Here is a 72,089-nt window from a genome sequence, read left to right as displayed (position 1 = left end):
GTATGTTTTTGTGTGTGTATGTGTGCAATAATTGCTGAGGGTCTCCCTCTGACGCCCCTGTGTGTACTCATTCAGCAGAGAGGTTGTGTGTCAGAGGTCAAAGGGTCTGGGGAAGTGTGGTGGGGGTGGGGTGGTCAGTGGTGACTTAAGGCAGGGAGGGGTGCACATTATGCTTGAAGGTAGATATAGTATCTTAATTGCTCTTTGGAGGCTTTAGGAAGAGTGTGTGTGAAGATAAACCTGCTGTGTCCTTATGGAAGAGAGAATGATATGAATACGATTTTAAAGGTACATGTATTTACTCACAAATTGTTTTGGTAAAGGTTGAAACTTTTCTGATATTTGCAAAATAACACTCAGTATATTTGTTCTCATAACTCACAATTAAACTATTTTATTGGATCATGCAGCTATAATAAACAAAGATTCCCAGTTTAGTGACTAGAAGGTGTATGATGCTTATATGCAAATATTTTTGTATTGATTGAATGTGAATATTACTCTGTTGTGTTATGATTTTGTGGCCTACCATTTCTCTCTTTTCATGCTTCAAAAGGATAAAAAATAAATAAATCTAAATTTGAGGGGAAAAAACTGCACATAATGGGGATAGTTCATGTATTTTGAAAATGAGTTCCATGAAAAGCAAGTTCAAGTGAGGCCCGGATCAGGATGGATGAATCCTGGATGTTGATCGCGGACTCGCTCTATTGTGGTTTTTCAAAATAAGATTGGACATGACACACAATTGGCTGATTGATGGATGAGTCGCACAATCGGCATGGGATTTTTATTTAAAATAAATTATTTTAAAGTATTTAGCATCTGCTGCTCATTTGTGCAGCCCAGAGCTGCAGAAAAAGCTTCTTCCGCTGTTCACCGTGTATATAGTGGAGAAGTGGGCGTGGCCAAGAGCGCTTGCAGGTGGCAAAGAGCAGAGGAGGCAGAGAGCTGAGGAGGCAGAGAGCTGAAATCATGACATTCTGTGCTCTTTTAGCGTGTTTAGAAACATTGTTTAGAATATTGCAAGAGTGTGGGAAGGGTGTAAAGCACCTTAATATATATAGATATATATTTAAATAATAAAATAAACTACTACTTGTACTACTATTCCTGCTTCGCGGTTTTTCACTTATCGTGGGTCTTCAGTGTACGGATCCCCTGCGATAAACGAGGGACTACTGTATATGAAAATGTTATCTGATAAATCTTTACATTACTGTGAATTTCACCAACCACAGTTATTTGTGTAGAACGCAAGTGCAAACAGTGGCAGCAGCAGCCAGCTTTAGCACTTCCAGTGCAGCTTGGGGCATTTGTGGCACAAATATCATAATTTGTGTGTCAAAATAACGGTTTGGTGCAAAATCCAAGGTTTTGATGAAATAGGTGGGTTTTTTTTTTTTTACCTATTTGAAGAAATGTTGATTCATGAGTCATTTTAAGACAACAGCTAAGCTAACATAAGCCATTAGCTCCTCCGTTCAGTCAGAATTTCTTCAAACTGAGGTAGTTCAAAAAGCTTTCTATGACAGGTAAGATATTTACTTTATATAACCCTTTTGCAAAATTCTACTTCATATCTGACATTTAACATTTGAATGAAATAGAAATGTAAATTAATAAAAATCATTCATAGTCTGGAGTTTGTAAACAACAACAAAGAATCCTCACAAACAAAATATGAAGTTCAAACTCTTAAATTTGACCATATCCTTGGTATGTTAAACTTTAGAAAATAAAAACACAAGTCCCCAGCCTATGTTATTTAGGGGGTTTTGATTTAGTCAACTGGTCCTTAAACCACGTAAAGGACTGAAAGCTGCTCTTCTCCTGTGTTACACAAAAAACTAGACCATCATAAATTCTTCTTTCTGCTACCAATATCCTGTTTTCTGAGAGAAATCAGCCCTTGAATGTGGGTCTGTGTTTAAGCTGTCATGTCTGTGTTTGTGCAGGGACAGTCAGTCTTGTGCCTTTCAACCACATTATCCACCAATTAAAGTCCCTATTTACCTTCCTCCTCTGAAAAGGACGAGCCGTGTCTGTTTGATGAAAGGCTGCTGAGCTTCTGCTCCTCTCTGGGCTGCAGAGACGACGACGACTACAGTCAGCGAATGTTGGCAGAGCAAACATTCCTGAGCACCCAGGATCACACTCGCACACATCCACACACACAATGCAGAGGAGAGACAGCAGCATAAAGCAACAATGGCTCAGAGGAACAATCTGATCAGCACACAGAACCCAAGAAGTCAAACACACGTGCACAAACAGGACGCAACGCAAATGAAGGAGAAGTAATGTATAAATTAACTGTTTTTGAATGTTCTGCTGCAAGTTTTAAATACATGTTGTTTACGTTAGAGACGAAACATTGTCATATCAACGCAAAAGCTAAAAAAGACTTTTTATTTGTACTTGTATTTTTTGCTTATTTAATGTTAAAGTCTTCACCGCTAAAAGATTGTTTAAATTATTAAGGATATAATTATGAATCTGTTCAAATGCAATGACCAAAGAGGAGGTTTTTTTCAGTCTTTTAAAACCTAAGGATTTTATGGAAAACATAAAACCGACCTCAAATATATATTTTTTATTTTTTTGTCCGTTGAATAAACTAAAAACACTACATCTACCCAAACACAGAGGCAAAAAGTTTGAAAGGTTAAACCTTATATGTTATTCCTGATTTTGACTAGTAGGTAAACTTATTTTCTCAATTTTTGAATAAAATAATTTAAATACTTGTAAAAACAACACATATGATCCATCAGTTCATTGTTTTTTTCAATGTAACTTGTTTGTACAAAAACCTGAAATCTAAACTGAATTTAAAGTAATTTTTCATCTTTACACTGTTGAAAAATGAGCTAAAATTGTGACAGAAAGTTAAAAAAACAAAGTTGTTTCAAGACTGGAAGGTTAAACTCATACTTGACTTTAAAATCAATGTTTGCTTTAAAACTTGGCTTATGGCAATGAAAGCAAAACGATTACTGCAGGTCTAAAATGGGATTCAAATTGATGCAATTTGTGCTTTAACTTCCTGACACCCACGCCGTCAGGGATGTGCCCTGGCCTGCACGTACAGTGACGGCAAAGCTGCTCTCCGGCAGAACAGGATCCCTGACTGACTGGTTCAATATTTGCTGGTCCAGAGAGGAGGCGTGTGGAGGCTGCAGAAGGTCAGGGGTCAGTGGGCCAAAGCGGTGGCCTTTCAGCTCGGACGCCACTGACCAGCAGGTGAACAAACATGGAGGCTGCAGCAGAGATGACCCTGAGGGGGACGTCTATCAAGAAAGTTCAGTTTTGACAGAAACAGTCAAGAAAAATGCAACAATGTCACAATTTTACAACCACATGATCACACAAATGAGTCTAAAAATGTAACAGACGTGAAAAACTGCCAAAAATGTGCCCAATAACGTTCAATAAAATATAATTTTGCACAAACACATCTTTCTCTCAACAGCATCTTCTTGGTTTATGTTTAATCTTATTTCCAGCTCATTACTTTAAAGGTCATGTGGAAAAAAAGTGTGTGTGTGTGTGAAACAGAAACATTCCCAACACCTCTAAATATGCAGCGTGGTGATTCTCTTGTCTTAATCTGAGATGATGTCCGGGGAGTCCAAACGTTCTGGGAAAACACACGGAGCCATTCATGAGACATAAGCTTGTTTTGCTGTTTAACTCACAGAACACGTGTAAAACAGGCCAGTTTTTCCAAATGCAAATCTAATTAAAACTATAAGCTCTAAGAAAATAGGATCAGGGCTTCCTGAAAAAAAAGCAAAGAAGACAAAAGTTCACATATTTGATCACTTTATGTGTGGTTTTCTGCTCTGCTTTGCATGCGATCCTGCCAGATTCGGAGCTTTCACACTCAGCCTCGCTGCGTGTTTACTTTTGGTTTAGTGCCTGCTAAGATACTATTGACAACCAGTCAAGTAATGTCACCCGACTGTTTTTCGTCTGGCCTCACTGTGGCACTTAGACGATGAAAGCTGGTCCTTAGCCGTCCCCTCCACAATCTGGCAACAAGCACACCCCTCCTCTCTGTGCATCCCCATCAGAGGCGGCAGATCAGTCTGACTGACGTAAGTAGTGTGGACAGATACAATTTCAGCCTGGCAACACATCCAGGCTCTGGCAAACCTCTTCTCTGTTTACCTAAAGGCTAAAGCCCAGGCCTCACCTGCTGGCCTCGCTCGCTGCCATCGGGGTCCAAATAATCCCACTAAACCCATGCAAGCTCAGAGCTGCTGCTTGTGCTAAAAGCTAAGTATCCCTCCCTCCACTTGGTTCAGTTTGGGAGACTTACTGTGGTAACTTTGCATATTTCTGTACTCTGCAGAGGAAGGTTTACAAATGGGATCTTACAAATACTCACACTTTCTTCTCCTGTTTATACATAGATTCAATGAGTCTGGGCTTTTGAATATGTTAGTCTGTTATTTAAATCATACTAATCACACTAATCTGTCAATCTAGGGGAGACAGAATCAGTTTTAACTTATTAGAAAAGCAAACCAAATAAGAATCTGAATTTTCAGTCTGATAACATCGGTTCTTCCATTTTTCTTCGTCTTATTAACTTAACAGATTGTTCAATTTAGTGAAGAATTCTTTTCTAGACTGTTTTCTAGAGCATAGCTGGCAATCATAATTAATATAAACTTTATAAAATGATGTGAACTTTTTAGGAAAGGAACAGTCTTATTGTAAATATTTTCTCTGTCTGGTTGAAAGGGATTTTTAGGTGTATAAAATTGAAAAAGCTGGCAGCTGAAGCATAGGCTTGTGGGATTGATTCATTTAAGAAAAAAAAGTCACCCTCTCCCACTATCCACCCCCCTCTTTTGAAGGCACTGAATTATTAGCACCCAGGGTATCACTGCTGGTTGACTAGATTTATTTTACAGGAACTTAACCAACAAGAGGTCAACAGTTTTCTAACAGTGTGAACGCACCTTTCAGTATCTGGAACTGAAACATTTATCAACACAGCTATAGATCAAATACCTTCAAGGATTCAAGGTTCTTTATTTGTCATTCACAACATGTGGTACATTTGGTGGAACAAAAAACTGTGTATACAGGGTCCCAGTTACATCCAACAAAAGTATTAAATGTAAAAGAAAAATAGAAATAAGATCTAAAATATGAATTAAGAAAAATGTTAACTAAAAACACACTAAGTACTAGTAGCATAGACACAATATGCCGAACAGAAGCACGAACACGAGTCTGTGTGAGCAGATGAGTATGAATGAACACAGCAACATGAAACAGATCAGCAGCAACATGAAACAGATCAGCAGCAACATGATGTAATTTTTCACAGTGATTATCCTGGTTAGAGGTTCATGAGTCTAACAGCCTCAAGGTAGAAGCTGTTCCTCAGTCTAGTTGTTCTACACTTAATGCTCCTCAACCTCCTTCCTGAGGGAAGCGGGGCAAAAAGTGTGTGTGCTGGGTGAGTGGGGTCCTTCATGATGCAGGTGGCTCTCTTCTTGCATCTGGAGGTGTAGGTGTCTGTGATGGTGGGGAGGCTGACTCCAACAGACTTTTGTGCAGCCTTCACCACTCTCTGCAAAGCTTTTCTTTCTGCAGCTGTGCAGCCTCCATGTCCCACGTTGATGCTGGAGCACAGGATGCTCTCCACTGCACACCTGTAGAAGGAGGTGAGGACTGAGCTTCCCAGATCAGCTCGTCTCAGACGCCTGATGAAGTAAAATCGCTGATGTGCTTTCTTGAGCAGGCTGGTGGTGTTGTTGTCCCAGCTGAGGTTGTCATTCAGGTGTACTTGTAGCTGGAGACCACTCCCACATTAAGGTAAAAAAAAAAATATGGGCATAAATAAGGGATATATAAGCGATAAAAGATTTGATCACAACCAAAATCTTTTATATAGCCCTTATTTATGCCCGCCTTATTTTTTTCTGCCCTTAATGTGATTTTTTGGACTCGTTGGTCCAGTGTGCTACTGAAAAGACTGAGTTTGTTGTGGCTCCTCTGACTAAAGAAGTCTCTTGGATGAGAGATAAAATGTTTCAACACAAAGAAACCATCCAGAGGATTTGACTTAACTTTGTTGTATTGTTCACATTATGGCTCAACTCATACCTAGTTGGTTGTAAAGTTTGGTCTGTGGAAATAGAGACATCTTTGTCAGTTAGTTATTTAGGCCATTTTTAAATTTATTTGCTGTGGAAATCACAATCATGGTTGTTTTTTCCTCATTGCTCATCTTTTTTTTTATTATTTGTAAGCACAAACTGCTGTCCTAGAACAACAACTGGACTGAAAATGGGTGAAAAAGCAGCTAAAGGCTGCAGTAAACTTCAGTAAGTCTACAGAACTGTAGATCAAAATTACAGACTGAGCTATTTCAATCATTAGCTTTTCTTTCTATTATGAAAGTGATTCTGTGTGTGAGCAAAGTAGGAAATGTTTGACCAAACTTCAGGGATTTACCGGAGGAGGCCGTTTTGCCTCACAAAGGCGTGATTCAGTGATGACGTCCTGCGCTGAGATGTGGGACGATGAGGTCACCCTATGGATGCTTTCAGGGTGGATGTCAGACATGAATGGTGAGAACAAGCAGTGGTCCTCTGCCCAGCCACACACACACACACTGAGATACAGGACCACCGCAGGATTCACACGCTTCTCCCTCCTCCAGTTCCTAAACTTTAAGCACTGCAATAAATTATCGCTCTCACAGAGTAAGAACAGAGCTCTGTATGTGTGTGTGTATATGTGTGTGTGAAACAAGGAAGGTCACTGACCTCTGTGACTTGGCTAAAATCCCCATGGGCTCAGTTCAACATTGGAATGGACCCCACAGCGCAATGGGAAGATGGCTCCAACATAATGAGCACAAAGGCCAATTGTGCAGCTTTTCTCTGCAGGGCAGAAAGCAGCGGGCCCCGGGGACAGTAGAAGGTTTTGGTGGCTGAATCAGGGAAGGAAGCCTGTTGCTTTAACAAGTCACTGATAAGATTCATTAGTGGTGACTCAATGGTGGCACTTTATCTCCAGGGGCATTAAGTGCTAGATTTAAATCCACTGTATTTATCTGCACTTGTCGACAGAAGTGCAGATAAGTAGCTCCTATTGGCTAAATTTGCATTTTTTTACAGTACTGTACATACTTTCTGGTGTCTGTCATGGAAGTTTCTATGCATGCTATTATTTTACCACAGAGTAAAATACTATAGAGGTAAAAAAATAAAAACAATAATAATAATAAAAAACTATAAAAAAGCATAGCTAAGATCCATATCTGATATATATATATATATATATATTTTTTTTTTTTATTCACATAAGTGTTTGATGGAGGGATCTTCTTGTTTTTAAACCAAATCATAAAACTATTTCCGGTGGTGGTTAAATGAGCCCAAATGTAGGCAGGCTGGAGGGAAGCTTGGGGTTACAATAACTATGTACAAACACTAAATGTTCAATACATCAAGCACCATGACAACTGAAGTACACAGATAATCTGACCATGAACAAAAACCAAGAGACTTTCTGTATAAACTGAGGGAAAGCATTAGAAAATAAAGAGCAGGTGTGCTGATTGATAGTCATTAGCAGGTGTGCAGAGGAAAGAAGCCATAACAAACTTTAAAATAAAATGGTAAGTAAGTAAAAGTAAAGCAAAAAAAAAAAAAAAAATGTGAACAGCAAAACCACAGCTTGGTCGAGTGTGGGAACCATGTGGAGATAAGAATATATGAATTATTATGTCAGTTTACGTCAAATTTATCCAGTAGTCTAGAATATATTTTGCTAACAAAGTTCACTACATCAGTTAATGGCAAAATTTAAAGCAAAGAACCTGCACGGCCTGTTAGCAGTTGCAGTATGTGTTGGGGAGAATTCTCAGCTACTACCACACAAAGTTTAACTCTGTATTTGTTAAATTAACAGAATTATTCCTATTTTTGTGTTTGTTAAGGTCAATTCACCATGTTTAATCGTATAAAATAAAAATAATGTTGTGCATTTGATTATGACTTTATGAATGTTTTTAAAAGCCATCCACTGGTTCACGAGATGCTGATTTTAATCATGTATAGACAGAGACAAAACAAAAGTACTGCATACAGCACATTCTATGTCAATCAACTAACTATTATTTAGCAGTACAGCAATCTATGGCAATGGCTCGGTCAAGCAAATACCTTATCACCTTTGACCTTGATTTGTCACCTTGACTTTACAGCTGGGGTGCTGAAAAGTTGATGACATGCTGTCACAGACAGAAACTATGTTCGTCTTTGACAGGTGTATAAAAATAATATTGGCTTTTGCCAGTGAGTGATTGAAACTGCATTAAAACATGGTTTTGTTTTAAATGGTGACCAAATCAAAACTTTGTGGGTTTTTTTGCCATTAGATAAGCATTTGAAGCATAAAGCCAATTATTACATTTGTTTTGTTACTCTTCATCATAAATTAATTTTCCAAAAGTAGTTTCATGGTGCGTGTGAAGACCAGGTAGCTCAGTGATCAGCCTCTTTGCTTCAGTTTCTGCCTCATGTTGCACCTTTGTGAATTGCGCTGCTCGGGGTGGCTGCATGTTGGAGTAGCTCTTTTACATTCATTCTGGGATATTGCTTTTAAAAACTTTACTCTTTTTCTAGGTGTAAATAGCTTTTTCGGAAGCTTATTTCTGCTGATATCAGATGCTGTGCAGCTGGAAAGATTTTTATTGAAAACCTTTTTAGTTTGGGGCATTTGTTATGATGCGTAACCATGGCAACAATGTTTTTTTTAACAACCATGAGCAGCTGATGAACTCAAAAGCTCATACCTCAACTACAGCTCCAAATCCCAAATTAGTTGAAAAGGAGGCACCGTGGATGAATTCCCATCAACCTGGTGGCGGTGCTCAAGTACCTGACCGCCGAGATCCTGGAGCTGGTGGGAAACTTGGTTCGTGACAATTGGAGAACCAGGATCATCCTCCGGCACCTTCAGCTGTCTGACTGTGGCAATGAGGAGCTCGGCAGACTGCTGGCAGGAGTGACCATCGCTGAGGGAGGAATTCTGCCCGGCATTCAGGCAGTCCTGCTGCCCAGGAGGACCGAGAGGCCCGCCAGATCTGACAGCAAACTGGATCCAGGTGGACAGATCGGTATCTGTGGCCAGATTCTTCAGATTTGCTGCAGAAGATCCTTCCTGCCCACACCTATCAGCCTCTATAACAACTCTTGACTGAAACCAGCATGATGACAACACTTAATTTCTTTTTGGGATTAATAAAGTATTTTTGAATTGAATTGCACATCAGGTTGTTAACAAAGAACAGAGGAAGAAAGCAATGTCAGTAGCACCAACGCTAACACCGCCTCGTTTGCCAGAAAAAAAAAACTGCCAAAAGGCTGTTTTTATGATCAGGTGGAAGGGGGACTGGGGGGGGGGTAAAAAAATGAAGTAACAAAATCAGGCTTTTCTTTTTCTTCAGAAAGACTAGCAACAGCGCTTTGTGTTCGTCCGCTGCTGTGGCACATTTGACAGGTCAGGCCCGGCTGCTTTTGTGTCACCACAATAAAGAGGATTTAAGGAAAACACAAACCGTGCCACTGTGCCGTTGTGTTGTCGGCTATTAGTCAACGTGACGGCCTTTGCAGATGCTAATAGCTCATCGTGTGCTGCTGCTGGCCTCCGTACTCACAGAGAGCCGCTCTCTGATAACACAAAGGCCTTCAGCTGGAGGTTGACTTTTTCCCCTTTGCTTTTCAAGGCGACAAAGTCATTAGGGCTCATTCGTTCTGTTTTTAGGAAAACAGACGAAAAGAAAGCAACAGTTTGACAAGAAGCAGTTCTCTTTATAGGTAAAGCCTCAGGTGATGATGAGGTACCCCACCCCCTCTCCCTCATCCATCCTTCCTCACTGTTCAGCCCATTGAGTAATGTAGAGATGTGGTAACAGCCAGGCGTCTGTGAAAGGAGAGATGCCCGGGAGTGGAGGACCTCTGGACCCCAACTTATTAATCAGTCAGACCCTCAGATGTCTGCCTCAGGCTGTGGCATGCCTTCAGCCTGCTCTGGGACTAGATAACACCCTGTAGAACTAAATACTCGGAGAGTTTTAGCCCGGACCTGGAGCAGAGGCCTCAGCTCATCAGCACACAGGTCACTGCATCCAGCAGCAGCGGCTCTAAAACAACAGCATCCCATAAAAACACACAGACATAGAGCACAGGTCTCCAGGGCTCACAGCCAAACAATACATCAAAGGAGGTTCTCTTACGGTTTTACAAATTCCATGTTCAGACACGAAAACCAGGATTATTACCTTAAAAGCAACACGAAAACATAAAAAATTACATTTAGTCAAATATTCCACATAAAATGCTGAATACTGTTGAAGTTATTAGACAAAGTTAGGTTTTAGACATATGACAGCTACATCAGCTCAGCTAACAAGAAGTTTTATACTGTATGTTCTAATAAATCTACAACCTTTTACTAAATATGTGACCTGAATAGTTCATCCATGACTGTGGCGTGTCGTCTAAACAAAAAATATTCAGAATGACAGTGTATCTTTCCCCATACTAAACTGTTCCGAATTAAGGATTTGCAGAGAAATTTTAAACACCTTGTGCAAAAAATATGAGTGATAACATTTACTGCAGCAAGTCAAGCCTCGTGTGTGGGATTTAAAATTAAAAAGTGAGATAGAAAAGCACCTAAACATTTAAAAGTAATTTAAAAAATATTTATATGTGCACATATAAAGATGGAAGCTTCAACAACAATCTTCCTGCAATAACTTGAACGTGGACAGTCTAACCCTTGTTTGTACTTCATGTTTCACACTAACATGAACTCAGGAAGTATTAGGCCTCGTTAAATTCTCATTGATTCCTGTAACATTTGATTGTTAGAGGTAACAAAAATCACCACAGATAAATTGACATCAAAACTGCGATATATGTAATCAAACGTACTGAATCGCTTCAAGGTTTTCATCTTTATCAGTTCGTTTCCTCGATGTAATATTAGCTGCTAGTTTGCCTTTAATGCACGTTTACTTTTAGATTTCTTTGCTTCCCGTCAGTTGTACCTCTCCAAGTGAATCCCCTTATTTATTTATAATTTCAGAATAGATACACCCATTCGCCGAGTCAGTTTCACATTAGGTGACTCGTTTGGGCTTCAGCTCTGTTGCTGGATCATCTACCTGTATTGATGGATTACGTACCCAGTTCATCCAATGTCTTTATCCACAGATTTTTAAAAAAGGAACAAAATCAAGCTTATAAACACTATTTTATTAAGACTTAAAATAAACCTGTGCAGCTTTGGGAATTTCTGGCTCAAAGAATGTGTACGTTTTAGGGGACTTCTGGAGTCTGAAGCCATTTTTTACATCTCAGTGAAATAACGAGTAAACCTGCAACCTGCCAGCTTATAATTATGTTTGCATGGATATATTAGATTTAATTGATTTTTATTAGTTTAGCATGTAAGTATGGGAAACATCTTTATTTTAGAGTATTTTAATAAAAAATAAAGCTGCTGGACTTGTAAAGTGGGCATCACAGTGGCACAGTTGGTAGAGCTGCTGCATCTCAGTGAGCAGGTTACTCTGGTTCAAATCCCAGTCTGGGGGGTCTTTCTGGTTGGAGTTTGCATGTTCTCTCTGTGCGTGTGTGGGTTTTCTCCGGGTATTCCGGTTTCCTCCCACAAACCAAAAACATGTCAGGCTGATTGGTAACTCTAAATTGTCCCTAGGTGTGAGTGAGAGAGTGAATGGTTGTCTCATTTATCTCTGTGTCCCTGTGATGGACTCGTGACCTGTCCAGGCCTCTCACACAGCGGTAGATGGACATAGGTACCAGTGACCCCCGCGACCTGAAAAAGGAAAAAGCTGGTAAAGATAATGGATGGATGGACTTGTAAAGTTTTGATCAGCTGATGCCGAATAAGAACCCATCAACACATATTCTGGCTCAAAAGAAATCACGCACAATCTGGCAAATAATATTAGCTGAAAAGCTGCTTCCACTGTTGGGAAAATAAATGTTTAAAAGTGCAATTAAATGCAAAACAACAAAAAGTAGTCCATTTAATTTCAAACACAAATTTAATAAATAACGCTCATCTGCAGGGGTACACCATGCGCACATGACTTTCTACAACATAAAATGTGTTTTTGAACCAACTCATCAGTTTTCTGACCCACAAGTGGCTCACAGTGTCCTCGTGTGATGGTAGCTCCTTGCTGCCGTTCCACTTTATATCTGAGCAGAGTGCACATCATGTCAATGTATTTACATGAACCCATTTACACAAGAATTAACGAGTGAATGAACAAACAAGGGCCGCATGATCCTTCTCTCCCTTTTATATTCAACCACTTTTGAGTTTCCAAGCAAGATACTGGTGATGGGGAGAACGGAAAGGTCCAAATAAAGGACATGCAGAAGTAGTACAGGTAATGATAAGAAAGAGAAAGGAGCAAAAACTTTGAGAGGAAGAACAAATATTGTTTTCCTCGACTTTGAAGAAAGCGAGATAATTATTTCCATGTTTGAGGTTAAGAACTGTGCAGGCACAGCTGGGAGGATGAGTACAGATGTGTTGCAGTCACACACAGGTGTCAACAAAATAAACATAAATGACCAAAACAAAAAATACTGACAGAAATCCAACTAAGTTAGACTGGATATTGGATCAGCACTAACAACCTGATCTAAAAAAAAGAAAACTAAAGTTAGTGCTGTAAAAGTCTCTTATGATCTAATTTCAACAGGTAAGTGACAGAAAATGTGTTTTAAAATCATCATGACAACATTTTCCCCCAAAACTAGTTCTTAAAAAGACATGTTTTATAACTTTGTAACTCCAATTAGGTTCTCAATAATTCCTAAAATCTAAATGTTATTTTAATCCATAAAAACCCACTTTGTGAAATGTTGGTGTATGTAAACAGGCCAGGAAAAAACATGCCGAGGACATAAAGATGTTATTTATTGAGGCCAATTAGAAAAAAAAAAAAAAGTATTTTGTGGTAAAACAATAAATACCATTGAAATGTAGGGATATATACTGAACTTGTTTCAGGTTTGTTTGGTGCACATACACAATTTTTTTAAGCAATGACAGCAGCCAGGGGATAATTAAGTGGAAGAAAAACATGTTCACGGTCCTCATTCATTGAAAACAAGTATGCAATGTATGTCTTGTTTTCTCTTCTTTATGCTCCTGTCTCTCTCTTGTCTCAGAGAAATATTAGAAAACAGAAATTCAAGAAAAAAGCCAGGAAATGGTTCCTCCTTGTTTGACTTCTGCGCAGGTCCGTGACTCCATCAGTGTGTGGGAGAAAAGCCAGGTTGAGGAAGATAAAATCAGGAGAGGGGTAAAAGGGTGCCGGGGGGCCAGGGCAGTCCTTTACAGATGTTTGTGTTCAGTGCATTCCTTCTGCTGTGACACAAAGATTATTATTATTAACATTGCTGACGATAAGAATCAAGAAAAAACTAGTTAATCCTGACACTAGATGCAATTTCATTTCTTTAAACCTGCAACACTTTACTTTGAGGCAACAGGTGAATTTCACTTTGCAGAAACAAATACCTGAATCTGTTATTTTTCCTTGTGAAGAGCTTCTATGAAAGCTTCAAGTTTCTCCTGGATCTCACGAACTTTCTCTGTGAAGAGTAACAAAAAAAAGAAGAAGAAATTGTGTTAAAATGCAACATAAAAACAAATATAAGTCTGCAACAATTAATAATTACATTTAAATGTCAAAATGATACCAGGTTTATACATGATGAAACTTTTGTGTTTAAAACATTAAATATTTGTGGGATTTTTGACAAGTGGTTAATCAGAACAACATATGTTAAATTAAAAAAAGGCTGTATGTATGTTGAGGGTGCACAAACCTAAATGTTTATACTGGAATAAGTTAACAAAAAGAAAGAGTATTTAACATAAAATCTCGTTACAGCTCAAATCACTGTTTCTTTTGGGTTTTTTTGTTGATTTTTTTTTTTTCATTCAACCTTTAAGTAAAGTGCATTGTCATTATTGTATGTTCCCATTGGTTCTATGCATTTAACCCATCACACCTGAGATACACCCAAGTGGAGCAGAGGGCAGCTATGTAAGCGCCCAGGGAGCAATTAGGGATTAGGTGTCTTGCTCAGAGACACCACGACATGTGGGAATGGCTTTCGAACCTGGGACTTTCGGTCCCGAGTTGGCTGCCCTGCCTCTACCCCATGTCGGCCCCTAGATCAAAATGACTACATTTCCCAGAAGCCAACAGAGTCTCACCCAGAAGCCCAGTTTTGTCAGCATTTATCACCCAGTTGCCTTCTGCTGAAATACTAGAGGAGAGAAAGTTTTGAGCTGATTAGAAAAAGTTTGGTTCTTATTCATAGTGACTTTGGCGCCCAGCAGATGCAGAGAGCCGCACGAAACCCATTGGGAACCGGACCAAAACCGGATCTCCAGACCCATTGGCGAATCCAAGAGCTGCTAGCTGGCCCAAGAGGACTCATTCATTCAACCTTTATTTAGACAGGTAAATCCCATTGAGCCTCGAGGACTCATTTACAAGAGAGACCCGATTTCAACAACAATTAATAATTACATTTATTAATGGGCGTGGATGCGCTGCCTGTAGGTCCAACACTGTTTCCGGAGCCCACCAGGAGTTTGTCGGAGCTGCAGCTTATAACTAAACTTATAGAGCGGTTTTAAATGGTGAAAAAGATTTTGCTTCTCATTTGACAATTTAAATCTTTATTTATACAGGCTAGTCTCATTGAACCATGAGGACTCGTTTACAAGAGAGACCTGTTCCAGACAGAACATACAAAGTACAGACAATGATAACAGTAAACAATGCCAACAATAAACTAAAGTAAAAATGCAGTTAGAATAAATGTAATGTTATAAAACAATAAATCAGGGTGCCGTAAAACAAGGTAAAGTACTAAAAACAAGAACATATTTACTTTGGTTTTGTCAGCATTTAGCACCAGTTCGGGATGGAATAAATCTGACTGAATGATGTCAAATGCAGACTGTAGAAACTGGAAAAGCTTGGCAAATGAGTTAGCTTGGAAATAAACAACAGTGTCATCAGCATAAAGATGCAAGGATGCATCAGGAATGCTTTGACCTACATTATTTATATAAATTGTAAAACGAGTGGGACCTAAAACTGAGCCTTGTGGCACACCATTAGTGATCGTTAGGTAGCTAGATGAAGTACCGTTATGTTGAACACATTGCCTCCAACCTGAGAGATAATTTGATAACCAACCGATTGTTGAACTGTGTCAAAAAACTGCAAACCGTGAAGGACACTTATTCTTCCATATAAAAAATAGTATAAGCAGTTATTAATAGTTCAATTAAAACATTTTCAATCCCATGGCAGTATTCTGCACATAGAAATTTCCTCACATTTTCACCACAAACGAGATGCCCTCTGACAAAAAAGCCAGACCTTAAGGCAGAGCTCCTTAACACATCAGATGATGAAGGCCTTTGCAGCCACATCAAAGCCCCAACCCTCCTTTTATAATTTCTACCTCCTGGGCAAAAGGAGAAGCTATAACAGCATCTCTCATGAGAAGAGGGGAATCTAGTGGGAAAGCAGTCACTTCTTTTCATGATTTAACTACCATTGTCTATAGAGCATAATATGAACAAACCTTCCATCTGACGTGTACGGTCACACGAGATGAGCTCGCCATCTAAAGCAGCCTTAATCACTGACTTAACAGTGGCTGAAACGAGACAGTGGGCCAACTCTATAAAAAAAAAGAGGAAACCATGGTTTGCAATGCCAACTGCACCTCTGGGTCTGGCTGCTTCTCCAGCTTCCCCGTCACCCTCGCTAATCTGTCTGGATCTCCCCCAAGCACAAACTCAAACACTGGCTCAGAAGAGCAAACTAATACTGCTCCATCTTGATCAATCAGCAACACGAGATTCACAGAGAACTATTGTTGATTGTTTTCCTACAAAAAGGCCAACTGAGAATGCAGCTTTGAAAGACTCTTTCAGGAAGATAAATCATTGTGGTTTGGAGCACAAGTGCCCCAAGCATCTATTTAGCATCAGCACAAGGCTCAGTACTTTAGAGGGAAAGAACCGTAAATATCAGCCTCAAGAGGCTTGTGTGCAGGCCCTTTTTGATGGGAAACTTATATGAATATTTTTTCTTGATGGATAGAAAACAAACTGTAGTTAGGAAAGATAAAGTCGCACCACAACCTCTAACCTGAAAATGGTTATAAAGAACAGCTGAATAACCACATGGAAGCTAAAACATGTATGAAAAACTGACAGTCAGTAAACTTGGCTGTGAAAGACTCCAATATCTTAAAAAACAAAGAAGCTGTACAGTCATGCCACTTCCATCTTTTTTCACCTTCTAACATGTTCTCCACTGGCAGGTGGCAGGGGAAAAAATTCCCAGCCTTTGATACTCTGTTAACACACTCAGGAAAAAGATTACTACACCTAATGGAGGCATTAAAGGGGCCTGTCAGAAGAAACTCTGACAAGTCACAGCAGCAGGTGTGGGGCTGCATGAAACACAACCCCGTGATACGCCATTGCAACATGCAGCCCACCGCAGGGCCTAGATTAAGCTACGTGCCCTGACCACAGGACAACATAACTCAATCCAGGTTAATAGGAGGAGCAGGATTCCCGACATCTGTCTGACCTGAAGAAAAAGGAGGGTGGGACGTTTGGTTGGGGTGAGAAAACAAGGGTACAGACTGTCAGACCATGGAAAACATGGGGAATCCCCGGGCTCAAGCTTCAAAGATTCTCACTGGGTTTAGATGTGGTGGATGACAAGTGGCTTTCTGGTACATGATGCTTAGCGCAGGTCAAACATTAAAGATCCTGCCAACTGTGCGCAGAAACCTGTAGATCCGTTGGATTAATGTAGGCTGAGTGGGTGTGGAGGTTAGATCAAAAGAGTTAAAATAAGAAAAATCCTGATACGATTTCCTGGAATAACTATGAAAGCTGACAAGTGGGTGTTATTGAAGTAACTGAAAACCTATTACTAAACTGTAAAAATTAAAACTAATGCCTCCTAGTCAGCTTTATCAATATTTATTTGGGCAGAGCTTCATATCTAACCAATACGGCTATATTTACTTTAGATCCGTGGTTCCCAACCCTGGTCCTTGAGGAACATCATCCTGCATGTTTTAGTTGTTTCCCTGCTCCAACACACCTGGTTCAGTGTTTTAATTACTTCCCCGTGTTCTGCAGAAGCCTGTTAATAAATCAGGTGTAGGAGCAGAGAAACAACTAAAACATGCAGAATGATGTTCCTCAAGGACCAGAGTTGGGAACCCCTGCCTTGGCTGATCAACTGTAACTATTATTACGTAAACCATTAAGATTTGTTTCAGTTCACTGTTGCTCCACTTTACTACACTGAACAGCTAAAAATGAACAATCATGATGAAAATGCTACTAATTTTTACCTGTGACAGACTACCAATGCATTCATTAGCATATTTAGCAATAACTCTAGAAAGAGCACTCAGATGCATTCAGGAGGTTACAGCTGAGTGTTAATAGCGTCTTTTAGAGCAGCCAATATTTCAGGGCTAAAAACTGTGAGAAGCAGATATTTATTTCCCCCCAGCACCATCTGTTTGCAACCCAAAGACCACAGCATGATAAAGAAAAGGCCATAACAAGGCTTTCTTTTCACCACCCTGTGAAAATGCAACAAAAACAGTGGTCAGAGTCACTACTGCCTGCTCCTGACTGTGCGGAGGGGAGTAGCGATTTAAAACTCCATTTAGGCTTCTGTTTACCTAAGAGATGAGCCCCAAAACACAGTCATTCAACCGCTCACCCCTTTATCTGGTCATGAATATTCCCATAATCCTCTCTACCCTCTATCCCAGAGGCCCCTTCTTTAAAATGCTTGTCCGTGTGTGGGTTGCCGAGGGTGGGGTGGTGGTGGTGGGGAGCCTTTTCCTCAAATCCTTTTTTTTTAAGGTCTTCTCTTTGCTGATCTCCACATGAAATGATATCTCATTCACTGGCACTCTGTAGAGGTTTCTAAGCCTGCTGTGGCCGAAGCACTGGCAGAAGGAGGACGGAGCCAAAAGGCCTTTAATTAACCTGTAATTAGACTATGTCCAAAACAGAGGACAGGCAGACAAGAAAAAGACTTAAGAGAAAAGAGAAAGGAGCCTAATCCCTGTCCAACTGGAGATGGTCACTTTTCTTCACAGGATGTGGTGAAAAAAAAAAAGGTAGCCGTTGTAAAAAGTGACAACAGAGAGATTTTAGTAGATGGAACCTAGTGCCAAGGTTAAAGCTGCTTTCACATGCTGTTCTTCGTTCAGACAATAAAAGCATCAGTTCACAACATGGCCATGAAAAAACGTGGGGTTCGGGTTCCTGTCCCAACCTGTCATTGTTTATGAATTCACTTTTTATACGACATTACGCCAAGACTGCAAATATTAGGGGCAATGAACATTTAAACATTCTGCCGTTTCCGTCTCTAAAACTGGATCTCTTAATGTAACAAACAGAAAATCTTTTTCCTCAGCTTGCTGCTTGATTTGTCACTAAATCTAGATGCTTGTGCTATAAAACCTGGACCAAGAGAGACGTGGACGCAGGGAGAAGGAGTGTGTCAATGACCCGAAGGCTGTGTCAGTGGCATGAGCAATGAATCAGCGCTTGCACTCACGGTTATTATCTAGAAAACAGATGCCTGCGAGCGAGCAGCCCAACCTGAGCAGAGGGGTGCACGGGTCTGAATGGGTCAAACCGTGGGGTCAGCCGAGGGGCAGACTAAACAAAAACAGAAATATCTGAGAGAGAAAGTTTAGAAAAAAACAGGTTACGGCTTTATTGACAAGCAGCACTTGTGCCTTTCAAGGTCCAGACCTTAAAGTTCAGCACAGGAAGTTGTAAAGATAATGATAAGAGTGACAACATTTAGAACAGCGTTAATTTAAAGTTCCAGGTTTAATGTTTGGAGGCAGTGGAATTGTGTTTTTATTGATGTCCAACTTTACTGTCTTTTCTTCAACTAATTAAACAGGCCATCCTCATAAACGTGCTATTTCTATTCCTATTTTAATTGCAAACTGACGACATAAATAAGAGTAAAATGTTTCACGTTAAAGCTTCTTTAACACTTGAGCAAGACACTTGAGCAAGACACCCAATCCCTAACCACTCCCAGGGAGTAGCTGCCCAAAGAGGTCTCTCTTGAAAATGAGTACTCGTGACTCAGTGAGACTACCTGTATAAATAAAGTTAAAAAAATAAAATAAAAAAATAAATATTTCAGCAGGCAGCAAGGTGGCACAACTGGTAGAGCTACTGCCTTTCAGCAAGCAGGTCCCCGGTTCAAATCCCGGTCCGGTGGCCTTCCTGGGCGGAGTTTGCATGTTCTCTCCGTGCATGCGTGGGTTTTCTCCTGGTACTCCAGTTTCCGCCCACAGACCAAAAACATGCATGTTAGGCTGATTGGTAACTCTAAATTGTCCCTAGGTGTGAGTGTGAGAGTGAATGGTTGTTTGTCTCTATGTGTCCCTGTGATGGACTTGCGACCTGTCCAGGGTGTACCCCGCCCCTCGCACAGTGATTGCTGGACATGGGCACCGGCGACCCCCGTGACCCAAAAATGGAAGAAGCGGGTAAAAAATAATGGATGGATGGAAATATTTCAGCATAGGGTGTTGAAGTCAACCATCTGCTCTTGTGCCTCTGAACTTGAACTTTTACAGATGACACACTACTAAAAAAACCCTCACTGCATTTGTAATTTGCTACATTAGCAAAGCAATAGTACTAGACTAATGAAACCTATAATCCAGATGTGTAACCATCATATTTTTATATGAACTGTTTAAACAGAAAAGGTATCACATTATTAGTCTGTCTATGAGTGTAAATCACAGAATGTCAGGGGTCTCAAGTGTTTGAAGGGCCACAGTTGACTCTCCAATAACGGCTGCACCGAGACTAAGTTGTAAGTCATCTTGAAAATCCACACATAGCTGGGGACATGAGGCAGACAACTCTGGTTTAAAATGAGGACTCGTCACAATCCCTCACAGAAACACTTTTCTTCAACCTAAAGATGTGTGAAATAGGTTAATACACTTTGGAAAAGGCACATGTCTATGGCTGGCATTATTAGTTTCGGTCTGTACTCAGCATGGAAGCAGCCATTTATACACAGCAACATATTCTTTTCTGACATGCAATCTACTTTTAGTCTGACACAAACTGAGTTATTTAAATTTTAATGCTTTAAACTGAATGACAATTGTGATGGTTTCCAAAAAAAAATGTTGGATAATAAACTTTTCATGTGAAGCACAAAACTAATCTGAAGCAACATTACCATCTGCAGTTTAAATTTGTTAAAACAGAAAATGTCTATAGTTTTTCTATAGTTTTGTCTCAACCTGGTGTTAAAAAATGTGTCTGTGTATTTGTGTGAGTGGCAGGATGATGGGTGGGATGGGATCCTGGGGGTAAAATTGTGATGAAAATGTGAACAGAAGCGTGGCTCAGTTTCTCCTCCGATCACTTCTCACACTGGCTTCTTTGCTTTCCCAGAGCAGGATAAGAAATGACATCACTATTACTTGAGAAGTTCTTTTTTTTTAACCCATGGAATCATCACCTTTTTTATTGGCTGTCAAACAAAACTCAAGGCTCTTCTTTTTTGCTTTCTTCTAGAGTTACTAGATTTATTACCCTCTATTATGATGACAGCAGATGTAAATGTTGTTAAAACTTTTCTAACTAAACAATGAGGCCTTTTGTTGGTAAAAATGAAATAAGGGATGTTGCATAAATAAACCATGAAATAAAGGCACTTTCAGAAATTTAAAAACTGCGTTTAGTTTTTAATTAGTTTGTTCTAATGAGCAGAAAATACATCAGGGAATGAATGATCTGCAACTGGGAGGAGAACTCGTTTCACAGTCTGCTATCTGTGGGCACATATCAAAAGGGCCGCCATAAGAGGACATTTGCAGATGCCTTAAAGTGTCTCCAGTAAAATGGTAAAGTCTTTCTTCTTTAAAACAGCAATAGCATAAATTTTGCTACAAATATTAAAAATAAATTAAAACAAACCTGCAGAATAATACAAAATGCTGAACAATGATGGATGTAAAATATACAACTGTAGAAAACACCCAGGTATCCGTGTGGGGTACCATGGCAGACTATCATACACTGCCTGGCCAAAAAAAGTCACCACCTGGATTTAACTAAGCAAATAGGTACGAGCCTCCTATTGGATAATTGATGGTCAATTATCTTCCAGCTGGCAACGTTATTTAACCCCAACTGGTGCGATGAGTTGCTTCTCATTTTTTAAACAACCATGTCAAAGACACATCGTGTGGTCGTGGAAAAGATGTCAGTCTGTTTGAGAAGGGTCAAATCATTGGCATCAAGCAGAGAAAACATCTAAGGAGATTACAGAAAATACTAAAATTGGGTTAAGAACTGTCCAATGCATTATTAAAAACTGGAAGGATAGCGAGGACCCATCGTCTTCAAGGAAGAAATGTGGTCGGAAAAAAATCCTGAATGATCGTGATCGGCGATCACTTAAACGTTTGGTGAAATCAAATCGAAGAAAAACAACAGCAGCACTCAGGGCTATGTTTTATAGTGAAAGTAAGAGCATTTCCACACGCACAATGTGAAGGGAACTCTTGGGATTGGGACTGAACAGCTGTGTAGCTTTAAGAAAGTCACTAATCAGTGAGGCTAACTGGAAAAAAGGTTTCAATTTGCTAGGGAGCATAAAGATTGGACTCTGGAGCAATGGAAGAAGGTCATGTGGTCTGATGAGTCCAGATTTACCCTGTTCCAGAGTGATGGGTGCATCAGGGTAAGAAGAGAGGCAGGTGAAGTGATGCACCCATCATGTCTAGTGTCTAGTCAACAATGCAAGATCTTGGAGAAAAATTAATACAACACTGGATGGAAATAGATCTTGTGACATTGCAGAAACTTCTCGAAACAATGCCACAGCGAATGCTGCTGTAATTAAAGCTAAAGGCGCTCCAACAAAATATTATTGTGACCTTCTTTTTGGTGGTGACTATTTTTTTTGGCCAGGCAGTGTATCTTAACGGTTTAATCAAGTCATGTGCTTGTGCTGTGAAAAGTAGACAAATACAGTGGATTTAAAAAAAAAAAATCTATAGTTTTTTCCTAATTAGGAAGATAAGCAGAACGGACCGTGAAATTTCTAATAAACCAATAATAAATGAAAGCTAAAGAATAAGACCACTCCTGCCTAAGCAACACAAAAATAAAAAACAACATCTATCAGCTTAAATATGCGAGTTGCTTGCTTCTTCTGAATGAAGGCGCACACAAGCAAAACACCTGAAGATCATACGTCATTCTTCGAGCAGAGCAGCACAGAGGAGCACTTCTCACCGAGCCCTCACTAATCACTGTGAAGGAAGGAGGATGAGGAGGAGATGAAAGGAAACAAAGTGAGCGTGAGGCTGAGAGGGCATTCCGCTGAGCAAGCCCAGACATCCAGAGCTTTATTGTTTTCTGCTTCCACACGAGAGAAAGGAGAAAGTGACTGCGTGCGCAGACATGCCAACACTTCACACATTATCACTGTTTTCAGAGCACTTTCTGTTGACACCTCTCATTCCTTAACCCTCAGATAACCTTGCCACGAAAAACAGAAATCCACAATATTTCACAAATCGCTGCTTGTATCGATGCCAAAAAGCTTCCAGGGAAGATTACAGGTTTATTGTAAGAGGCTGTGCGTTGGCCAGGTGTTCTTCTCAATTAGATCTTCACATAAATGAGCCAGCAACACACATGTGATACTAGTAGATTCATATTTGGACCTGGTGCATGAATAAATCTTAATACATTTTAAATAAAAAAAAAATCAAAAACAACTAGAGAAATTGTAGTGTGAATGCTTGTTGCAGAAGAACTTTTTCATTCAACCTTTATTTAAACAGGTTAATCCCATTGAGCCTCGGGGACTCATTTACAAGAGAGACCTGAAGTCTTGAAGACCTGAATTTGCTAAAAAAAAACAGCTGAAATTAGCTAAAAAATGTGAAATCTAGCTGCAATGGAAGAACAAGCCTGTATTAGCAGAAAGAAAGCATAAAGAACACATATTTGCTTGAATGGCAAAAAAAAAAAGAAGAAGCTAAAATTAGCAACAACAAAAAATATGCTGAAAAGTAGCTGAAAATACAGAAAAAGCTTAAACTAACAGAAGAAGCTGAAAGAGCTGAAATGAGCTAAGAAATGTGGAATTTGCTGAAAAAGCTAAAATTAGCCAATAAGTAAAGAGAAGCTGAAATAGCAGAAAAAGCTGAGAGTAGCAGAAATACACTGAAAGGAGAATAACAAGCTGAAATAAGCAGAAAAGTTAATTAGGCTGAAAGTAGCAGAAATTACCACGGAAAACTAGAATGTATCTGAAAACATCAGCAACTAGCCAAAAATGCTAAAAACATAGCGAAAAAGTAGAAGTTTGAATTTGCAAAAGAAAGCAGAAAGAACACGTTTGCCCAAATAGGCTGAAAGAAGCAGAAATGAGCACAAAAAAGTGGAAATTATCTGAAAAAAATTAAATTAGCAAAATCAGCTGAAAAGAAGCTAAAAAAGCAGAAAAAAGCTTAAAAGGAAGTGGAGAGAGCACATTTTTGCTGAATTAGGCTGAAAAAAGTAGAAATTAGAACAAAAAAATGTGGAATTAGCTGAAAAAGCTAGAATGAGCATAAAACAGCTAAATAGTAGCTGAAATAACAGAAAAAGCTGAAAATAGCAGAAGTAAGCTGAAAGGATCATAAGAAACTGACATTTTCAGAATGTAGTTAGAAGAAGCACAAAAATGTTGTAGTTAGCAGAAAAAAAAATCCAAAAAGGAGCATAAAACAGCTGGAAAAATAGTTGAAATTAGCTGAAAGGAGCGGGAAAAAGTTTAAATTAGCACAAGGAAGCTGAAAGAAGCTGAACCAGAACAAAATGTGAAAGGAGCAGTAAAAGGTTGTAAACAGATCTAAAGATTTGAAGGATGTAAAATGAGCTCAGTTCATAAAAATGGCAGAAAAGGCTAAACATTTCAAAAAGCTAAAGTTGCACCCATACTAAAAGTCATAGCAGCCTTCTCCTGAAACAGCCGAACATTTTGATTTGTTGAAATAGCACAAAAATTGTGGAACGAGAAAGATGCTGAAAAACGTAAAGACAAATGGATCACAATAGTGTGAATGCTTCATAAACATTCACACAATATTTGAGTTGATCAGTGTTCAATTATTTAGAAAGTTTCCAACTAGCACTTGAACTCACATTTTCCTCAGGCATATATATTCTTGTTCTGTCATCAAAACCCTCACAACTACCGTCTAAATGTCTGTGTGCATTCAGAATACACAGGCGACATCTAAAGAAGCATTTAAAAATATTTAATACTAACAGTTAAGACATTGTAAACACTAAAATGTATTAGACTGTCAAATCAGGTACAACCCTCAGCACACACACAAAAGACAGTTTCTAAATGTGTTTGAAAGAAACAGCAGCAGCTCCGTGGTCTCTGTTTGCACATTAGACCTGGGCTTTGCTCCAGAAACCGCACTGTGCCATACAGCTTGTCTGGCATGCTGACAAACACACACACCTACCTGCAGTCTACACTGTACCATTCATTAAGTGTCTTTCACACCGTCTTACTGACGCATGCACCTGACCTCTGTTTGTAACCTGAGCGATGTTGAGCCTGTCTGTGAGCAGTGGCAAACAGAACTTAACAGCACACTGCCCCTGGGAGCATATTTTTGCCTTTGTTAAGTGTGTTTATCCTTTCCCCTGTCTCCTATCACTCCCTCTTTTCTCTTCTATCTTACCTCCTTTCCTGTCAGAAGGAGATGTCAGGTGAAGGTCTCTTCTCTGATTTCCTATTCTTTCCTTCTCATTCTGTCATGGGAGAGAATGGGCAAACAGGGACAGGGCTGGCTGGACTGAATTTGTCAGAGGCAGAGAGACAGTGAAAAAAACGTGTGAAGACCCAGTAAAATCTTACAATAAAAAAAATGCTGTATCAAGTAGCCTATGGTATTAGCTGGATGACCTGTGAGGTCAGGTTAGAGTATAGGCTTGAGGCAATATGACCTACTGGCTTTAAAAGGTCTTAAAAAAAGCAGGATGAATATCTCTGAGGGAAGATGATTTCATAATGCCAGGAATATAGCTGCTTCGTAAACAGACAGACAAAATCTTATTTACTGTAGAGTCTGCATAGCTGGGAAGAGGTGTGTACAATTTATGTTAAGTGTTTTTAACTCTCGAGTTAATTCATTCAGAAAAAAAGGGCCTTAAGATCTTGTGACGGGCAAGAGAATTGAGAGTGTGAGCCGAAGATGATCCTAAAGAAGTGTATAAACACTTACAAGAAGGGGGAGGCCAAACTACAACAGAACAATGTAACGGACGTGTGGTCTGAAATGAAGCTGATCACTGGGTGTAAGGGGAAAGACAGCATGCCATCAGACAGTCTTTAGAAGGTCAATTGTTTTTTCAACAGGTTCAGCTCACAACCTGATGTCTCCTCTACACAGTCACACCCACAAGTACCCTGTCTCCACACAAGCTGTTACCGCTCACCCTCCACTCCTCTGTGGTGATCTTTGATGGACAATAACTTTTATCTTTCCCCCACTGAAGTACTAGACTCCCATTCCTCACATGACTGATTGCAGCTGGAGAGACTCCACACAAGGAAGGCTGTAGGGCCTGATCGGATCAGTCCTAGGGTCCTGAAGACCTTTGCTATCCAACTTTCTCTTTAACCTGAGCCTGAGCCAAGAGAGGGTGCTGATGCTCTGGAAGATGTCCTGCCTGGTCCCAGTCGCAAAAAAGTAAACATCAGCTGACTTCAAGGATTACTGGACCAGTAGCCCTTACATCACATGATGAAGGTACTGGAAAATCTCAATGGGTCAGCTGAAAACGCTAGCAGATCATCTATAGTTTGCTTGTCGGCCCTACATGGGAGTTGATGACGCTGTCATTTACCTACTGCAGCAAGCTCATTTGCACTTGGATGGTGGCAACGACAATATGAGAATCACTTTCTCTGACTTCTGCGGTGCTTTTGACACTTCGTTTGGGGAAGAAGTTGCAGGTGATGTGGACCAAAGATTCTACTGTTTCCTGGATTACTGACTATCTGAAAGGCAGGCCACAGTTTCCATGTTCAGGCAGTCTTCTGACTGACGTAGTGGTCAGTGATATGGGAGCTCCACAGGAAACACTGCGATCTTAATTCCTCTTCATCTTTAACACCAGTGATTTCCAGTACAACTCTGGTACTGTGACCTTCAGAAACTACCTTATGACTTGGCAGATGCTGGGTGTGTTCAGGATGGAGAGGAATACAGGGTAATGGTGGACAGCTTAGTGGAGAAGGCTGCTGAACATGGTCAAAACCAAAGACACTGTGACTGACTTTGAGAAAAGGAACGCACCTTCACACTGTACATTAAAGGAGAGGAGGTGGTGGAGGGTTACAGGTACCTGAGAGTCACCATCAACAGCAGACCGGACTGGAAATCCAGCACTAACGCTGTGTACAAAAAGGGAATGAGCAGACTGTTTTCTGACATATAGGAAATCCTTCCAGTCCCAAGCCATCACGTTTAATTTCTCCCTTATTTACAAAGATAATTAATTTTAATTTCCTGATGTTTTCTTTTCACTATCTATTCATATGCTACTTCTTTTTGCTGTGTATGTTTTGTGTTTGAGTGTTAATGTTCTCAGACTGTTTGTAACACCAGAATTTTTTCAATATTTGGGATAATTAAAGTTAGTAAGTTAGCCAGTATGTCCATAAGTCGATCCATCTGTTTATCTTTACGAGTTGATAAAAGCACTCAGCTGATAGCAGGTTCAGTGCCTGATAACAGCTGAGACATCTCTCTTCAGACTGCACAGTAACTCTAATTAAAACTTGAGCAACAAATTAAAATAAGTGGAGATTATTACAAAAAACAAATATCTCTAAAATGTGCAACAAGATTCTAAGAGCACACTTTAATGTCAACCAAAAGATCCTTGACTTAAAGATCTGAGGCACAAAGTCAGACCATCAAACCTTTTGGTCAGTCTTGACTGATTAACCCCCCCCCCCCCCCAACACACACACACACACACACACACTTCGTTCCTGGCAGCACTACACTCAGGGCCGTGTCAGCTAATGACCCAAATCCACTTACACTGAAAGACTCACGAAGCTAAACCTCCAAAAGATATGTTCTCCAAATTGGAGGTAGAGAAAAATCTGACAAAACCAAAAAGTTAAGACTGACAGAGGCAAACTGAAGGATATTTCATTAAATATAATTGGTTAAAATAGTTTTTTTTATGAAGAGGTTGTTTATGAAATTATTGATAATTGACTGTAAGGCTGGAAAATGCTGCTAATGGACAAGTGTTTGAACATTTTTTATATTTTTACTCTAGCTCCCGTTTGTTAAAATTCAAATATAAAAATAAATAAATAAAAAATAATATTTAATGTCCACAGATTGAAGCTTGTGGTTTGGGCCCTTCTGGTTACTGTATTGATGCAGCTGTAGACTCTGATCAACATTTAAAGAAGTAAATGAAGAAATTCTTAAAAACAAACAGGAGACTAAGACTTTTCTTCATTTCAGATGACAGTGGGTATTAATTGAGATTTACTGATCAACTAAATTCCTGGGTTGAATTTAAGCCTGTAAGAGGCTATAATGTGCATGCACAGGTGTGGTTTGAACCTTATAAGATTCTGTGACAGATTCAAACCACATTCCCACATGTATCAGTGAGGGGAGGCTTTGGTGAAGGGAAGTGAGAACACCACGCCTGCGTGAAACGTTTGGGACAGACTTGCCTTATAGGGTTTACAAGGCCGGGCAGGTTTAGGGATTTTTAGACAGTGTTTGATATGGTGACAGATCTGTGTGTATATTTGTGTTAGTTCACCACTCTATCATTGGCTTGCATCGTAGATTACATCACTGCTAATGGGAAAAAAAAAATCTATTATGTGTTTGTGAGGTTATACTGCACTTTAAAAACGTCAAGTTAAAGTCTAGCAGTATAACGGCAGCTAAAAACACTTCAATTATATTTTTTACTAAAACGAACATGCATGCAAAAAATAATCCACATATAAAATCTCGAAAATGTCCAATGTTGGACTCAAACTGTAAGAGTCACTCAGGCAAACACACATCAAATAAGATGGCAAATAAATCACAACATTCATTTGACGAATTATATGTTTCAGACTGGTTTCATGATCTTTGCAAACATAAACATTCTTGGAAATTATGATTACCTGGCAAACATACAGTAAAAACAAATGAGTGTTTATCCAAGGGCCCAAACAAATTATGTAAATTAAATAGCAACAAGAATCAACCAAGCTGAGTTTTTAACACCTTAACCAAAAACACCTGAGGCGGCTAAAGGTTGTGAGACGGTGTTTTCCTATTTTAAGTTGCTCAAAACATTTAACAAAGATCAAAGAAATGCCCTCCGGTAAAACCATTGTGAAGTGATTATAGCACTGTCACCAAACAAGAACAGGCTCAACTTCCTGATGATGAAGTTGGTTTTTAATATCCTGCAAACTGCAGAACCGTTCATCTATATAATTATGTTAACAAAGAAAGAAAGCACTCTTACCTTTGTAGCAATTAGAACCTCTAAATACAATCTAACTTTTCCACTTTTGAACAAATTTCCATCACAAACGCTCCCTTAAGATAAATTTAGATACAAATGTAATACATGCAGTCTTTATGTAAGAATTTATTTTAATTAAATGTAAAATTTGGAGTGACTGAAGCCAATAGCAGAACTGCCAGAAGCCTGAGAGAACACACAAATAAAAGCGCTCCTAAAACAGCAGCCTGTCTGTTGACATACAGCTATTTTAACTTTGCTGTGCTGTCAGCAAGATGCATTAACTGAACTCGCCAGAAGTGGTCAAAACAGATTCTTGAAGCACCACTGCCATCTTCTGACAACAGACAGGATTCTCTTTAATGTAGTCAACAAAACAGAATAATCCTGAATTAATCAAAACAAAGGAAATATTCTTGTAGAATGACTCTTTTGTGATTTAAAAGTGAATTTTTAAATTGACAATATGGATATTTTACAACATTTAACTGTATACTTTGAGTATATGATATTAAGGCCCAGTTCAAGACATAAGACAAGACGGCTCGAGACATAATATTCTTACTGAGATCCTCAGCCAGCTGGACTCTGCGACCCGTGATGAGCTGGGTCTTTTTCTCCATGTCTTCCCCAAAATCATCTAAAACCTCTTTCACATTTTTCTCCAACCGCCGCACTGCAAAGAACGAAGAGATCATGCACACAAAAAGGATAATTATGTTAAAATCAAAAAGCGTGCATTCAATTTTTCAATGTGAATTCTGTGATCAAGAGGACCATTGTGAAAATGGATGAGAGAGGACTCATTTATTTTTTACAATGGCCGTATTTCAGAATATTGGCTCAAGGATCAATTTTATTACTGAATACAACTGTTATCATAAAACCTGAGTCTGAAGTAAAAACCCTGATGCAACCACACAATCTTTACCTCATCGGTCTGGTTTTATTTGACTGCTCAATATTATCAGAACTTTGTAGAATTTAATGTGAAAAAAATGAAATAAAAGTACAGTGAAACAACTGAAGCAGTTCAGGCAATAAGAAAAGTCGAGTGAAAATTTAAGAACAGAATACAAAAATATATATTTCACTGCTTAAATTGATTACAATAAGATGAATTTATGTGTATCAAACACTTCCTCACCCTCAGTATTGGTGAGCTGCTGTCGGAGAGTGTTGGCTGTGATGACCAGCATCCTCTGTATCCTCCAAAACAGAACCACATCATTGCACTCCAGCTGGAAGAACATACAAGAACATGTGAATTTATAAAGCTAAATATGACTGCAGGTTCATGGCCCTACACCCTCTCTACTCACCTCAGCATCAACAAAGTGTCTTTGGTAGTAGTAGAAGCCTCTCTTGCAGAGGCTGCAGTGAGACAGTGCCTTCTGCAAGAAGTGTCGGCGATACAGCTGATGCCACGTGTCTTTGATCTGTCATGGTTTGCAGAATTCCAGTATAAGAACGACAAATAAATTTGTCCTAAACTTTGTTAAAAGTATCTGGGCTTTAGATCTCACCAGCACTGGGTCGACTTCTACCCCTCGCCCCTCCAAATTCTTCCTGACTGTGGTGACCTCATCATTGGCCAAGTAAGCAGTGTGGTCATCATGCAGCTTTAGCAGACGCTCCAGCTCATTTTTTGTTTCATTACGAATGTGCTACAAGACCAAAAAACAGTTAGAGAACAATACTATCAAGCTGAAAATGGGCATTTTAGATGTTCTACAGACAATTGCTTACTCCAGTCTGTGCTTTATACGTAAACAACAAGGCGTGTCAGAGTTAATGTTATATTACACTATTTTTTATAAGTATTTTTATAACTCTTCCACTTTATAGCCTCAGAGTGGATTGTAAAATCACAACACAATAGTTATTGGCCATGACTAAGTAAAAAAAAGCTTGTGGTTCTGACCTGATCTGGTGAACGGTTCTGCCAGTATAGCCACCTCTGTTTCCAGTTGGGCCCCACCATGTCTTTGATCACAGACTCAGCTGAAAGACAAGCAGGGAATAAGAAAACGGAAACATTGTGAAATAAATAAAATAAAACGAGACAGCAATGCATATTATGAATGTGTTGCAATCGTAAGTCATACAGTAACAGCACCGTACAATCTTCGAATATGATCAAATCCGGCGCTTGTCTGTCTTATCAAGATATACAAAGTGCTTTACAACAAAATCTGTGCTCTCATTTACCCATTCATACAGCACTCTACTATATCTATACAAAGAATAATCAGCTAGATCACATTCATGCACCGATGGGACACACATCGGAGGCAATGAGGGGTTCAATGTCTTGCCCAGGGACACTTCGGAATATGACTGCTGGTGGAATCGAACCCCAACTCTTTCATTGAGGACTACTGCTCTAACCACTCAGCCACAGCCGCCCCAGAGTATTTGTCAGGTTCTTCTCTGGGGGAAAAACAACAACATATGGATAGGCATTGTAATCTGCTACAAGACAGAGAGAGCAGGATGCATTCCTTCCTGACTCAGGAGAGTAAAGGGGTGTTTCTGAAAGCAATATTTAAAATTTTGAGGATACTGAGCATCTTCTTGCAAATGTAAGGCAGTTAATACCGTTGTTTACCAAGTGGAACTGTGCTTGAAAATAAAAAGAAAGATAACTCAGTGGAGCCCTGACAGTATGTTGCGAATAAACCATTACAGCAGTGCTACTAATGTATAATTTTCCAAATATGTGTGTTTAACCTGTTTTGCACAATATGGCAGTCCTTAACAGCTTTTAATTCATCGCAAGTAGGCTGAAAAGTATGAAGAACGTATTATTTGTTCAGTAGTTTCAAGATTGGACCTCACCAAGTCCATTTATTGAGGGGAAATAAAAGTAAAAAGTATATATAATAGTGAACCAGTATGTATTTAAACTTGTCAACCCATCTGCACATTTATAAAGACCGTTGAAATATCATAGTTAAGAGATAATAACAGCTAACATACTGTCTTTGAGGCGTGACTGTAAAGTTTCCTCCATAAACTGGATTGCTGCATCCCACTGAGGCTTGTCTGTGATGGAACGGTCTTCTAGGGCATTGTGCTGGATCACCCTCTGATCAAGAGACGACATTTTAATTCAACTTGCAATTCTGTCATTGCACCCAACAAGAGTTGATGATTTTTTTTTTTCATTTTACCAGGCTGTCCAAGGCCCTCTCGTTCCACTTGTGCCTCTTGATGCCCTCGTCTTTCACAGCCTCCTTCAGCTTGTCAAAGATGTCGTCCTGGTCTTTGCCTCTGTATTCAGCCATGAAGCGAGCAAACTCCTCCTGCAATGTCTCCCAGGCAACCTGAAGAACGATGATGGAAAATATATGGAGGACAAAGGGCGAGCTAATATTACAATAATTGCTGAATTTAAAAAACTGATTTTGAAATATTGAAAGTGACTTCTGATGGAGTTTAAAAACTGTCAAGTTCTGAAAAATTTTGTGTCGAGAGAGCTCAGCTAATTACAGTATTTTTTTAGTAAATAAATAAAATGCTAAAGTAAACATGGATTAAAATAAATCTGTTACACTTTGTAAAATTAACTAAACTTAGAAACATTTTAATCAGCTGCATCACAAAAATCCTTAAAATAATTAAAATGTTTACATTATTCAATTATAAAACACATTTGTTTCAACAAACTAATAGTGCACGTTGTGTAAAAACAGAAAGTCTTTTTACCTCGAGAGCTTTGTGTGGAAGCTGCTTGTCAGTCCACTGTTTGAGCTTGATGTCTACAGTGGTGTTAAAGGTACCGGAGTCCATTGTTTGGGCAGCAGGCAAGTAGATGTTCTCAATGACATGTGTGGACACGCGCTCCCACAACTTCTTCTGCAGAATAGCTTCCCTGTGTGGAGCAAAAAGGAGCATGTGACTGGAACAGGAAAAAAACAGCTGTTTGTTTATTTGTAATGTAGTTAGTTGTTCAAATCTTAGTTTACTGTATTACGATCATCCTATAGATCTGAACAGTCAGTTGCAGGTTATGTTTGGTTGGATGAATCCCCAAAAAACAAGAACATTATGAACAAAGATGTTTTTTGGTGTACAGCAGGACTCTGTAAAAGGACCCACTGGGGCAGAAAAATAAAAGCTAGCTTCTGTTCTTGACAGTAAATTCCAACACAACTCTGCTATGGCCCTGTTAGTGATGAAGAGCTTCACCACCTTCGTCACTTCACCCAATGGCAGCATGACTCTGGAACAAAACTCTGAGTCCCCCTGAGTCTCGACTCCCCCATCACCACAGCAGAGTTGTCCCTTTCTCATTTATCATGAACACTTGCTCATATTTCATTCAGCTCCCCTTTTGTTTGAGTTAGCTCTCCTTACTGTCGATAAATGCTTTCTCCAATTGTGCTGGCTGGCTAACAGGGCCACCCTCGCTCGTGCCCGTGAGCTATTCATCAGATTATTGATCAGGGGAAACTGAAGGAATGCACACAGGGGAGGCAACAACACAATGCATACATCTCATTTAGGGGAGGTTTTCCTCCTTGTGGACAGGTTATCACTACATGTTCACACACACACAAAAAAGCAGAATATTTTAAAAGAACTAAACGCACATAGATAACTTGGCACTGGGAAAGCTGATTATATTTGATCTGATGTCTAGGATAAACTGTTGTTTACAGCTTTAGATTATATAGTCCACCAAAGATGAACTTTTATTTAATGACTTAACAAAAACCTTAAACCTTGAAATTAATTTAAAATAAACTCACCAATGTTGTGGGGTCACTTGACTTAAACTGATGACTTCGTCCAAGATTTCATTTTTAGCCTTTTCAAAGAGCTCATTCTGCAAAATAATAAAAATACAAAATGTGTCACAAATAAACAAAAAAATGAAAATATTTCTATTATTTGTTCCAATTAAAGCTAACGAAAGCAATTTCTAAAATTTTGCAAACTCTTCTTTATAATAAATTACATTTATTAATGAAACTCAACAGAATAAAGAAACATCTCCTTGATTTTTACATAACTAGATTTGTAAAAGGTTTACAGGAGGTGTAAAGACTTTATGAACAGGCTGTTCTTACTCTGTCCAACTCTCTCAGACGAGGGTAGTTGTTCTTCCATTCAGTCTCCAGGTTGAACCGTGATGCTAAAAGAAGAAGGGATCATCATAAAAATAATTTAACTTAAAAAAAACCTCTTAATTCCATCCATAAATAATTTAGGCTTATCGTGTTTCATTTGTTCAATGTCTCGACTTGCTGGACTTAGCTTCAAGATGTTTTACTGTGTTCACTTGCCTCCATAATCAGCAGGCATTGACCACAGACACACAGCCTGCTTTGGTTTCACTTGGTATGATATAAAGGCCACTTTGAGATTTCTTACGGTGTCCATCCTTTAATAAAAAATGGCTGAGGACACTTTGCACACTCACTCTTTTAACAGGTCCTTTGGGAGGTGAGGCAATGGGGCCAGTGGCACACTCTTTATAAAAGTCGGGAGTTTTACCTCTCATGTATGCACAGAGACAGATACACAGACACACAAGCACAGCATGCGTGGTGCCCCTTCCTTCGGGTCCCTATCCACAGAGCAGATTAGTCTAATTGCAGGTTTGTGGCGCCAAGAAAGGAGGATGAAAGCCGGCTGCTTGTGGTTTGATGGGATATGGATCAATACATAACACAATAGACCTATGGGAACTGAAGTCTCACAGCTATAAATCTCCTCTGTTGTTAGCAGTGGATTCTGATCGTCTAGACTAATTGAAGAAAGCAGCATGGAGGGGTTACAAAAGTGTGGCGGAGTGGGCTGAGGGAGAACACTACAGTGAGACTGTACTGGACTCACGAGTACCAAAGTTGCACTTTCTGCTCAATTTACTGTTAAGAGATAAATCCAGTGCCTTGTGACATTATCAAAACATGTATATAATGCAAGGTTTGGATGCGAAGACTGATTAAATGACAAAAACAAATTTACAGTTTGAATTGTAGAGGTGCGGTCATACCCTTAAAAACATCCGCTTGCTGCTCTACAGACTCTCTGACCATCTTCCAGAAGCAGTCAGAGACAGCCAGACTCAAGTTCTTTGTGGTCACCTGATGAGCCTTCAGCATCCCTTCCCTGCTTACACACATCAAACATCATCAACAATGGGGAATTTCATTTTAGCAATGATTAAAGTTAGGTTAATAAAGCAGCACTTGCCTCAGTAATCTGGAGCTTTGGAAAAATTCCTCCTCGTAATCTTTAATAGAGTCGATACTTTCACCACTACTCCCTTTAAATAAAAAAATATATATATATATTTAAAAGACAGCAATAAACGATAGAGAAGTAAATTTGTCATGCTGTATGAATGCTACAAGTTACCTTTTCCTGTCACTACTGCAAAATAACCCAATGCTTTCATAGGAAAAAGCTTTCCTTCAATTATTTGCTGGATCTGAAAAAGAAAATGAATAAGGTAGAATTTAAATCCTGCATTTGTAAAATTCTCTTTTAATGGGAACTTTGTCAAATCATGGGATGGAGCTCCCTCTTGTGGAAAATAACTGGAAATAGCCTCAATCCAAGTACATTTTTACCAGTTTAAAAGTGTGAAAGCTGCAGATTTACTGACAAATGTCTATCTTTGTAAAGTTTTTCTAACAAGACATGTTTTTAGTTACAAATTGACTGACTATATTATTTTTAAAAAGTAATACAGAGTGGACGATAAGTTCATTTCAAGGGAGAACAAGTGGTATGACGTTACTGAAGGATTTGAATAGTTTACATTTATAATTTTGGAGATGAGTGTGTTTCTGAACTGGTACGGAACAGGGAATACAAGTAAACCAAAATGTTTGTGGTGCAAGATATTCAAGTGGGTAGAAGTATTTACAATTTCACTAAGAACAGAAGTAGTTTTTTTCCTTGACCAGGGCTGTGCAGAGTGACAGATCCTGGAGAGTGGAGGGAACAATTTCATAGGTAGCCAAGGCCAACCATAGATTAATCTTCAGGCACCCCAATAATTTAAGGAAACTACATTTTTAAGCAGTATAAAAACAAGAAAGCATAGTTTCCTTAAATGATAGGAGTGGCTGGTTTACATAAATATATGGTGATGAACGTCTTGGATTTTGATGTGACAACCCAATTTTCAAAAGAACCCTTTCTTGCATCTAGATGCAGCCAAACACCAAAATGGAAGTCGGTACCTCACTTAACATGCATGAACAGACAATTAGACAGGGTATTTCCAATTCCACCTTTTCACTATGCAACAGGGAACAAAAGTCCACAAATCTGTGCTTTAATTCCAAGATCAAGGCATAAAAATGACACATACAGATGCTAGGACAATATTAAATTTAACATTTCACATTTTTTAAACAATTGTTGGAATAGTTCAGCAGTCTTACTCTACTCGGGCTGGCCAGGTTCTTCTCAGCCAAGTCCACTTTGGTCAGAACAAAAATGGTCCTCTTGCCCTGAGGGTCCATCTGACTAACCAAGTCTGTTACGATGCTGCGCTCTGCATCCACACTGCCATCTACATGGATAAAGGTCAAGATGAAGGTGAAAATGAAGGACTGCCTCAGAAATACCATATTTTCACAGATCAGCTTCCTACTTCTTATACCGCCAACTCTCTTTACATGCAAGTGTGGTAAAATGTAATGTGCTCCTGACTCACCCTGAATACAGAGAATGATTGCATTGGGGTTCTGCATGTAGGCCTTGCTAATACTGAAGATGGTTTCCTTGGTGTCTGAAGCCATGCCTGTAGTCACAGTCTACAAAAAAGGAATGATACATTTACATTTTATCATGAATGCTTTTACTGTAGATGAAAATGAAGAAATAATTATAATTATTTTAAAATGAAAAACAAATAAAATTAAACAATATAAAAGTAATCAACTAAATAAATCTGCAACAATTCCCAGTTTTATTAGCTTAATGTTTACTTACACTGATGACACCTGGTAAGTCAACAAGTACCATCCTCTGGATGCCAGGACCTTTAACACTCAGGGATATTGTCTAACATAAAATATAAACATTACTTTATGAACTATTACAGAATTAATTCAGCAAGTAACAACTTCAGTGATTTGAACAAACACCCAACCTCAGAGCTGACTGTCTGCCCCTCCTTCACACTCTTCCTCATCCTCAGCTCAATCTCACGCCTCAGAGCAGCCAGCTGCACAACACCAGAAGAAAATATGGTGTACAAAAGGGAACAAGTTCAAAAGTGGAGCTCAAGTTCAATGAATGGATGTATCTGTGACTTACATCTTCCTCTTTGGTGAGGTCAAACTCTCGGCCGCTGTCTTTAAACATGGCTACATGATGGGGGCCTTCACTTAATGTCACCTGCAGGAAAAATACACAATAAAACATCAACTTACAAGTTATACACAAATAATAAGAGCTTGGTTAATAATTTATTTTTATTATTTTATAAAAACAACTTAATCAGCTTGTTAATAGACCTCTCGCCTCCTCTGATTAATTCAGAGCGAATGATGTTAGCCTTTCAGAGCCCTCCCACCTTGACAGGAGAGCGTGTCATCATCTCTCCTGAGCCCCTGGGGAAGATCCTGGCCTGGGCAATCATCTCCAACACACTGGTCTTCCCAGCGCTCTGATCACCTACAACAACCACCTGAAACATTGGAGAGAAAGCAGGTTTGATGTTGGACAAATAACAGATTATTAAAGAGAGGATGAAAGATTACTGTGGAAAAAGAAAAATTAGTCCCAGAAATATCAAACTATTGATAAATATATTAGAAATTTAAACTATAATGTCATGTTGCCACAAAAGAACTAGCCGTCATGTGGCAATTCTCAAAACAGTGGACTCGAAGAAATACAATTTTATCGGACAAATTAAACAGAGTTCCTCCTTACCCTGGGCAGGTGGTCCTGGGTGTTGTAGTTGGCATCATAGTCCGATAAGACGTCGAGGACTTCAGAATACATGTCAATAAGAGATTTCTGCACAAAGTCACAACAATAATTATTAAAAAGCAGTTTATTAAATGGTTAAACCAAAGGAACAACTAATCCATAATGTTACAAAATTATCCATGTATCTGCGGTGCTCTTATAGAAAAGGAATCATTGTGACACAAAATGATGTTAGAAATTTACAAATGAAGATTTCCTGATGCATGCTCAATAATCCAGGTAGAAAAATCTACAAAAGTTAAGTCTGGTCCTCTGGACATTCAAAAAAACAAAAGAAAGCAAAAAAAAAAAAAAAAAAAAAAGTAGAAATGTTCCGTCTTTCATCCGAAAAACTTGTTCAGTTTGTTAAGATTGTATTTTTTAATGTGCTTGTTTTTATTTATCTTACCTTCACTTTCCTTTGATGAATCCCTTTATCGTCTTTTTGCAGAACCACTTTCCTTAACTCTTTGTTTTCCTTCTCCAGTCTCTCCAACATGCGTTGATACTTTAGCTAAAGAATAATGGTCTTATAAGCATCAGTACTACCTAAAAAGATTTTTGCTCAAATCTGATAGTTATAGTTATAATGTGGGTCAAATTATGTCATATTAAACATCTTCATGTCCTCATGTGTTTATCTTTAGTCATAACAAAATACACAAATACATATTAAGCTTATTCTTCAACTACATTTGTTTTTATTCACATTATAATCGTCTATACCTGAGTACGAAGCAGCTCTTCTTGAAGTTGGTCTACCTTTTCTTTGTCTGATGGCTGAAAGTCACAGGAGACACAAAGACAAAAAATAACAGATGTGTTAGAGCATCCTTTTTGTTTTAAATTACAAAATTCCCATTCTACTTCAAAATGTTGAACTTCCACCAACACCACAGCGGTTCGACACATGCAAACTGCATCCCAGAAAGAATCAGAGTAGAAGTTAATGCATGAAGAGAAGATCAAACATTTCAGGCAGATGGTTTTCTTTAAGCAGCTTCAAACCCAAAGATTCACAGACAGAAATCAACCAGAGAACTCTGAAAACAGCGTTATCTTAAGCACAAAATCAGTTTTGTTAACGCAGTTTGATTTTCACAAACTCCATTTGATTTTAAGCATTTTAAAGAATCATCTCATGTTGTTTCTGGATGAGAGAAGACAGAAAACGACAACAAATAGGAACAAACAGAAGAAAACAAACCATAAAAACAGAAATTATTTTACCAAAACAAACCATTCACCATGAAATATGGCTAAGCACTGTGCTTTAAATTACTTTTAAACAATATGAAGACAAAAAGACCAGTTTTATTGTTTTATATTAAAAAATAATAATAAATATAACTGTCAAGTTTAAACAATCCAAACTTCTATGTGTTCAAGTTAGTTTCAGAAAATACAGTTCACACCATGCAGCTGTTTACCACTCATCTTCAATCATTATTGAAGCACTCCTGGTGATCTCCATCACTTAAATAAAGGAGTAAAACTGAGCTGGTTGCTGTTTTTCATACAAATTAGCTTCAAGAGTTGGGGCCTGTTCCCCACAGATGAATGGCAAATCTTAGTACTGCTGAAAATTTGAAGACTACTTTTGGATGTGGGATAGAGAGGTGTGTTAAACATTCTTTTTTTGGCTTCTGTATCTTTACTAAAATAATGCTTTTTTTATTCTAGTTTAAAATTTACTCAGTATGTTTTAAAAAGGTGGGCAATAAAATGTACAAGTTTGAATCATTACAGGATTTTGTCCGTGAGGCTAAAGTAATTGTATATATTTGTTTTGACAAGGGCTGAATATTGGGCAATAATAGCTGGGTTATCCCCCCTAGTAACAGTACATTATTGTGATCCTAAAATAAAACTATAATAGAAAATCATTTTACTAAGTTGCCATCCCGCATGCTGAAGTGATGGAAACTTAAAAATAAAACTGTACTAGAATATCTAGTGCTGCTCTGAGATTTTTTTTTAGTTGTGATGCTTTGGGAGCTGTTGGTGGGACTGGGCGGCTCGAAGTGGGGTGGGACCTTCACCTTGCGTGTCTGTGGAGGGGGGCTGGGGTTCGGAGGCGTACTGGGAGCAGGATCTTGGGGTGGCGAACGTGCACTACTGGCTGCAGCGGCCCGCCGGACTTCCTCCTCGTGCCGCTGGATCTGCTGCTGAATAAGAATGAGCTCGCCAAGCAGATCCTGCTGGGGTACGTCATAGTCAGAGAGAGGAAGGAGGAGCAAAAAAAAAAAAAAAAAAACAACGGGCCACAGGGCTGATTAACCGCACAGGCCAATTCTCGATCCCAAGCTGGCTTAGGAAGCTGGATGTTGCTCAGGTGGAAGAATTGGATTTCAGTCAAGGTTTGAAAGAACTGAGGTCCTTCTTTAGATAATCTTGCCACCATCATCAGTATAACCAAACAAAGTCTGTCTCTGAAACAAACCTTGTCAGACTGAAGGCAGAGGAGGCATCTAATACAGCAATGAGTGCCTCTCAGCAAGCGGCATCAACAATAACTCTGCTGTCTTTACTCAACATTACGTTTCACCATGATTTAATCTCTGCATGCTAACCATGACTCTAAACTTACTTCTAACAGAATATACAGGACTACACCAGAAATTATTGTTTTAAAGTGGCTGCATACCAAAGTTTAATGTACTGCAACACAATGTTAGATAGATTTTAGCACAACTGATCTTATGATGCCTAATATGGAGATTAATTAAGCAAAGCAAGCATTAGAATATTGTAGCTAAAAGCAGATGAATTGACTTGTTTAAAAAAATACTCAACATGACAATCACATTTATTTGAATTTTGTGCTATTTCTTGTAATTTTTATTAGAAATAATCAAATAATGGTGGTTTAATGCAAACAAATGATAAACTTGTGAAAGTCATGTTGTGACCATGTTGGAGACCATGATTTCAGGCTAAAAGCAGGGCATAAGAAAGTTCAACTTAAAATCTCTTCTGATTATTTACTTTCAGTCCTTTATTGCAGTTTCTACTGTTTAAACTTTGCACAGTGATAAAACACTTAAAAGACAAAAACAACACTTAAAACCATTTAAAAGACAAAAAATACGAACTCAAACAAACATTTTTATAAATTAGCCTTTTTTAAAAAAAAAAAAAAAAGACATTCAAAAGCAAAATAATAAGCAAGCCACTTTTCAAGCAGCAGTAAAGCAATTTATCAGTGTGTGTCAAATTTAGCAACATACCATTTGTAAACGTTCCTAAAAATTATTGTTTTACATATTTTGTAAAATGGTCATATTTTAGGTAAATAATGAATAAAACAAGTGAAGCATTTCACATTCAAGAGAACTTGTTGTATCAAAAGGAATAGTTTATTTTGTTCAAAGCTTTTTAGTTTGCCAGATTCTTCTTACCCAGATGCCAAAGTTTCCAAACTTTCAGTTGTTTAAAGCTAAAAAATTTTAGCCCATTTAAATTGATCTTTTCTTTGAACCAAGCAAACTCAGACATTTTTGACGATATTTTGATTAATTTAATTATGAACCTTGAAGTGAAAAGCAGTCAAACTGCCGACTGAAGCTGGATGAAACAGAGCGGTGGTGGCACAGAAAGCACAAGAAGCTGAGAAGTGTAGACAGGTTTCATAAACTTGCCTTTTTGTGTTGCTTGTCACCGGCATCGTGTGAGGCCGTGGTTGAAGAATCTGTTGCTTTTAGTGCAGGATTGCTTGAAGTTCCTACCGGAGGAAACAAGACAAGCCAGCAAATTGTTACGACAAACAATTCATCAAAATGTGTATGAACAATGACAAGAAAAGCTTAGGACATAGTGCTTAACCAGAAGCAGAGAAAGATACTCTGAAATTTTAGCAATGAGGTTGTAATTTAGAGAGAAGACCTATACAGGCCAGGTGAGTAAAAGGGTGGAAGTCAAAGGAGGCAAAAATCACACAAATAAAACAAAGTCAAAGACAAGGTACAAAAAAAGTAGAAAAGAAAAAGTGGCTTTATACTATATAGATAAAAAAATAGATCACTCTGAAAACAGTTTATTACTTTGTTTTTATACATTTTTGCACTGAAATAAACCAAGAAATAGTAAATCTTAACATGTCTGCCAATAACTTCCATCTAAAACCATAAAAGTATAAATCATGGGACTTTTACTGATGCTCGATGTCAGTCACAAAATTAATAAAAAAAACTGATATCTACATAAACTGGCAGCCAACATCCATCCAAATTACCATAACTCCACTAACGTCATGATGGAAAAGTGGTCAAAGAGTGACAGAGGAAAAAAGAAGGGGATCCAGCTTTTCTATTGAACACTGGATTTACACACCTAACAACAGATGCAGACCAGAGGCTCCTTTGACTTCACTACCCAAACTCATGCCTGGGAAGAATGTGGAGAATGATAGGAGAACAGGAGGGCAGGGGAGGAGGCGAAAGGAAGAGCACAAGATAAAAATCATGAAAGACAGGGGTGGAGGGATAGTGGTCAAACCAGGGACATGATGAGTATGAACAGTTGTGGCTGAAAAAGAGCTTTACCTTAGAAAGTCACTTAAGAAGATCCCCAGTGAGTCCAATAAGCTTTATATAGTCAAGAATCAGGTAATATCCAATCAAAAGAAAATATTTAAAAGGGTTTTTTTATTCCCAGAAACATGAAGACATAATTATATATATATATATATATATATATATATTTTTTTTATTATTAGATCTTTATTTATACAGGTTAGTTCCCATTGAGCCTCGAAGACTGATTCACAAGAGACCTGTTTTAAGATATAGATATATAATTATCCATCTGTTGATGGTTTTGTTTTTTAAAATTGATAGCATAATGCCTCTATACAGCAACAGTTCCTCTGTGACCCGGTAAACTGTAGCAAAAGCCTTTAGACAAGTACGGTGATCCAAAGGAAAAAAAGAAGAATTAATACAAGCAAACACAATTTTGTTGCTTGTAATATGTTGCGTTATGACAATAACATGTAACGTGTTACCTAAATGTAAATGTAACATGTTGTATTTTTGCCACAAATATGGTAAATTATTAAGCATAAAAAATATATTTTCAACAAAACGATACAATAACATTTATTTTGTCTCATCTAAACATGTGACAATACAAAAGCTAGTAAACTTTGGAATATGGTGTAAAGTGTAACTGTAATGTCAGGGAAAGACAACATGGCTGAGAAAATGCAAACAAAAAGAAAACAGATTACTTCAGCTAAAAACTCTAAGTCTGAGAATACATTTCGTCATTCTTACATCCATCCAAACAAAAACATACCACACTTACAATACTTGTATGTCCAGGTTTCCCTTTTGTGATATTACTATAATCTTTATTCCATGCTAACTTTCTAAAAGCACAATGGATCTCTTATTTACTCACCAGAAGAAATAAGCCTTTTTAGGAAAGTGAAGTTTTCCCCAATTTTGTCAAAGTCAGGGAGGAGTTTGGAAATTTCTTCCATTTCTGGTAGAGCTTTGGCCAGTTTATCTGTGAACCAAACAGATAATGGGTCAAATGGAAAATACTAACACTGTCTCTATACCTGCAGGGAGGCATGCGTGTCATATGTGCACTACTGAATTGCATGTAGTGAATGCATGAATGTATTCAGCTGAGTGCTGTTGAAATGATGCTGGGGTGCATCGACCACATATAAACTATTTTAGAACGTAAATGTGTTGTTTCTCTTACTGAACATATATAGATTATGTAACTCAGGGGTGTCCACACTTTTTCAGCATGAAAGCTACTTTTAAAATGACCAAGTCAAAGTGATCTACCCCATTTACATAACAACCTCTGGAAACGTTAATTTTTGCAATATTTATTGGGGGCAATAAACAAAAAATGAGTGGGTTTACACAAAAACGCTGTTGTTTCCATATCAGTCGGGTTGCCAGATAAGAAATTATGAACTATAGTAATGTCGCTTTAAAATGATAGTATTTTGACCTTAACTGTCATATGTGCTGAGTAATATTCTAAGATGAGATGAGATTCATTCAACCTTTATTTATACAGGTTAATCCCATTGAACCTCGGGGACTCATTTACAAGAGAGACCTGATTTCTTTAACAAAGAGTGATGACAACAGTGGATAACAATGGCAATAGACAGTCATAAAAGAGGCATACAATTTTTTTTTTTACATATTAAGCGAGAAAAATAGCTCAATTATAAGGCGGTGTAGAAAACTAAAAACAGGAACATGTCTGCAGTGGTTTTTGCCAGGAACTTGAGATGTATGTTGTGTTTGTTAAACATGTGCACAGAAAAGGAGGGGGTAAATAAGACGTATTCAATTTATCCGGCAACCCGGACGCAGGGCTCAGCTGCATTCATTGTTCATGAAGCGTTTGCATGATCACATTTACTTCCAAACTGGTGATTACACCAACGTCTCTTTGTAACTGGATTGTATTAGTTTTGCTGAAAAAGAATAAGTGTCACAAAAAACTGCTCTCTGCCATTTATTATAACTGTTGTTGGTGCAGAAAAACTTTTGATCGCAGCCGCCTGCAGTGCACATGTGCGACTTCACACTTGAGGAGCATTTCACACCTCCAGGTGGGGGTGGGGGGTGGGGATTCCAACCTCAGCCTGGTTTCATGTTGTGTAAGGGGGAGGGGAGCTCAGACTGGCAGCCCTGTATGTCATTCAAGTGATACATTTCGTAATGACTGATAGGCTGACGTCTATTTTTTTATGCCATGCGATCTACTCATAATGCCTTTGCGAGCGACCAGTAGATCACAGTCGATGTATTGGGCACCCCTGGTGTAACTCATAGGTGATATAATTTGAAAACTGAATCTTAGAACATTTACCTCTTAAAAACATTGATCACGTAAATACAAATACAAAAAGAAAACTATAATTGTAACAGGTAATAATTAATTTTTATTGTTTGTAAAATATTGCCAATAAAGTAAAACTGAGATTAAAGGTTTAATTACATTATTGTAAGGTCTATACAGGTGTACTGTGGTTTGAGCTGCAACTGTTACTGGCAAAAAGCAAACTAGGGTAAATACTTTGGTACCATAGGGCCAAAAAAGAAACTCATAACCTTCTAACACACTTTTCAATCTAATATTCAGAAGTTTATTTCTATGATGACTCAATTGTAGAAAAACGGTCAAATCATATAAATTATGACAGAAAAATTTAACAAAACAAACTTACCAAGATCAATTTGGTCACTCAGTTCCCGGACAAAATCAGGAATGACCCAGTTATATTCACTAAAATCAGGCAGCATGTCCTTCCATTCTTCATAGGTCTGAAGATTCAATGATAAGATTTTTACCAATGTGCCAATGCTTTTCTACTAATCTGCATTAAAACCACTGATGAGAAGAAAAATAATCCTGTATCTTAAAAGCAGTTATAATACAATAATTACAACAATAAAAATGAATACTGACCTTCTTAGCTGTGTACCCTCCTCCCACTGCTGTACCCAGCAGAATGTATCTGAGCTTTAGCAGCCGGGTCGCAAGGCGAGCCACCCAAAAGTTACGTTGCTGTTGATAGTTGTGGCCACCTGATCCTGGAGGTGGTTTTGAAGCCCGCATGGGCATCCGAGACATAGAGGTGAAATATCGGGCTGCTGTACGATGGGGAGGTCGGTGAGGGTTGGAGTTTCCCGAGTAGCGATGGTGGATGGCACAAGAGAGAGGGTGGAGTTTCTGCAGCGGGATTAGGAACCTCACCCCAATATTGTTTGGAATGAGGCTCCTACAGGCCATGCTGAAATATGAGTAATGTAAAGTGTTCAATAAAAGAGAAAGGGTAACACTTGGTGAAACATTAGTTATCTTTGGTTTTTCATTGGTTCACTGAAAGTTTGTGTGAAACAACAAAGTCCATGCTCAATAATCCAGGTACACAATCCAACATTTTTCAGTCAGGTCATCTGGACAGTTTCTTTTTTTTGTGCTGAAACGTTTCGCTTTCGGTCCGGAAGGCTTCATCAGTCAAGGAAACAACAAAAAACTGATTCTTCCCCCAACAGCTCACTCCGAAGTGGAACAAACCAGTTCTGCCTGTGATAAGATGGTCTCTTTGGTACGCCCCCTCCTCCATTGTCGGCCCTCTTCCTTGTTGACAGTCTTAACCAGTTTGACAAGACTGTCAAGGCGAAACGTTTCGGCACAAAAAAAAAGAAACTGTCCAGATGACCTGACTGAAAAATGTTGGTTTGTGTGAAACAGTTTGTCTAAAAGACTAAATTATAACGGTTTCTTTGATCAGTTGTCAGTTGTGTGCATACACAACACTTGTTCAAAACTAGAGTTTGAGTTTAAAAACTTTTTTTGCTTAATCACCTGGTTTTTTTTTTTTAGAAAAACTAGGAAGGACTCAGGAAAAGAAAACACTATTGCAATGACAATCTGACCATACCTAACTAGAAAATGATTATGAATGCTCCCAAAACTGGAAATGTTCAAAAAAATGATCAGGAAAAGCATGAAAATAGACTTCCTTGCGATTTATTTGGATTTCACAAAAGCTGAAAACCTACAAGCGCTTGTAATAACAGCTTTAACCATTTATAACTAGTTTATAATTGGTAATCGATTATTCTTGTCAGAGCAACAGGAGGAGACAAAATGACGCATTTTCAAGAGTTTTATTAACAGCTGCATGTCAGTAATAAATACTAACATAAAGCTAAACTTGGTTGGCATTTACTTGAAATTAAATTGCCTTATTTACAGACGTCTAGAATATGACGTAACATGTTTCCGCTTTACATGTTGCAGTTTAATTTCAATTAGCTGTGAACCACCATTTAAATTTCAGTAAAATTTATTATATTTACCGATCTCCCGAGTGCAGAAACTGGTTATTTATTAGCTAGCTAACTTGGTAAACTCTACCCTAACAGTGTCGCCGGGGACATCTGTTGTAAATTGCAGCAGTCATGTAGAAACAAAACACTTGATCTTGTTTAGTCTATGTTTTGAAGTATGCATCTTTTGAAGAAGTGGCTAAAATTCTTGTTGGACTGTCCTCAGCTCATAAAGAAGCCACTTCTTCACAACTGACACAGTTAGCATTAGCTTCTGATACCTCACTGTCAGTAAATGGAAACCTACCAGGCAGTCTTGCTCCCGACACGCAACATGGTGATGTTAGCAGCGACTGAACGTCGGTCTTTCACATTCACTCTTCAGGCACAGTTTAATTCATCTTGGCAAATTCTTCACATCTGTTTGCCTATTACTGCAGCTAGCGAACAAGGACACGGCAAGAATGACAGTCCACTTCCTGTGTGAACGGTCCTACCTCCAAATCAGCACGGATAGAAAATGCTGTCTAGTCATGTTGTTCCTGGTCATAGTAACGTTTGTCCATTAAAATAACTGTTTTTGATTATTTTTCTTTAGCAGGCAAACCAAAATCGAGTTAGAGTTACATTAAATTATATTGAAATACAGTATCAAATTTATCACAATTTAAATGTGTGTGTCTTGTAGTTGTAAGAGTGGTGAAAACTTCGAAAAGAAAAATTGCATATATAAATGGGTAAGTTGCTGCACTCCAGTGTTCAACTGTGCTCACTACATCCAAAAAAGTTCAATCTGGTCCTCTGGAAATTCAACAAAACAAAACAAAGAAAAAAAATGTAGAAACGTTTCGTCTTTCATCCGAAAGACTTCCTCAGTCTGAGGTGCTGTATTCAGCTCAGTCTTATAAATAGCACCGTCTCAGAGTGGATCAACCAGTTTGCTGCTGACAACCAAAACCAGCTGCTCACATGGTCAAGAAGGACCATCAGCCTAACAATGGATCATTAGCACACTGATGGCTGTTTACTAAACACAGGGGGTCTTGTGTGGGATTTCTCCTTCTGCCTGTCTCCTGAGTTAAATCTAAATTAAATCTCAGAAAGTCCAACATTTTACTGACCACATCAACTCTGTGGATAAATACATCAAGTTCACACGAGAAGATGTAAAATATGGCAGGTTGGCTTTCTTGGACTGTGAAGTCTCAGTCTCTGATAGAGGCCTTTTGCAAACTGAGGTGTACCGCAAACCCACCCACAGAGACCAGTATTTGCAGTTTGACTCCCATCACCCTTTGGAGCACATGTTAGGAGTCATCAGGACTCTGTATCACAGAGCAGACAGCGTCCCCACTAGCTCAGGAGCCAGGCAGAAGGAGAAATCCCACACAAGACAGGCTCTAGTGCAATGTGGATATCCTAACTGGGCCTTCCTGAAAGCATAGAAGAAACCCAAACAGGACTCCAGTCAGCCATCAGGTGAAAAGGAGGAACCCAGACCAGTGGTCATTCCGTATGTTGAGAGAGTATCAGAGAAACTGAGACGTTTATTTTCTAAATATAACGTCCCAGTGGCTTTTAAACCACAAAATACATTACGGCAAAGACTGGTTCATCCCAAAGATCCAGTCCCCCGGCACAAACAGAGTAATGTTGTGTATGCTGTTCAGTGTCAGGAGGGCTGTGATCAGTCTTACATCGGGGAAACTAAACAGCCACTGGCCAAAAGGATGGACCAGCACAGAAGATCAACATCATCAGGCCAGGACTGCGGTCTACACTCATCTCCAGGCCAGCAGTCACTCTTTCAGGGATGAAGATGTTCACATCCTGGACAGAGAGGAACGATGGTTTGAGAGAGGAGTAAAGGAGGCCATCTTTGTGAAAAGAAATCGTCCATCATTAAACAGGGGTGGAGGCCTCCGGGTTCAACTGTCCCCCTCTTACAAAGCTATGATTGCTAGTATCACTCAGCTCTCTGTGAACAGTAAACAGCCATCAGTGTGCTAATGACCCATTGTTAGGCTGATGGTCCTTCTTGACCATGTGAGCAGCTGGTTTTGGTTGTCAGCAGCAAACTGGTTGATCCACTATGAGGAGGTGCTATTTAAGAGACTGAGCTGAAAACAGCACCTCAGACTGAGGAAGTCTTTCGGACGAGAGACAAAACGTCCAGAGGACCAGATTGAACTTTTTTGGATTTTTCTACCTGGATTATTGAGCATGCATCAGGATGTGTTCACTACAGTGACAAATCTAGGCCCGAGTTACTGTGCCACAAAATGTTACCAGGATGAGGGTCATACAATTTAAGAATAAAATTGAAGTAAGGTGTTGCATGACAGACTTTTAAAGGTAGAAGACAGAATAAGTGAGACACAGTTCCATTAAAGCAGTGTTTATACATTTAAGGTTTGAATCAAAATAAACTTTCCTTTTCTATATGATCAGCATGGCAGTGGCATCAAATTCAGAGATGCAACCAGAAAAGGAAGAAGTGGGTAAAGATAATGAATGGATGGATGGATTTTTATTTGTGCAGATAAAATTTACTTGCTTTATTGTAAAAGACTTTCAAGGCAACTCTTGCTTTTAAATAGGAAATAAAACCAAAGTAAGGTGCCATTATTAACAACCATAACGCATCAATACAGGACTTAAAACTGTAACGATGGAGTTGAGTTTAAGCTTTTTATCACAAAATTAGGTGAGAAATATTTAAATAAAATGCTATATAGTACTAGACCATGTATTTACAATTACACCAACTTATTTTTAACATGACACACATATAAGAGCAATGTGGAGGGAATTCAAAAATAAATGACTGTGTACAAGAGGAACAAATGGTGTAGTCTAAAAACTATCTTGATATTTTTGACACAAATGAAACAAATATGACACTAACTTCTAACAACATCTGTTTAATATGAGAAAAAAACAGTACACACAGTTTGATGATTAAGAACATGCAAACTGGGGAAAAAAAAAATATATATATATATATGGCTGACATCCACATAGCTTTTGAGACAGTGAAAGGGCTGCATAAAAGTCTGTCACCTATAAACAAAACAATGCAGGTGGTCAAAAGTGATGCAAGACCAAAGGCAATAAAAAAGAACTTAAAAATAGGATTATGGAGCTTGTCCAATGAAAACATAAATAGAGGCACATTAGACAGGTAATAATCACCTATGGGCGATTATGTCAGTCGTGTATTTTATGTTCTTTCAAGAGGAAATAAACTACAACTTCTTTGCAGGAACCTTTTTTAAATTGGTTAACTAATTTCCAAATTGAGGCAAAACACGTTACTGCCAAAAATATATTTCCTGTTAAAAAAAAGAAAAAAGAAGCAAGTTCAATAATTAACTGATTTTTTAAATATATATATATATAAATATATATATATAAATATATATATATATAATTAAATCATTGCTCATTTCACTGGTTGGTGGAAACTGTTTAAAGTAATTTCCTTCACGTTATGTAAAAATAAATAAAATGCTCAGCTATAGGAGAGGAAAAGGGGTCGTTGGCAGGAGTCATGGTATAGATTGGGATGTTTTGAATTTCAACAATACAAAGCTCTAAGATCACAGTGAGTCATTAAAGGGCAAGAGAGAGAGAGATGGGAAAAGATAACACAAGACGTACATCCTGCATGCTTTTCACTCCACAACTTTCTTTTTATTCACTTGACAAGTGAAGTCGTACAGTTTGCAGCCAAATCTCACAGCCAAGAGAAACTTTAAGGGTGCCATCTAGGTCTTTAAAAAAAAATTAAGACTTTGTAGTGACACTTTTCACACCTGGCCAAACTATGAAACAGTACAAAAGTTCCCTGAACACCTCCAGTAGCCTTTAGTGGTTTAACTTCAACATCCTCTTTAAGTCAGTAGCATTAAAACCATTTCTCTCATTGATGTTCCTCAAACTGGACTGTGCAAGACATTTAAGTAGATTAGACATTGTTGCATTTAAAATATGTAATGAAGCCAAGAAAAGAAAAATTGTACACCTTTCTATTTAATAACTTAATAGCTTTGTGTGGTGGAGCACAGATCTATGACAAAAAAGCGCATCGAGTGCTGGTTTCTTATTCGTTTGATCTAGAAGTTATTTAAAGCTGCAACTTGTTAAAAGCTGCAAGGAATTGTCTTGTTTCATCAGTAGCACATGTCAAACCTAAGCAGCAATACTTCAACACTGTACCTCCGGATATCTTTAAAACTACTGTAATACAGCAACTTCACTTTTTTTTTTTAGGTAAGCAAAACTCTGACCAGCTTGTCCTGCAATTTTTTTGAACACAATAATCACATAAAATGAAAACTAAGTGGCTCCTTAAAGAAAACAGAGCATGAATACATGTTCTTTTGACAATTTTATTGTCTGATTTCATCAGATATGTGCGTTTGTGAACTTGAAACGAGTTTGGCTAAAACGACCGCTCTTGGAGGATAAAAATAAATGAGGATTAATAAAGGTGAGCGTCATGTTGAAGCACTACAGGAAGTGGCCCTCAAACTTTTTTTTTTGCAACGTCATCACATTCAGAGGCTTCCAAAAAAACATTCACGCCCTAAAATTACAAATGCTGAATCTATTGTTTTAAAACAACCACAGAAACTCAGAATAAAACGAGCTTCGTTTGGTTGAAATGTTCAGGTTCAGCATTAAAGCTTCTCCTCTTCATGCAGCTCTCCTTGTCATTATTTTCCTTGCTGTGAAGTTTGAGAACCACCAACTGTAGCATACACAAGTCAACCAACAACAACAAAATATTTATTTATAAGGCAATTATAATTTTTTTGTTAATATTACTACCTAGGCTGGAAATGTCCCTAATTATCCTAAAACTCTTGTGCCAATATGAAATAACTTGTCTTGAACAGCTTCGTTAAATAAGCAGTTTACTGGTTTTTAAGATGGAAGAAGAGATTAAAAAAAATATAATAATTGTTTGAAACTTTAATCATGAATGGAACTAAAACACAACAGGATGGTCAGTCACCGAGGAGAAAAAAAAAAGCTGTCTGAGGTTCAGCCAGTAAAAACCGTCATGTCTCAGCAGTCATTAATCCGGGGCTTCTTCCAGGACTGACGTGCTGGTTCAGTCAGACAGGTTTTCTTGTCACTCAAGTTTTATTTGTTTGCTTGTTTGTTTTTGTCTAAAGGTCGTAATCCTCCTTTCAGGATCAGAATAACATATTCTTCAGTGCAAAGCCGGTCCCGACGAGACGTGAGGAGGCAGAAGGAGGGAATTCTTGGCAACGGGAGAGAGAGACAGGGCAAGCACCAGTCTTTACGTGCATGTGGACGTCCAACTTCTTTGAAGGGTGTATTGCACAGAGTGGAGACAGACTGGTTATCGGAAAGTTACTGGCTGTTGAGAGACGATGTCGTGTGGGAGGTGAGGTGGTGTCTGCTGCATGTCTCAGTGTTCTGGGTTGACACAGGACTGAAGGTGGGAGACAGCCCTCGTCTAGGATTCTAGAGTCAGCCGGACAAAAGACAGACAAAATTTAAACACGTGAAAATACTGTACGTTTGCCATATTTCATTGCAATCAAATTTCGGACATTTTGCCTAAATAAACAGTATTTTCATACACAATGGTACTCACCCGTCACTGAACCTGTCAACATAATTCATCCGGTGTGCAAAGAAACAAAGTATACCTCTCCTTACCTTCCTGTGGTGGGTCAACACTGATCTCCGTCTCCTCTGTCTCCTCTGTCTCCTCTGTTAGTTCCTCTGAGTCGTCCCTCATCTCTTCGTCTTCATCGTCATCCTCCTCTAGCTCACTAGCAATCAGCTGACGAGCCAGCTTTATGTTCAGGCCCTCATTATAGTGCATCTTCCTCATCATCTGAAATTGCTTCTTTTTGGCTACAAAGACAAAAAAAACGTAAAATTACTTGAACATGCAAAACAACTGACAGTATGTGAATCCATGGCTGGGGCTAAACACGACACATTAAACCAATATGACACAAAGAGTGGTTAAATTTATTCAAAATAAAATGCAAAAGTACACTTACTGTAAAAAATATGCTCTTTATGTTTTTACAACTTTGTTGCTGCTAGAGATCATTTGAATAGACATGAGATTTCCCTAAATTAGTAAAACGTGGATTAAAAAAAAAAAAAAATTAAAGTATGATCACAAATGTTAGGTTTACACAACACGAATGCTTATTACTTTTATGTTAATATATTGATTATAACAATTTGAGATCTAAACTTTGCAGCCGGGGCTGTAAGACTGAGAGAAAGCTTCTCTCTTTGTTTAGTTGCACCTTTTTCTATAAACAGTCCTGATTAACTTGTTCCACAAAGCTTATAGTGGACTTTCATCATGTTTTGTCAAAGGCCTAAAAGGACTTCAGGCTCTCAGATTAGTTTCAATAACAGCATATTATTGTCTAAAAACTGACACTGATCACCTCCCCTGGTGCGTCAGAGTTGAGCACATTTACCTAAATCATATGTTTGTGTTGCCCGAGCCAAGTTTTGTGTTGCTGGTTTGTGTGGGACCTTTAAAAGGACATGTAGAGCCAAGACTGTTTCTACAACCTTAACAAAATGTCACATTTGATTTGCACGTTTTGTAATAGTAAAAACAAAACAAAAAAAACTTATTAATTAAAGCAGCAGTTGATTGTCTATAAAACACAGCAATTGAACCCTGGTTGGACGTTCAATTATCTAAAGAAAATAATAAAAATTGTCCTTTTGAATTGTCAGACAATGCAAATGCTGATTCAAAAAAAACTGTTTCATAATAAAATGTTTAACACAAGGACCCTTGTCTTTTTTCCATTACATATTAAATATTTGTGTATAAATCAGCATTTTTAAGCTGTGGCTTTACAGTTGGATGATATTGATTGGATTTGCAAAGTCTCAGAACCTATTTATTTATTTACTTTCACCATCTGGATATGAACATGGAATAAAGACAGTAAGCAAAAGTGGATTACTTTAGTAAAAGTACAGTGAATGTGTGCATACTATTCAGCTTCACAGACAACTCTGAGTGCAGACAGTGTCTGTATCCAGACAGTGTGTACAGATGGGTAAGGTCAGGAACCGGTCAAATGCGTGCTGACACAGTGAGTGTGTATACGTGTGTGTGTGTGTTGCTTTGTTTGGAAGAAAGTCAGCAAAAAGGTCACACGCACAGACTACTTAAACCTTTCTCAGGCAGATCCATTTCTGCCAACACTTCACTCTGCAACGAGTCACCCTCACAACTACAGAGGACAATTTAACTAGGGAAGCTAAGCACAAATAGAGTGATGAAACATGGGAAGCCCCTGAAAATGAGAAATACACTATCAGATTTGATGTTCACCTTTCTTATTTAGAAAAATGTATCGCAACATCATCAAATTTTGTATAAACTGGAAGGAACAGAGATGATTAAAACAAGATTACCTTGTTCTTCTGGTGTCAGCTCCTCTTGCTCCTCTTCACTACTCTCTTCTTCCACTTCTTCTTCTTCTTTCATAAAGCGAGGTTCTACTCCTTCTGCTGCCACTAACCTGAAGAAAGGTGTGAAAAAATTACATTGGGGGAAATTATTTGTCATTTTCGAACATATCATTAAGTAAGTTTGCAACGAAGTAGAAACAGGAAACTGTCAATAAAAAGAACTATACCTATTGTTTAAAGATAAAAAAAAAAACAGATGTATTATAAAAGCAGAACTTCTGTAAACGTCCAAATCACATCAGAGCAGTTGTTAAATCTAGTTGTTTTTCCTCCATCTGAGGCAGCTGGCTAAAGTAAAGCAGATTCTTTCTAAGCAGCATTTTGTTCACGCCTTTGTGACCACTCGGTTGGACTACTGTAACACACTCCATACAGGAATCAGTGACTCGTGTATCTGTCAGTTTCAGAGGGTACAGAATGCTGCTGCACGGCTTTTAACTGGCACACAAAAGTTTGACCACATTTCCCATTTTATCCTCCCTGCACTGGCTGCCTGTACATTTTAGGATTAATTTTCAAATTCTTATATTTGCTTTTAAAGCTCTAAATGGACTTGCCCCGCCCCATCTGTCAGAGTTGTTACATCCATATACACCAACTCGATCCCTCAGGTCATGTGATCAGCTGCTCCTGAATGTGCTGAAGATAAAGCATAAGCTCAGAGGAGACCGTGCTTTTGTTGTGGCAGCTCCTAAATTATGGAATGACCTTCCCTTGAACATCAGACAGGCCTCTTCCCTGTCTGCTGAAATCCCTTCTTAAAAACCATCTCTTCTCCCTTGCCTTTGACACCATCTGAGATGTTGACTTTTAATCATCATTCTAATTGCTTTTTGAAATTATCTGACTGTATGATTGTTTATGTGTACAGCCCTTTGGTCCTGTGGGTGTTTAAAGTTCTCTACAAATAAAGCTATGGAATGGTATGGTATAAAGTTTTTTGTAAAGTAGGCTAATCAATGTTGTGAACCAATGAGTTAAAGATGAGAATAAAAAACAAAAAAACAATACCACTTACAATCTCAACCACTTACACTCACTAAAAGCCTCAACATCCATATACATCTTCTACCACTTATCCGTAGTTGGGTCGTGGAGGCAACAAGACACAGAGAGAAACCCACACCATCCCTCCAGCAACTTCTGGGTCTTCCCCAGGGCCTCCTAGCAGTGGGACGTTTCTGAAAAACCTCAAAAAGGGAGGCGTCCGGGAGGCATCTTAATCAGATGCCCAAACCATCTCAAACGACTCCTTTCTTTCTGGATGATGGAGCTCCTCATCTCTAAGACTGAGCCCGGCCAACCTACAAAGGAAGCCCATTTGGGCTGCTCGTATCCGGGATCTCGTTCTTTCGGTCATGACCCAAACCTCATGACCATTGATGAGGGTCGAAATGTAGACAGACCAGTATATCGAGAGCTTTGTCTTTCGACTCAGCTCTTTCTTCACCAAGACTGAATGAAGCAACACCCTCATTACTGAGGATGAGGCCCCAATCCATCTCCTTCTCCATCCTACCATCACTCGTGAACAAGACGCCCAGACACTTGAACTCCTCCACCTGAGGTGAAGTCTCCCCACTGACCCAGAAGGTCAAGAATCATGGTCTCAGACTTAGAAGAACTGACCTCAACAGCGTTAGACTAAATGAGTAATGAGTTACGGATGAATAGATGGTTGTGAATATGTGGAAGTGCCACAGGGGAAACTCCCTTCTACTGTACTACTTCTCTGCAACCAATTGACACATATCAGCCAGAGAGAAAAGTGTGCATTAGCATCCAGTTACAAATTGCTCCAATAACAGTATCTGACTGGTAGTAACGGATGGATGAATGGATGACAAATGTTTAAAAAAGATAATGCATAAGTGAAGAGGGACGTCATTTTGAGAAAATCACAGCTGAACAAGTGACAACTATAAAAATATAACTCAAAAAGTGTTCTATTGATTATTTCTTTGCTGTAAAATAATATTGTTTGTCAAGAAGCACAGTTACAGCAAACAGACCATTGATTAAACACAAATTTCCTTACTTTCTGTGCTTTAGTTTCTAAGAGGCAAAAGTGTCAGTGGATCATGAAAGGATAAGACAGAGGATAGCAGCTGTTGTATGGTAATGTCTAGAGTGTTTACTGTAAAACAACATCATTATCTTCCTGTAACTCATAAACTTGAACTGCTTCATCAAATCCCAGCATTAATGCACTTATATAAGCATGACAGCCAAGAGCAAAATCACTTCTCAAGCTCCATTAACATCATGTCAGCTAAGCTTAAAGTGGCAGATAAACACTTCGCAAAGACAGATCATAAAACAACTGTCAAGAGGTTATATTATAAAAAATGTCATTCAATTGAATTTCAAACATTTGGTTCTACGTTTAACATCTGTACTTTGTGTTCCTGTACATAATTCTCATGTGATGTAACATATCCGGGCACTTTGTTGGTAACCACCATTATTGTTGGCACCCAATAGCTGCAGACATGGCTAAGTAAGTTAAACCATCGAGTATTTTTTTTTTTCTTTATGTCACAATGGTTGTTTCGTGTTGGGTTAGAGGATGTTCCAATCGGGCAGACGGTTCGGCATAGCGCAGTTTTTACTACATTCTAAAAATCAGTAAAGCGAAGGACCTCAAATGGAGGAGCTGAGTGCAGAACATCGTGGAGACTGGCTTGGAAACATCAACTACAAGGATCCACCTTCAAAAACATCAAGGGTCTGCTCCGATCACTTTTACAACAAAAAAATTCAATATTACAGTAATCATTTTGTAAAAAAATAATAAAAAGAAACAAGGTTAAAAAACAAACCAAAGAGACTTTATTTTGGAACTGAAGATATTTTGCTTCTCTTTCGAGCTTTCTCAATTCAAAGAATGGAGAGTGCAGAGTTATAAAGCTGAGGTGTTTTGTAAGCTGGATTCACATGCAGATTGCCCTCTCGCACCTCACAATAGAGGTATGTTAGGATCTCCTGATGCATGTTCATGTTAGGATCTTTATTAGTCTGACTCATAGATGAGGCACTCTGGTCACATGAATGAAGTTTTTGATTGGATGAAAGTGACTGGGTATCAGGTCTAAAGCTCCATTATAGGTTTTTGACAGTTGAAATCTGAAACGTCCTCCTCTGATTAAAGACGGTTTCAGTCTTTTTTTTTTACATAGATAGTTTCCTTGACCCCCCTCTTAAACCATCTGTCTTCTCAGTCCAAAATGTGAATGTTTTGGTCCTCAAAAGAGTGTCCCTTATCCTTGAGGTGTAGGTGAACAGCTGAGTCTTGTCCTGAAGAGCTGGCTCTCCTGTGTTGAACCATGTGTCTGTGAAGAAGCTGTTTGGTTTCTCCAATATACAGATCTGGACTGTACTGGGATGTTGTGTTTGGAGAAAATCCTTCTGATTTTCTCAGATACTCCAGCAACATAAGGGATGACTACATTTTTCCATCTGTTTTTCCTCCTTGGTCTGTTCAGTGTTGTGTTTTGTAGATTTCCTCGCTGATTTGACAAAAGCCCAGTTAGGATATCCATGTTTGGAGAGCTTTTTATCTTGTTTTTGTTCCTTTTCCTTCCCTTCTTCTTCGTGGGGACGTGTTCAGCCTGATGCTGTAGAGTTCTGATGACAGAAGGTTTGTATTCCAGTGGATGGTGAGAGTCAAACAGAAGATACTGATCTGTGTGGGTTGGTTTCCTGTAGACTTCAATGTTGAGGCTGTCCTCTCTTCCCATGTGAACCAAACAGTCCAAAAAAAGGCAGCTTGTTGTTGTTTGCATTCTCTCTGATGAACTTGATGTTGTTGTCAGAGTTGATGAATATTTCCGCTTCCTTAGCTTGAATTTTGACCCAGGTATCGTCCACATATCTGAACCAATGGCTTGGTTCACAGCACACTACAGCTGATTGAGATCCTATAAAGTTTATAGGATCTCAATCAGCTGTAGTGTGTGCCAGATAATTGACATGCCACCTGTCAATCAGTTCCGTAAGCTCATCAGAAACTGACAAATTGGTGAACCCAATTTGTCCCGAAGTTAAACACAACTTACCTGTAGGAGCTGCTCCCCCTTTTCCTCCGACAACATGAAAATATCTACTGCAGTAACTATTTTAAGTTATTAGTATCAGAATTTTTTTTGCCTGTCTTCATTGCCTTAATGTTGTCTGATGAGGTAACGCCGTGAGCTTCACTACCTCTGCCATTACAGCTATCTTGCTTGTTTTTTGGAGGTCAGCTCACCCTGGGTTACATTTCCTCATGGGCAGAGCGATCTTACCGTAAGCATCTTGTCAATTGTGCCAGTATCTGGTTCATTGGTGGCAGTTTGGGAGTCAGCCCAACCCACCTTTTCTACTGCTTTCTCTTTCATGCACTGTTTGGATTTTTTTAATTGGTTTGCTGATCAGATTCATACAAAAGCCTTGGAATCCAAATGAAATATTCCTGTGCTTACCTGGCTTGACACTGCAGATTCTTAGATTTACAATAAAACTGTCACTGTATAAACCAGATTTTTTTAGGAGTAGTTCACCTCAGTGTCTTTTCAAAATAATTTCTGAGATTCTTCCTGGATCAACAACAAAGTCCATGCTCAATAATCCAGGTATACAATCCAACATTTTTCAGTCAGGTCATCTGGACAGTTTCTTTATTTTTTGTTCTGAAACGTTTCACCTTCAATCCGGAAGGCTTCATCAGTCAAGGAAACATACAACAAAACTGATTCTTCCCCCAACAGCTTACTCCAAAGTGGAACAAACCAGTTTTGCTTGTGATAAGATGGTCTCTTTGGTACGCCCCCTCCTCCATTGCTGGCCCTCTTCCTTGTTGACAGTTGTGTCAAACTGGTTGACACGACTGGATAATTTTTCAGCAAGCACCAACTGAGACACAGTTTTTTTTATGAAACTATGTACATTTTTAAATATTTAGGCTATAAAAATAAGACATTTTACTATCTTTTCACAAGCAGAGGAATTATTAAAATGTTTGTGACATACTGTTTTTTTTTATTTTTATGCAACGGTTAAACAGTATAAACAGGCTAGAACAGTGTGAAATAAAATCTGTAATTATTAGCAAGTAAAGGGTGTTTTTATTTACAAATGAACGAGTAAAGTGAAAGCATCTTGATATTTAAGTAGAACTCAAGGATAAATCAAGATTGAAGCTTTGCAGTGCGATGTAGAAAACAGCTGCAAATTTTAATGAGTCACTGACTGACACTCTTGAACCAGAAGGCCAGATGTTTTGAGTTGAAAGGGACTTCAGACACACAACAACATGGTTTCAAGCACAGAAACAAGCTCTATTTCTGTGTAGCATGTGAAAAATGTAATGCGAGTCAATTGAACCAAAGATACGTAAAAAAAAATGTTTTCAATATTTATGGATGAAATCCATCAGGATCACAAATGTAAACATTACTATATGAAACTGGGTCATATGCTTTTAGATAAAGCTATGTTCTAAAAACAGAAGCAGTACAACACTTCTGCAGGTGACCTTTGTGTTGTCATTTCTGTGCAACTGCAGTGAAGTTGGCTATAAATGACTGAAAGACATCAGTGGCTGTTGACCAAATGTGTCTTATGTTTGGCTACAGCCTAGTTTACATTAACATAAAAGGAGCTATACAGTTTCAGTGGTACATTCAATGAAAGTGCATTGACTGGTTGCTTCCCCTCTTTCTATTTGTGTATTTTATGTGTTTTTTGTTTGTTTGTTTTCATTTTATTTGACTTAATTGCAAAACACTTTGGTCAGCTTTTGTTGTTTTTATGTGCTATATAAATAAAATGACATTGACATTGTTTACTCATTCATGTTTTCATCTTTACTTTGAGGCCAGGTCATCAGCTGCAAGCCCGCTTTGACCGTCTGAGTCACTGTGCGCCCCCTCGTCATCGTCATCCCCAACCATCCTGGAATAATAACACGCAAAAAAGGAATGCTTTAATGATTTGAGTTTGCTGAATTAACACTCACTTTTTAAGCTGTGCATTTCTCTTTCTTGGAGATTTGAGAACATAGCTACCTACTTAAACCATCCAGTTTTCCTCACTCTATATAGTTTTAATGTTCTTGTGCTGATACAACATAGGGAACATATATTTTACTTGTTTAAATAATAAAACTGATGAAAAATTGAACTTCATACTAAAGATACTGCCACATTTAAACAGCTAGATCAGGATGTGAGGCTATAAATATTTTATGTGAAGCTTTTCACCGGTTATAAGGAGTGTCGGGTTCATCTATCTTCATCAGGCCGTAATCTTTGTCAGCTGGATGGTACGTTGCCAGGATGTTCATCTCATCCCATTTTGCAGATTTCTTTCTGTAAAAAAAAATGCACAAAAGAATAAGAAAAGGAGGGCTAGTCATTCACTCTGAACCACTGCACACCAGCCATTAATCCACCTCAGGGGAAGAGAGCGACCAGCTATAATCTACTACAGAACGTGCCCCAGTTTTCACTCCAACTGCATTATTTTAGGAACGGCTGAACAAGAGACCAAAAATGTCTTCTGCAAAAACATGACCCCTGACGTCTCTTGGGAACTGTGTTTTTGTCAATGTAACAACATGTAAAGCACGCAAGGAAGTGTGATGATAGTTATCAGCTGTGTTGAAAAAGGTCAGACTTTTCTTCCATTGAATAATCTTTATCCATCTCCTTTAATATCTTTAACACAGCTGTCTGATTCCTAAAATGGTTCTTATTCACGCAAGGACTAAAGCTTTAATTTGGACATACTCCACTAGAAGCTTTTGTTCTAAATAGACTAATTATTCTTACTGTTAAATATTTAAAATTAATTAACACAATGACATGAATCAACAAAAAATGTTAAACAGAGAACCTGCATTGTTAGTTTCAGGGAGAGAAACTAGCACATTGTGCTTTAAATAAAATTTGAAAAACTATTTGTCCACTACTGAATGTTGTTTAGGGCATATATTTTATTGTCCTACCTAATTGATATTCAATCTGTTTCATTATTGGCAATAATCTCAAGTCTTCATATGTAGATGTTTTTATTGTAATCCTATGCTGTTTTCTTAAACACACAATTTACATTTTCTAAATGTTTTTGTTACTTCTATCTCCACAGAAATTCCTAGAGTTGACATTGCCTTATGGGGCCGCCCTCTGAAGCCTCATAAGCCAAGTCACAGAACACCACCCCTGACCTTTTTATGATAAAGGTTGGGTGCCTTTGGAGACAGGAAGGGAGCGGGAGACAGGAAAAGATCTTCAATCTACCACCTGCAAAGATTTGCCTCTCTACAAACACATCCCATTTCAGACCGCTCCCACCTTCTGCCAAAAAAACTACATAGTTTGTACATAAAACAGCTGTCCAGAAAAGTGCTTCAAGCAAATATTGTATGTGTGTGTGTGTGGGGGGGGGGGGGGGGGGGGGTAGACTTATTATTAATCCACAATGATAACATAAATGTATTTACACAAACAAAAAGGCATACAAAGGTATGTTACCAAATGCCACAATGGACATAATAAACCTAAAGTGGTCGAGCAGAAAGGATGATTATTAGTGCTTACTAAGTGACAGAAAATAATAAAATGATCTGCTTATGTTCTCAGAACAGACCACAGTGATAGAGGTATGATATGGGTTTGAGAAATACTCATAAAACATGTAGGCAAATAAGCCAATGTTGTTAATTGTAATAAAATTATTTGGCTCAACAAAAATACAGTGTGCACAAGCTGCTCACTTTTTAGAATGAGCAACAGTACAAATGCTCAGAAAACCCTTCATTAGCATTCATTATTTGTACTCTTATAACACTATTCGCCTGAAGCAGAGAAGTTTGAGTATCTGGGAGTTTTGTTCAAGAGTGGGAAGAGTAGGATGGCACGAGAGACAGATCTTGGCCCTGTTCGCAGTATTTACAACTCTGCTCTGGTGTGTCGTGGTTTAAAAAGAAGAGCTAGGCCAAAAAGGCAAAATCCTTACATTTCTGATCTGTCTATGTTCCAACCCTCAGATATAGTCATGAGGTGTGAATCATGACTGGATGAATGAGATCCTGCAAGCAGCTGAAGTTAGCTTCCTTCGTAAGCTGGTCAAGTTCAGCAATTGTTTTTATTGATTTATTTATTTTCTTCTTTCAGCTGCTCCCTTCGTCAGGGGTCGCCACAAACTAACTCACACGAAAACTTGGCTATTATTTTTACACCGGGTGCTCGTCCTAACACAACCACAGACCATTGAACTACCACAGCTCTCTGTGTGGAGCAGAGAGCTGCCATCAAGGGTGCCCCGGGGGAGCAGATGGTGGGGGTTAAGGCCTTGCTCAAGGGCCCAGAGTGGGGCAAATGAGGGTGGAGGCAGGTGTGGGAGTTTCACCTTTCCCACCCACATTTTGATGTTGTCGGTCCGGGGAGTCGAACCGGTGACCTTCTAATTACAGGCTCGCCTTCTTTAACCTCTGCTCCACCACTCTCTCTCGGGTCAAGCTCAGCAGTAAAGTTAAAAATTCCCATCATCTGAGAAGTTTGGAGTAGTGCTGCTGCTGCTTCTCCTGGTCAAAAGGAGTGCTCACTCTGGTGGTGTTCCAGGAACCTCCAAATGGAAGGAAATGTCAGGGCAGAACCAGAACTTGCTGGGGGGACAATGCATCCTCTCTGGCCTGGGAACACCTCTGGGCAAACCAGGAGGAGATGAAGAGTGTTACTGGGAAGAGGCATGCCTGGGGTTTCCCTCCTGGACCTGTTGCCTTCATGACCCAACCACGAATGAGCAAGAAATGAATGGATGATTTAGTGCACTTCTAGTCCTTTACTTGATTTACGTTATATTTACTGTATATCATGCCAACTACAAATCTTTGAGCAGCACTGATAAATATATTTTATCAAAGGCAAGTTTTAAAAAACTTTTTGTGGTAAAAGATCTGAAAATTGACCCGAGTCAAACTTAGCAAAAGTGTTTGATTCTACTAACTGTTTCACTCTATTTTTTAAAGTTACACAAACCAGAACAAACTCTGGAGCGCCTGTACTTGCACACACCTACTACCAGGACACGTAAAATACAGAGCAGCTCTGTCTTACGCGATGATGATTACCTCTCCAGGGTGGTCAACAGCTGGCGATATAGCGCTTCAGGAAAACTCATTAAACAGAGTGAGTCATCTCTGAGAGCCGAGCTGTGCTATCAGGTAGCATAGTCAGAGGACGGCGAGGAAAAGGTCCAGCTCAGTGACCTACACATCAGACCGACCACAGCAGCAAGAACAACAGAAGACGTCTGCTCCGTCACGAAGAAAGCTGCTGATCGTAATGCACAAAAGTGTACAGCTTCCAAATATTGTGTTTAGCCACAAGAAAGAATATTTGGTGCCAGCATAAACCAGAGGGGAAAGCTCATCACTTTCATGTGTGCTTCTCATCTCACAGTATACTCTTGGTGAAGTCAGAGATTTTGCCAAACAAAAATAATTTCTTGGTTTCTTTGACATATTAAAGGAGAACAGATGCTTGCATAACATTATCAACTCTGATTATCTAAAATAAGTGTCAGAAAGCTTTTTAAAGACTCGTAGGAGAACACTACTTTAACACACAATAATCCAGATTGGAACAAAAAGAATCACTTAAATACTGGTTAAAATATTTTTATTGGTTTAAAAAAATAACAAATCTATTATTTTATTGTTGTATAGGGTATAAGTAAATTTTAGCATTTAATTTACCCTCAAATATATTTAAAAAATACATTTAAAAAGCCATTGCTTCTTCTTGCTTTTGCAGGCAACGGATTAAATCAGACTCTTGCTAAATCTAACCATTGCCACACACCAAAAGATTTTTAAAATTTGAAGCAGGATGTTTTATTATGTTCAGAATAAGAAAAGTCTGATTTGCTGACTGCCAGTCAAAGCATTCACCTTGCAGCTTGGATGGGGTTTAAAAAAGCAAGGGGAGATTGAGTTTCATGGAAGCACCCATGAAATATGCATGACAAGGTGTGAGGCTTATGCTTCACTGTTAACTAAATAAAAGTGGGCAATGTCAAAACAAACAAAAAAAATATTTAAAAGTTTTGTTCTCAAGTGGGTCAAGTAAGCCTGGCTTTGCCCTCTAAAACAATAAAGTGTTAAACATAAAAAATGTTGATTTCCATAGATTCAGTGTAGAGAAGCAGTCAAACTCCAGCAGTGATCAAGTGATTAAGAGGTACATGTAACATGATGCAACTAGAATCAGAATACTGAACATAGTTCAATTTAATTATTGCTTTCTCAGAACATAACCTTATTCAGGTTACAGCAACCAGGAAACATTAGGGATGTTTCCTATTCTTATCAAGGTCTTAATTGGAATAATCCTCTTACTGCAGCACATGTAAACATATATTTCCATATCAAAGAAATGATCTAAACAGGAGAAGACCAATGACAGGGATCAACATCATTGTCTTTTAGTTCAGCAAAACTCTCAAAATAAAGCAATACAATTTAGTATTACATCCATACAGGTTATAATTTTGCAGTTTTGATATTGAATTTTAGGGTAATGTTACCAAATACCGTCTAGAAAGAAATACTGCAGTTTGTTCACACAGAGCGTTGTCCAACTAAATGGTTCCAACAAGCTGGTACATATTTTAAGAGGTAGTCCAGGATATCCATTGTGTGCAGCTGAATGATCTAGGAGGGCTATGTGTCATGTTCTACACAATTAAAGAAGACAAAAGCAGAAACACTTTTAGGCTGTGTCAAGTTCGCTGTTAGCACCACATCTTTAAAAATGATGGGGACAAATGTTTGCAGTTTTTCACTGTGACTTCTGTGGTATTCAGGCTGCCTGAAAATAAAATAAAAAATGTGCAAGTTCTATTGCACACACCCCAAACATGGAGGCACCTAAAAATAAACTTCTGCTTGCAAAATTAATTACTTAACAACACCTTAATTGAAACTTAAAAAATGCATGCAAGTTTTGATTTATAATAGTATTTTTTAGAACGGCACGGTGGCTCTGGTAGAGCTGTTCCCTCTCAGTGAGAAGGTCGCTGGAACGAATCCAGGCCGGGGGCCTTTCTGGGTGGAGTATGCATGTTCTCTCCGTGCATGCGTGGGTACTCAGGTTTCTTCCCACAGTCCAAAAACATGCATGTTAGGCTAAGTAGTAACTCTAAATTGTCCCTAAGTGTGAGTGAGTGTGAATAGTTGTTTGTCTTGTTTGTCTCTATGTGTCAATGTGATGGACTGAGACCTGTCCAGGGTGTGCCCCATCTCTTGCACAGTGACTGCTGGATATGGGCACCAGTGACGCCTGCGACCCAAAAAGGAAGAAGCTGGTAAAGATAATGGATGGATGGTGGTTTTTTTTTATGTACAGTAGAAAATACATTTTCAAAGCACTAAAATAATAGAGACTAATATATATAGAAAGATGACTGCTTGTAGATCAGCTGAAAAAAAACATTCTAACATTTCTTAAAAAAGACTGTGTTAATGTATTCATTTTAATTAAAATATATTTGACCATTTGTGTTCTGTACTGAGCATGAACTTTGGTGTATCCTGTATATTTACAGTTATTTGTGCGTTAAACTCCAAGTTGACAGGAGCACTATGGAACATCATGGTCAGCCCTCACTTCCCTTTGAGGATTTGGTACTTGTCTGTACGCAGAATCCCTACAAAATATCCTTTTCCTCCACTTGCCTGTCACTCAGAGAGAGACTATTTTTATAGCAACACTGAAAAGGCTCTATTCGCTGTCTGCAAAGGAAAATTCCAAATAACCGTCATCCTTCGTTGCCCTAATTTCTCAAGCAACAGCTCAGAGGACTTCTCCTAATGACTAGACTGGCTGGAAAAGCATAAACAGGGAACTCTGTGGATAATTGGAATCACTGTTGATTTGTACCAAAGTACTTCGTAAAAACATATGGAAAGTACAGTCTGGAATTTGATCAGCTTTAAAAATGTGACACTAAAGGCAAGGTAATGATGAATTACATTTATGTAACTATTTTTGTAGAAATTAATTAAAAGCTAAGCAGTGGTTTTCTATACGGATCAATAGATGGAAAGCAATGCAGGGTTTAGTCTTGCCTACAGACAGTCAAGTGCGGGGAAGCCAAGATTATCCCACCAATGTTGATATCCCTCAGTTGCCTCTGGAGTCCTAGCTAACAATGCCCGGACTCCACCCTTAGCTTGACGGTCTCCTTCACTCAGGGTGTCCACCACCAAGTTTGAGGTTGATGAAGTCCGTCAGAGCTGCTAGGAAATGTGAAAAAAAAATAATAATAACTTGGCTATTGTGCACTACAGGTACCAAAAAGGGCAACATTTTCAGCTAAAACTAACAGTTTTGAAGCATTTGGCAGGTGGGTGGTGTTACTTGAAATTTATGGCAGCAACACAGGCAGTAAGTAGATTGTGTAAGGCCATCAGAGCTTGTGATTTTATTTTTAGAGCCAACTACTGTAACAAAGTATTTTATGCTCTAAGGTGGGGCACAATTCCAAATAGTTTAACTTGCCATATTTTGCAGCTACTGATGGTGCTTTGTTCTGCAAATTGTTTAAAGGCACAGAGTTTGAGAGGTAGTTAACACAGCTGCATTATAATCAGCCTTTAGACAACTTCTAATGTAGGTCCACAGCCACTGTTGCTTCAGGTACATTCACCCCGTTCCTCACAGATTTTGGTTCACCTCTCAGGTGATATACAGCTAAATATAGTGAACAATATTTGTTCTGTAATTAATTAGTGTCACATACACAGGTAAGTGTAGTTTTTCACTTAAATTATGCCAATTAAAATCCTCCAATAAATAGCCTAAAAGTTGATCAGGTCCAATGCAAGCTACTTTTAACAACAAGGCCCCATGGAGTTAGGTAATATTCAGTTTTTCCATTGTAAATTAACATGTTTACCTCTAATAATTTGGTAATTGTTTTACCCAATTCAGGGGCAATGCATCCCTCATGCTTCCTGATGATAGAGAAAGAGCGAGAGCTGGCAGCAGGAGCACACAACACAGAAATGACTGTGATTTGCAGCATTAATACAGTTCACTGTAACAGCAAAACTGTCCCTGTCAGTGATACAAGTGGATGTAAGAAGGCAAGGCTACATGAAATATCAATGTCCAACTCCTGCCACTTCAACCCCAAGGCAAAGTGCTCACTGGGCAGCAGAAGAGCTGATTTGGCACTTCCACTCCCACTTTTCACAACCTTCACATTTTTACAAGCAGACTGTTGATCCACTCCCAACTTATTTTACCCTGCAGTGCTCTTCTTGGACAAAGTCTGAAACAAACCTCGGGACATTATTGAACAAAAATAATATTTCAGTCGAACATCCACTACTGCCACTAGTTGTATGAGCTGTCATCTTGGCCAACAGCAGGATGGAAAATATAAGCAACAAAAAAAAGCAAGGTGTTTAAAAAAAAAATAAAAGATCTATATCAAAAGGTGCACTGAATGTGTTCATGAGGTAGATTCTAACAAAACAGCAGATTTGTATCAAAGGCATAGCTGTAAGACCAAGTACTAGTCCCATTTATCATAAACTGGACTCAAAACCATTGCAGAACTGTAATGTAGGTGTTAGTGATTACAAATCTGCTTACATAGACTGATAATAGATCTGTGACTCTTAAACACACGTATAACAAAGAAGCTCTGACATTACTTATAAATAACATTTATATGATCACTATATTGTTGCTTGTTACTATGATGTTTGCAGATGACATTGTGATCTTTGATGAGAACAGGGAACAGGTGGAAGAGAACTTGGAGAGGTGGAGGTATGCACTTGAAAGAAGAGGAATGAAAGTCAGCCGTAGTAAGACCGAGTACATGTGTGAATGAGAGGGAGGCCGGTGGAGCAGTGAGGCTACAAGGAGCAGAGGTCACAAAGGTGCAGGACTTCAAATACTTGGGGTCCACTGTCCAGGAATATGGGGAATGTGGTAAAGAGGTGAAAAAGAGAGTCCAGGCAGGATGGAGAAAAGTTTCAGGAGTGATTTGCAACAAAAGGGTTTTCAGAAAAGTTCAAAGGAAAAGTTTACAAGACAGTGGTGAGACCAGCTATGTTGTATGGCCTGGAGATAGTGACATCAACAAACAGACAGGACAAAAGAACTGGAAGTGGCAGAAATGGAGATGTTGAGGTTCTCCTTAGGAGTGACAAGGATGGATAAGATTAGGAATGAGATCATCAGAGGTACAGCACAGGTTGAACAACTGGGAGATAACATTGGAGAGGCCAGACTGAGATGGTTTGGACATATCAAGAGGAGGGACAGTGGGTATACTGGTAGAAGGATGTTAGAAATGCAGCTGCCAGGAAAAAGACAAGAAGGAAGGCTCAAAGAGAAGATACCGGTATATGGATGCAGTTAGAGAGGACAGAGGATGCAGAGGACAGAGTGAGATGGAGGAGGATGACTCGCTGTGGCGACCCCTGACGAGGGAAAAGCTGAAAGAAGATATGATCACTTCAATGAAACGTGATGGAAATGAAATGCTATAATGTACTGAAACATAATACGCTACTGGTTCTGTGACTAACAAAAGCACAGAGTGATATTTTAAAAAGCTGCAAGGCAAGTTTCATCAATTCAAACTGGAAAAAACTTACCAAAGTCGATATAACAGATACCCAGTCCCAATATGACCCCTTACTCTAAATATATAATGTTAATCCGAGAAAAAGGCTAACTTATGTGTGGTTGGCCAGCTGTAACTACAATTATTAACAATGACGTGACTGTGTTATTACTGTTAGCCATGTAAACCGACAAGACGTATGCAAAAACAACATTAAGATTGTGACAGGGAGGAGGTAGCATTTGGTACTGCTGAGAAAAAAACAAAACATAAAGTTCTGGTTCTGTCTGCAGACGCAGCTGGACGTAAAGCGTCAAAGGAGCACAGTGAGGCTAACAAGTGTTTAGCTAATGTCGGCTACCTCTGCGGGGTAACACACCCAGCGATCATTAGCGGGAGACTTACTGGTGTTCGTCTTCCGAGAGACCAGCCGGGATGTGCTCTGTGTTTTCTTCGGGCGGCACTTTCACGTTTCTGCTGCTGTTCTTGTTTTTCAGGATGCCTTTTATCGGTCGAGGAGCTGCCATTCCCGCACAGGCTGAAGAAGCTGACCGGTTCTAACTACTGTACTACTATCACTCCGGATTTTATTATTTTATTCCTGATTTAGACTATTAATTTCCAATAAACGGGTTCTGATGCAAACGTGCACTTCTTCATAATTCAATGTTCTTCCTTAAACTTAATAGAAAGCCAAACAGGATCCAGCATTGTAGACTACTTTAACATGTCCGGTCTCGTGTTGTTCGCTGTCTACTGAGGAAAACTGGGCTACCGCGCTACTACCGCGGATGGACTCGAAATATCGCGAGATTTCCGAAGCGTGGTTTCAGTCCTTCTATTAAAATGGTCCACTGCTGCCCTCCTATGGAAATACACACAAGCAACAGTTTTATTTTCTCTGAAAGGAGACTTCACAGTTTGTGCCACATCAATTAATGCTTTAAGTTGTTCTAACTGAATTGGAGATTGTGGTCATTCGGATCCAACAAACAAACAACAAGAAAATAACATAAAAAAGAATGTGGTTGACAACATGTATAGGAAAAACATTATTTACAAACTGAAACACATGTACTAAAAAAAAAACATTGTTTCCATTTCTGTTTTCTGTGTTTCTATGTAGTGTGATATCACTCTGAAGACAAGTATTATTTGACTAATGGGCTCAGTTCTTAATTTATTTTTTGTCAACTGTACAGCTGACTTGAGTACAGGGCAGTGGATTAAATTTAGCTTTTGTTCGTGAAGATTCTCAGTCATCCAGGACATGATGAATTCAAAAAGCGTTCAATACAAAAACAACTGGACTTTATGTGTAACAGAAGACGATTCGCTCCTCATCCGAGGAGCTTTCTCAATTCAAAGAGCAGAGAGTGAGAGATTCAGGTTATAAGGCTGAGTGAGATAAGACACACACACATATGTAGATTGGCAATTCACACCTAAACATCTTTTGTTCCTCTAATTCACAGACGAGGCCCCTTACTGTTAATGTTGTTTAGGTGTGAATTGCCAATCTGCATATGTGTGTGTGTGTCTTATCTCACTCGGCCTTATAACCTGAATCTCTCACTCTCTGCTCTTTGAATTGAGAAAGCTCCTCGGATGAGGAGCGAAACGTCTTCTGTTACAAATAAAGTCCAGTTGTTTTTGTATTGAACGCTTTTTGAATTTAGCTTTTGTTCTAATTTCAGCACATTTATATTCCTGGAATATTGATTTTTTTTCTTCTTCTTTCAGCTGATCCCTTATTCAGGGGTCACCACAGCGAACTGAGTCACACGATGACTTGGCAATTATTTTTATGCCGGATGCTCTTCCTGAAGCAACCACAGACCACTGAGCTACCACAGCCCTCTGTGTGGAGTGGAGCTGCTATCTAGGGCTCCCGAGGGAGCAGATGGTGGGGATTAAGGGCCTTGCTCAAGGGCCCAGAGTGGGGCAAATGAGGGTGCCTCACCAATCCCACCCACATTTTGATGTTGACGGTACTAGGAGTTGTACCAGCGCTCTTCCGATCACAGGCCCACCTTCTCTAACCTCTGCGCCACCACTCCCCCATTCCTGGAATATTGATTAATGTGTTTAAATAAACAAATGAAATAAAATGGAATATGCTTTCCCAGGAGCAATAAAATTTTATTATGTATAACTCATGAAAACTAAAGTTCAGAGTTTCCCAAAGAAAACATTATACAGAGTTACAGTGACTGTTGTGGATTTTTCTGCTCTAAATTGCCTCAACACAGAAACAGCTGAAATTAAAGATGTCTTCAAAAGTGGTCTTAGAATTTGTTTATTGCAATAGACAAGGCACAAATCACAGAGTGTCTAAGCAGTCTGCAGGAGAGCGCCCAGAGCAGTCTCGCTGCCGAGATACTTGTAAACTTGTTGGGGAGCTAATCAACAACATCTTGGTTTGGTTGGACCGAACCAGGTTTGGGATGTGTGGCGCCGCTGATCCAAGGTCTCAGAGCACAGCTCCCAGCACAAACCTTACACCAACAGGACCTTGCTTTGACTACAGCTGCAACTGTGATAATAAATTACAGCCTCAGTGGAATACAACTTTAGGACACTTCAAACATTAGGAAGAAATTAAAGAATATATGCATATAAAGTTCCCATCGCAGTGACAACCAGAGAAACTTCTGCTTTTTTATGAGAAACAACTCACCAAACATATGTTGTTCTGACAATTTCAGCCAATAGATTTTTTTCTTCTTCAGGTTTTATAGACCTTATGGGTTTTGGGGAGTAGTGACGCAGAGGTTAGAGAAGGTGAATCTGTGATTGGAAGGTTGCCGATTCTACTTCCCATACTGACAACATCAAAATGTGGGTGGGAAATGTAAAGCGCCCACACCTGCCTCCACCCTCATTTGTCCCACCCTGGGGCCTTGAGCAAGGCCTTTAATCCCCACCGTAGGCTCCCTGTGGGTACCCTAGATGGCAGCTCCATGCTCCACACTAGGGCTGTGGTAGCTCGGTGGTCTGTGGTTGCGTCAGGAAGGGCAAGTCTTCGTGCGAGTTAGTTCACTGTGGCGACCCCTGAAGAAAGGAGCAGCCGAAAGAAAGAAAAATAAATAAATAGTCCTTACATGTTTCATTAGGAACCACTACTTGCATTTGACATTATAAAACCAACTGTTTCTTTTCTTTTTTTGTTCAGGACTTGCTTTTCAAAGTTTTACCGCAATAATTTGCTGCTTAAGTATTTTCATGCGTAAAAACATACAAAAAAAAAAGACAGTTATGAAAATGTTAATGAGAAAAAACCTAAGGGGGGGAAAAGGTGTGAAACAAATATAATAGTTGAAGCTTTTGGGACAAACTATACTTTTTTAAAGCACTGACCCACATACTTTAGCACAGTTTAAAAATGCAAACTACAACTAAAAT

The 72,089-nt window shown here is 38.8% G+C and overlaps 2 protein-coding genes across 2 annotated transcripts; both read right to left on the bottom strand.

Moving 5' to 3' along the window:
* Positions 1-12,759: 12,759 nt before the first annotated feature.
* On the bottom strand, positions 12,760-47,047 carry opa1 (OPA1 mitochondrial dynamin like GTPase). The gene is made up of 31 exons (XM_037698050.1): positions 46,852-47,047; positions 45,175-45,499; positions 44,933-45,029; positions 43,126-43,233; positions 42,055-42,108; positions 41,364-41,446; positions 39,765-39,920; positions 38,449-38,502; positions 38,132-38,236; positions 37,684-37,770; positions 37,322-37,435; positions 37,063-37,143; positions 36,896-36,970; positions 36,736-36,807; positions 36,458-36,557; positions 36,183-36,313; positions 35,146-35,218; positions 34,981-35,053; positions 34,781-34,896; positions 33,852-33,916; positions 33,531-33,607; positions 32,485-32,650; positions 31,950-32,102; positions 31,756-31,864; positions 30,698-30,777; positions 30,300-30,440; positions 30,096-30,212; positions 29,921-30,014; positions 29,339-29,449; positions 13,612-13,685; positions 12,760-13,458 (listed from the first exon to the last, which is right to left on the bottom strand). Exons 1-30 carry the CDS (start codon positions 46,878-46,880, stop codon positions 13,621-13,623), a joined length of 3,111 nt encoding a protein of 1,036 aa, XP_037553978.1. The 5' UTR covers positions 46,881-47,047; the 3' UTR covers positions 12,760-13,458; positions 13,612-13,620.
* A 4,513-nt stretch (positions 47,048-51,560) lies between these two features.
* Positions 51,561-69,454, bottom strand: ppp1r2 (protein phosphatase 1, regulatory (inhibitor) subunit 2). The gene is made up of 6 exons (XM_037674581.1): positions 69,090-69,454; positions 60,296-60,403; positions 59,904-59,987; positions 53,997-54,103; positions 52,245-52,445; positions 51,561-52,046 (listed from the first exon to the last, which is right to left on the bottom strand). The coding sequence occupies exons 1-6, from the start codon at positions 69,209-69,211 to the stop codon at positions 52,039-52,041; spliced, it is 630 nt and encodes a 209-aa protein (XP_037530509.1). The 5' UTR covers positions 69,212-69,454; the 3' UTR covers positions 51,561-52,038.
* Between the last annotated feature and the right edge of the window lie 2,635 nt (positions 69,455-72,089).

The sequence above is a fragment of the Nematolebias whitei genome, chromosome 3 (genome assembly GCF_014905685.2).
Source record: "Nematolebias whitei isolate Nwh7 chromosome 3, NemWhi1, whole genome shotgun sequence".
Lineage (NCBI taxonomy): Eukaryota > Metazoa > Chordata > Actinopteri > Cyprinodontiformes > Rivulidae > Nematolebias > Nematolebias whitei.
This window is presented reverse-complemented; position numbering and strand designations above follow the sequence as displayed.

Excerpts from the sequence above, each read along its gene's own strand:
- opa1 (XM_037698050.1), bottom strand. The coding sequence starts at position 46,880 with ATGTTGCGTGTCGGGAGCAAGACTGCCTG. Across the intron at positions 37,771-38,131 it reads TTCATCAAAGGAAAGTGAAG|AAATCTCTTATTGACATGTA; the intron begins GTAAGATAAATA and ends GACTTTGTGCAG. Across the intron at positions 30,441-30,697 it reads AGAACCGTTCACCAGATCAG|CACATTCGTAATGAAACAAA; the intron begins GTCAGAACCACA and ends TTGGTCTTGTAG.
- ppp1r2 (XM_037674581.1), bottom strand. The coding sequence starts at position 69,211 with ATGGCAGCTCCTCGACCGATAAAAGGCATCCTGAAAAACAAGAACAGC. Across the intron at positions 54,104-59,903 it reads GCTGATGACCTGGCCTCAAA|GTTAGTGGCAGCAGAAGGAG; the intron begins GTAAAGATGAAA and ends ACCTTTCTTCAG. Across the intron at positions 52,446-53,996 it reads GCTGACACCAGAAGAACAAG|CCAAAAAGAAGCAATTTCAG; the intron begins GTAATCTTGTTT and ends TTGTCTTTGTAG.